This window comes from Eleutherodactylus coqui, chromosome 4 (assembly GCF_035609145.1).
Source record: "Eleutherodactylus coqui strain aEleCoq1 chromosome 4, aEleCoq1.hap1, whole genome shotgun sequence".
Taxonomy (NCBI): Eukaryota; Metazoa; Chordata; class Amphibia; order Anura; family Eleutherodactylidae; genus Eleutherodactylus; species Eleutherodactylus coqui.
In genome coordinates, this window is record NC_089840.1 from 35,307,575 (window position 1) to 35,372,695 (window position 65,121).

Sequence of the window (65,121 nt, forward strand, 5' to 3'; positions counted from 1 at the left end):
GTAATTGGAGATCGGGGACCCCCGGCTGGAGCATGGTACCAGTACCTTCAATTAAGCCACTATATAAGATCCCTGGGGAGGCCCGAAGAGTTAAATATGCCCTTGACACCATTTGAGAAGCAGTTTATTCATAATCCGAAAAAAACTCAAAAAATCTCAGAACTATACAAATTCCTATTAGAAGAGGACACACGGGATAGAGGAGAGGACGTGGGAGAGAGAGTTGGGAGTCACATATACAGAGGAGGCATGGAAGAAGGCCTACACACTGACTTTCAAAATAAACATCTCGAGCAGACTACAAGAGCTAAATTACAAGGTCATTACGAGATGGTACAGGACCCCGGAGAGACTGGCCAGATTCTGCCCCCAATGTCCGGATGTCTGCTGGAGATGCCTATCCGAGAAAGGTACCTTTACTCACATATGGTGGACATGTACGTTGATAGGCCCGTTGTGGCGAGAGGTGGGGGTCCTCCACGCGTGGGTCAGTGGCAACCAAACAATCCTAACCCCGGAACTAGCTTTACTATCCATGTTCCCCGGGTCATTGGCACAGGCCAAAAGCTCACTATTGAGATTCTTCATAATAGCAGCACGACAGGTGATCCCTAAAAAATGGAAATCTACGGATCCGCCCTCGCGGACAATGTGGCTAGAAGCATTAGATAATATCAGGCATCTAGAGGAGCTATGCGCCAGAGACGAGATGAAATACAACAAATTTTTGGCGGTGTGGTACACTTGGATTCAGATCCGAGACTCACAGGAGGTGGCCACATGGGTGGCAAATGGAACCACTCCACCTCCCCGACCACGCCCACAACTGGTTGCCGCGGGCCCCTAGGAGTGGAGAGCTCTCACCTAAACCAGCTGAAATTAATAGAAGTGGAGTGGGTCGGTCTCCCCCGAGCCCCCCCCCCCCCCCCCCATGTCCTAATCTTCCCTAATTATCACCTCCTTCCCCCTCATTCTCTTTCTTTCTTTCTTCCTCCCCCTCTTCTCTTCTTGAAACTGCAGGTTATGCAGGTATGTGTTTAGTATTTGTTTTATAAGCTGACAGTTCCGGAAGATTGTATAATGCAACTAACAGTAATAATAACAACCCCGGCGGCCAAAAAGGGGCTCGTTGAGGGAATACGAATACTAGAAGAAAGTTAAAGTTTAGAATTTAATAATTTTATTGTAACAAATGTGATTTAATTCGATAAGATAAGAAAGTTTGTCATATAATGCAAAAAATTAATAAAGACAATTTGAACCATAAGTTATCTGGTCCTTGTTCTTGGGTGATTATTTGTGGAAGAAATAGCGGGTTTTTGTGCAAATGTGACTGTACTTTTACTGACTCGACTTTGCACAGGGGCAAGTTACACTCACGTTTACGAAGATTCCGTTCGGCTCAACTACCATGGGGCCTGCCCTGACTCTGGTACATTCCCGCGAGGTTACAGACACTTCCGTTCCTGCTCTAGGCACAGTTAGCTCACTTCTCTCCACTATCTCTCATTCCCAATGCCTACCTCCAGCTCTCAACCTCCAGAGACCTTCACTAGTTGCTACAGCTCCTCACTCCGCTACCTCCTCCAACGCCTAACTCCTCTACTTCCGTGTGTTTCCCGCACATCTCTCTCTTTTTTATGACTCACTGCATATACTGAGGAGAATCTAACTGACCTCTATGTGTTTATACTGAAAGGCTGTAAAGTACATAAGGAAGCACCATGGACTGCAGGGATGGAGCAGACCTTTAAGGCTAAGAAGGTGCTGCAACCTACAGTCTGGGGGTAAATTTGAATAAACAGGGGCATTATCTTTAAGGGTAAAAATTAAGTAAAGCGGGAGGGGTGGCACATTCTGCAGAGAGACATTGGTACATGCAGTCTGAGGAGAATCTAACTATGTGTATACATATTTTATTCTTCGGTTCCTCTGAAGTAACCATAACTTCATAAAATTTTCAGTGCAAACAACAGGTAAACACCTGTACCAAATTAATTGGGGTAAAGCCAGGTATATTAGTTTTTATATATATATATATATATATATATATATATATATATATATATATATATATATATATATATATATATATATATATATATATATATATATATATATATATATATATAAATATATAGACAAAAATATTAAACATCGTATGAAATGCATACCTTAAAATCAGTCTCTACATGCCTTATTGAATTATAATCCCATGCGGAGGTAATATGACACAGATACTGTTGGGCAGAAGTGAATATCTGCCCGGGCAACAAGGTTCCATTGGTCAGGGGTTTAAGCCACTTAGCTGCTGTTACCAGCTGGCTCCCAAAACCACCCAGAGCAGGGCAAGAAGTGAAGCAAACATAAATTTGGAGGAAAAGCTCTTAGCCAAGCAGGGGTCAAAAGGACATCTCAGTGATAATTAGTAAAATCCCATGCATTTCGTACAGCGTTTCCATATATTTGTCCACCCCCCAAATGTATATATATATGAGCCACAGACAGGAGTATTAGTACCTCAGGTCCCCGGGAACGGTCAGGGCCTGGAACAACTTTTACTTGAAGGTAACTTCAGCAATACACAAGGCACAATCTACAGGTTCAGGAAAGTACAGGCAATTAGATAAGCTAGAGTACCTCCACCCACCAATCCCAGACTACAGGACACTCGGGTGTGAAAACAATTGTGAATGAGTACCTCTGCACTAGACATTGGAAGAATGCGCTCACTTGCTGCTCACTCTCTCTCTCTCTCTCTCTCTCTCTCTCTCTCTCTCTCTCTCTCTCTCTCTCTGGGGCTTCACTCTCTCTTCATCACGGGAACACACACTCAGTGGAACCTTTCCTTCTCTTCCATATTCAACACACGAGGGCTGAAAGTGCCCTCATGTGGCTCTGTGCTTTCTCTCCTTGGTGGTACTCAAGATAGAAAAACAGATTGAAGACCTTTTTCCCGCTCTCAAACACTCACATTTATACCTTCACTCATAGCACGTGACAGGCTAGATTTATTTAACAAAGTATTTATTGGTTTTATGATGTTCCAAAATATATCAATCAAGAATTACAACATTACAGTCATGTGTAAAGTCAAGCGGCAAGTAGACTGAACAGATAAATCAGGAGTTACTATTGCAAGATATAATTTGTAATAAACATACAAAGTAAAATAAAAGTAAAGTGCCAATTTTCAATTACTGCAACTCCTAATCAGATTAATCAGTATAAACATTAGAGAACCATAAATGAGAGTAACGAGTGGGCGAACACAAGAGGAACACATAAGGGAAAAACGAAAGGGAAAGAAGGGATGAGGCTGTAATATGGTTTATTATGTGGGTGAACCTGAAAAGGAAAAATAAAAGTGAGTTTATTCTATAACCTGGCTGGAACCATGCTCCTCATAAATCTGTTGGGGGGTGGATGAAATGCTTGAAGGTAAACTAGACTGCCCTGGAAGGATCAAAGCTCTATCTGTTGGGTTCCTTAGGCACATAGTCTGCGAATAATTGCACCAGGATGACCAACTTTTTTCATACAACCCCTCCCGATCCATAAGAATAGCTGCTTATAGCCAGCTTCTCATTGACCATGATCTAAGATAATTTAGTTTTCACAGTCAATACTAACTGAGGTTTTCCTCCAGGAGTGGGGGATTGTGATCCGTGCAACTAGGAAGCAATAGGATATCCATTTATGGGTGTGTTTGGGGATGTTAGGGATTCGTTTACCCAGTAGAGCTTCCCAGGGCGATTTTTGTAGTGACAGGTTTGTAATAGAAAATATTAAAGTATATACCTGGATCCAGAACCTACGAAGCTGTTAGGGGGATCCAAACGGACCGTTCAGCTGATGCTGTCTGCTTCCAAATTAGTTTTAGATGTGAGTACTCAGACAACGCAAATGGACAGCCACATACACCATGGGATTGTCATAAGCGAAGTGAAGGTTTATTCACAGAGTTACAGAAGTTATAGAAGAAGTTTGCTGACGTAATGATTTAATTACTGCGCATGCCCAGGGTCGCTGGACACCTGGAAATTTTTAATGAACAATACATCTTTCAAAGACGTCTCCTACATAAACAATATATCAACGCTCGGTGACAGTTGTATCAAAGCGGAATATGTCCTTGGATAAGGTTCTCGGAATATGAACAGAAAACAGAATCACATGTGAAAGTACAGATAAGACAAGTTTCAGGGTCACATAGTGGGAAGAGAATACAGATAAAGAGTAAGTTTGGAAGAGAAATTAAATGTATTTTTTTTATTTATTCTGAGACAGGGGAAAATCTAGAATTAACCCCTCACATTCCACCATTTGGACATAGGGTCCACCATCATGCTAGGTACGTTCACCCGAGTGGTGCCAGCTCCTGCCAGATTCCCTAGAGTCATGTGGTGGTCCCAAAGTCCATCTGGGTTAATAGTTTAGCAAAAGCCTTTTTACTGCAACGTGTGGTACAAGACATGATTAACTTTAAAGCAATATATATGACGAGCAAAATCATCACTACTTGAAGCATACTTTATAAAATTCCCATGAACCACCCTCCTAAACCAGAGAACCAATTGGCAGGGTTCAAAGAACTAAATGTGTTACCCCACCAGCTATCTCTGGTTTCTGAGTTTTCATTTGTCCATGCAAGCAGTTCTTTCGACGGAACAGGAACAGCCAGGAAAGGAAAACTAGTGGCAGTTACTGGTGCGTGTGTACAAGTCCAATAGTCCTTCACCTGTGAGGTGTTTAGTCCATCTACCAGTATTTGGTGGTGTCTAACAAAGTGCTTCTGGGCATTATGTCCAGGCTTAACTTTCTCATATGGGGGCAAAGTATGAAGCGAAGAGTCCAAAAGTCCAACAATAAACAAAATGTCCTTCATTTTTCCTTCTCATAGGGGGTGAAACAGAGCATAAAAAGTCCCATTAGTCCCAGAACAAACAACAATTCCTTCAACCTTTACCAAAGTAGGTGTGATCAGCAGGACTCGATAGGGCCCCTCGAGTCTGGGCTCTAGAGATTTCCGGACAAGCCTCTTTACGACCACCCAGTCTCCAGGTTGCAGAGAGTATGATCCCTCTAAGTTGTCTGGGTCTGGAATGGAAGGAAAAAACTAGATTCTGGGTTACTGTTAGTCGGTCACACAGGTGCTTTACATCTCCGGCCACTGTGTCATAGCCCTGCTGTAGGGCCTGTGGATGATACAGCCCCAATCTTGGCATAGAGCCAAACAACACTTCTTTTAACTTAAGCGTACCATTTAGTCTTTTGACTTTGCCTAAACTCTGCGGGTGGTATGGGGTGTGAAACGCTTGTTCCACCCCAAGGGCTGACATCACCTCTCGCATCACTTCAACTGTGAAGTGTGTACCTTTGTTTGAGTCAATCACTTCCGGTGCCCCATATCTGCAGGTTACCTCATTCATGAGCTCCTGTGCGATTACCTGCTTATTTACTTTGGTAACAGGGTAGGTCTCCGACCTGAAAAGAAATCAACAACAACAAGCACATATTCATACTTCCCAACAAGTGGGAGCTGAGTGTAGTCAATTTGCAATCCCTGAAATGGGTAGAGTGGTCTAGGCAAGTGTTGTGTGGCAAATTTACTTCTGCCCTGTTGCTTACGGCAAAGATCATGCAAAATTGGACACATGATGCAGCAGCTACAGAGAACCCAGGTGTCACCCATTCTTGTTCAGTGTCGACGTCATTGCTGTTTTTGATTCTGTGTACCAGTTGGGCCATCATGGGGGACAGGGACCTCTGTAGGCTGTTCTGCTGACTGTTCGCCATACGCCGCCCCATTTCTGCTGCTCCCATATTTAGTCCATTTGTCTTTTTCTTCCTTGCTGGCTTGTAACTGTAAAGTCTTTAGCATATCAAAGTCCAAGTTTTTATCAAAGTCCAAGTTTTTATCAAAGTCCAAGTTTTTATCAAATACTTCTTTTCTTCTATGGCTTCAGGGCCACTGCTTTTGCTGTGTGGTCTGTGATGGCGTTGCCTCTTGCTTCTCTGGTGTAGGAATTGATGTGAGCTCTCCACTTTGTCAGGTAGAAGTAGGGCTTCCAAGAGACTCTGCACAGCTGCACCATTCTTAATTGACTGTCCTACTGAGATAACAAGCTGTCTGGCCTTCCATATTGGGCCATAATCATGATCTATGCCAAATGCATACCGGGAGTCAGTGTAAATGGTTGCCGCCTTACCTTCTGCCACTCTACACGTCTCAGTGAGGGCCTCCAGTTCCGCTTCTTGTGCTGAGACATGTGGAGGCATTCTGCTTTTTAGGACATCTTGTTGTGTGACCACTGCATATCCAGTGTGGAGTCGTCAATCACCCCTGGTACCATCTACAAAAAAACCCTAAAAATATGCATTGTTAACAAGGGCTTTCAGTTAACATAAAGAAGAGACAGTGTCTGCAATTGCATCTTCCTGGACATGTGCCAGGGGGTACTGACGGACCAAGGGGGCTAAGAGCTTGTTCCTCTGTGTGCGTAAGAGTGAGGACAGGGAGAGGTGTCACTTGGTCTGCTGCCATCCGACAGAAGGTCGGGTGACTTTCAGACCCGGGGTGTATACGAGCCTCACCGGACGGGTGAAGTTTTATACAACATCCCAAGGGTCCCATCACGTCAGTTTCCAATATGCTTTCAGGACCTTCCAGCACAAGGAAGTGCGTGAGGCATCGCGACCCTTTAAACATTACCTCAAGCGGTTCAGTTTCTGCCAGCTGAATTGGCACTTCTGAAACCCCTTGTACCGATTACCGCTAGACAATCAGGCTAGTATTCTATTTAAAATAGATCACAACCTTATTAAAAAAAAACATTTTAAAAATAGCTGACCTGCAATACCTAGATCACCTATGTCTTCTCCTCCCCCCTTTTGAACTAGGATACTTAATTGGGAGAGTAACCGGGTTCAAGGTAGTAGCAACATTGAAAAGAATGACAAGAGCACATTGTAGCTGGATTTGACGGGCCAGAAATAAGTACTTGGGTTGCACTTGCGTGTATATGCTCCGGGTGTCATGAGGGGTGAGGACCACTAGGGGGGAGGTAGTCCAATACCAACTCCGAAGATTTGTCAACCATTGCCTGTACTGCTGCCACCGCACAAACACATGAGGGAGCTCCTCGAGCCACTGGATCTAGCCTCATGGAGTAGTATCCAAGTGGCCGTGGTTGTCCTCCGTGCTTTTGTGTCAATACTCTCGTCATATGGCCAGAAAATTCAGTACAGAAAAGAATAAAGGATAAAGTGTAAAAGGGTGAGAAATGAGTAGTTGCATAAGAGAGGAAACAGAGTGGATCCATTGGCGGCAGTATGAAACAAGGCCCAGAAAGGTGCGGAGTTTGGCAGCACGTGTAAGTACAGGTATGGCCGTTTGCGCGTTTCTTCTACAGAACATTCTCTCAGAGACAGTATAATTGTGGCTTGTTGACAGGCTTCCAAATTATCAGCACACAACACCTAAATCACACATTTTACATTCATTACAGTCTGAACACGGGTCATTAACTCTCATCCGTTCATGTGGTCAAGTCTCATTCAAATGTTAGTAAGAGTTCACACAGGACGTATGATGCAACTGTCCTCATCTTCCAAACAAATGCATTCAATCACTCCCACCTCCCCCTGGAATCAGTCAAACTTTAACTGTTTGTAACACTAGAGAAGTATACCAGATTCCACAACAACCACTTCATCACTGATATTTTCCAAAAAAAAAAAAAAAAAGAACACACATTTTGCAATCATGCACACGTCCAACCAATCACAGAACTGACATTTACATAAAAAGCAAAAATATACCTTAAAATCCCTATATATATTTTCTATTTTTAAAACCATATAATTCATTCAACATCTTTCTTTCTTCTATGACCTTAAATTTTATCTATGGAACAGAACAACAACTAAGATTTTTGGAAAACAGCCAGAACATTCAGACTTCAAACAACACCAATCATTAGCAACAACAAAGGTATATTTCTCTGCACAGACTATCAAACCCGGACGGCAGAGGAATAGTTAAACACATAGAAAAAAACAAAAAACAACATGCTAAGCGCTTCTAACAGCGCAACATTCTCCGCATTTTTAACCCTTGTATTCTTAAAAGCTCCCACAGATATGAGTGGGGTATAACTTTCTTACACTTTCTTACACTTTGTTGTAGAAGACTAAGACGTATAACAAAGATTAGATTACATGACATCAAGACAAACAATAATGGTTATTTGTCACATAATTGTCCACAGATTCTGCATGAACTTGCTTTATGTCCCAAAGGAACACAAACTATAAAGGATTCCCCTTCTCTGATAACTGCCGTATCTACACTTGCCTCAATCCATCTGTCTAACATACTTTTATTCAACCTATCGAACCCTACAGTGAATAGTTTTATTCAACCTTTGACTATCTCTGAATCTTTCCCAAACTTGCTAGTTGAAGACTCCCAGAATTCTAAAACACCTGCTTTTTTCAACAATTCGCTACATTCTTTCCCCACGGCTAACTTGCTTTGTCTGACCTTTGCTATTTCTCTAGCTGTTTCCATATTGTCTGTTCCTTTTTCTAAACTGGCGTCTGATATCTTTCATGCTTTTTCCCATACTATTGCCAGAACTCATAGTTAAAGATTCCCGCCTTTTTAAGTCCTACCTGTTTATATATATTTTATAGGCTTGCCTACAGATGTCCTTCCCTTCCCCCAATCTTATTATTTCAATGGGTGTCAGGAAAGCCTGAGACCCCATTCTGACTATGGACTTATCTCCTACAGATGTCCCTACTGCCGAGTCCGCAACTGGCAGGATACTTTTGGACTTTTCAGTCCCTTCCGCCATGTCCGCAACGGGCAGGATATTTTGGACTTTTCAGTCCCTTCCGCCACGTCCGCAACGGGCAGGATATTTATTCGCAATATATTACGAATATCTTACTACTATACTTACGGGGATAGAGGAAGGACCACGGCTTGCCTTGCTGGGCGGCTTTTAGTAATCTTATTACAAATTACAGCTAACATTATGAGTCCGGCAAAAAGCAATACTTTCTACAGCACACAGCAGACAGCATGGCAATATACACACAAGGGTTCTTCCGTCTAGCACGGTTACTAAGAACACCGTAAATAACAGGCAGAAGCGTCCTATACACATGCAGCGACTCACCTTCCCGTCGACACGTGACTGAAGTCAGGGGAACCCAGAGCTGAAGTGGTAAGTCAAGGGCTTACCTTACACCGGTGTTTTGTAGATCTGGGGTCCCGTGGCCTCTGGTCCGGCTGGTCGGCAGGTAGGGTCGTCAGGTATCGGCTGCAGGTAAGGAGTTAGCCTCTGTCCCTCGTTGGTGCGCCAAGTATTGTTAGGGGGATCCAAACGGACCGTTCAGCTGATGCTGTCTGCTTCCAAATTAGTTTTAGATGTGAGTACTCAGACGACGCAAATGGACAGCCACATACACCATGGGATTGTCATAAGCGAAGTGAAGGTTTATTCACAGAGTTACAGAAGTTATAGAAGAAGTTTTCTGACGTAATGATTTAATTACTGCGCATGCCCAGGGTCGCTGGACACCTGGAAATTTTTAATGAACAATACATCTTTCAAAGACGTCTCCTACATAAACAATATATCAACGCTCGGTGACAGTTGTATCAAAGCGGAATATGTCCTTGGATAAGGTTCTCGAAATATGAACAGAAAACAGAATCACATGTGAAAGTACAGATAAGACAAGTTTCAGGGTCACATAGTGGGAAGAGAATACAGATAAAGAGTAAGTTTGGAAGAGAAATTAAATGTATTTTTCTTATTTATTCTGAGACAGGGGAAAATCTAGAATTAACTCCTCACAAAGCCTAGGGGAATTCCACCAGATGTGTAGGAAGGAACCCTCACCTCCACATCCTCTGAAGCATAAGCCTGACATCCCAGGGAACATACTGGCCAGTCGTCTCACAACCATATACCATCGCATTAAAATTTTATAGCCCGCCTCTGTTATTGCTACATTAATAGAAAGCTTTATGGTTGAAATGGCGATTTTATGCCAGTCCGAGACAGGCAATTCCTCGCCCAGCTCTTCCTCCCATCTCTTCATATATTGGGATTTATCCGTGGGTGTTGTAAAGTGGGAGTACAATTTGGTGATTTTACCAGGACCCCTGACATTTGAGTTGCACAGGCTCTCAAAACTAGATAGTTCGGAAAAGTCCCATCTATTCTCTGTGAGTACTAAAACATAGTTTTTAATTTGTTGAAGATGAAACATCTCTGAGCTTGGAATAGAGTGAACAGCCCGGAAAGACAGGGTAGATTTGATACATTTACAGACAGTCAGCTCACACTTAGCAGATATTAACCTCTCATTTGCTGCAGCTATGCAATACACATACCAAAATGACAAGACAGTTTTGCACAGAGCATCTGCACAAGAAATACATGTATGACATTATGGAGGGGGCCAGGAAAGCATGTACTGGGCCACTACAGTTCCCCCCCTTCTTAAGAATAAGCCAACCCTGGCGCCTCCAAAGCAGAGTGTACGAATCTGGAGTTGAGCCATCATCAGTGTGTGACTACAAATTCACCTAAGAGGCATCTGCGCAGTCACGGTGTGCAAGGAAAAATCTATAAACACAGCTTCTACACCCAGTTACCTATGTGAAGGATTAACCTACTCCAGGTGTACGCAAGGGCTGAAGGTGCCCTCACTTGCTGCTCACTCTCTCTCTCTCTGGGGCTTCACTCTCTCTTCATCACGGGAACACACACTCAGTGGAACCTTTCCTCCTCTTCCATATTCAACACACGAGGGCTGAAAGTGCCCTCATGTGGCTCTGTGCGTTCTCTCCTTGGTGGTACTCAAGATGGAAGAACAGATTGAAGACCTATTTCCCGCTCTCAAGCACTCACATTTATACTTCACTCATAGCACGTGACAAGGTAGAACTGATACATTTACAGACAGTCAGCTCACACTGAGTGTGCTCGGGGGGGGGGGAGGGGGGAAGAGCGGAGGGGAGCAGGGGGGAGAGTGAGAGAGATCTCTCCCCCCCCCCCTGCTACACCCCGCTGCTAACCCCCACCCCCGAGCACGCTCGGAGGAGAAGGCAGTTACTCTAGGTGAGCGAGGCTCGCTCAAGTAACTCACCTTCCCGAGCATGCTCGCTGATCTCTAGTTACTGTATTTAAAGGCAACTTCAGAGATGTGGAGTGGCTATGGCAGACTGAGGCAGCTTTTTCAAAGTTCCTGCTCTAGGATGAGGACCTTAGCCTACTAAACACACTTACAAGGCACTTTCTCAGCACCAGATGGGCAGCAGCAAGCATGGAGGAACCCACCATGTCTGTGCCTTTTTATATGTATGTGTACATGTATATATTTATGCTTCTTCGAATCTGTTCCATTAACTCTGAGGAAGAACCCGAAGTAGGTTCAAAAGCTTGCTATAACATCATGTATTTTTGTTAGCCATTAAAAGATATAGCTACAAGATTGCTTTGTTTCTCTTACTGAGAACAGTCACATTTTACTCTACTAGCTAACACCGTACCAAACTTTTATCATACTTCGAAACTGCACTCACTATACTGCTGGTGGAGTCACTGTGTACATACACTATTTATCCTGTATTGATCCTGAGTCACATCCTGTATTATACTCCAGAGCTGCACTCACTATACTGCTGGTGGAGTCACTGTGTACATACATTACTTATCCTGTACTGATCCTGAGTTACATCCTGTAATATACTCCAGAGCTGCACTCACTATTCTTACAGAAAACAATGTCTCCCGGACTGGTAGTTACTGGGGTTGGGGCATTGGAGCATTCAGTTTAGGGGACATTCTGTAACAGAACATTCTTTATGAACCTAGAGGGCGCTATCACCTACTGAATACATGCGTGTGAGAAGCCTACAGTCTTTATTGTTCCATTGTGTTTCTTCACATTCTTAGTTTGTGGTTTGTATTTAGTGTTTCTCAAGCATGGACCACTGACCAACGTGCCATGACGTAGATTGTGGTTTATTCAGTAGGTGGAGCGGTGGACAATCACTAACTCGAAAAAACTCCCAAAGATTACAGTCAAGATCGACATTCTACCATGATCCTACCCGTGATGATTTGGTGCCTGTTTGCAGGTAAGTAGGGTGCAGCACAGCATAGTGTATGTAGTGTACATCAGGGGCGTAACTATAGAGGGTGCAGGGAATGCGGTTGCACCCGGGCCCAGGAGCCATAGGGGGCCCATAAGGCCTCTCTTTTCCATATATGGAGCCCAGTACTATGAGTAAAGCATTATAGTTGGTGCCCCTGTTACAGGTTTTGCATTGGGGTACAGAAGCTTCAAGTTACCGTATGTCTCTGTGCAGCGTGGTTTAGGTATTGGTACGGGTACAGATAGAGGGGGGGCCCAGCTCACCTTTTGTATCAGGGCCCCTGCGCCTTTACTTACGCCCCTGGTGTACATTATATCATGGAGTATGTAGGCAGCATTATATCCTGGGGGGCATTACTTTATGGGGTCTGTAGGGTGCATTAACCCCACAACAGAGACATTACCTCTCTAAAACCCCTCACGAGAATGTCACCTTTTTTATTGTAGATTTTGATGTCCCGTGTAAATATATTTGACCCCTTAGTGACATAACTGATTTTAGCCTTAAAGGAGATGTCTCGAGGAAGCAGTTAAATTTTTTTTTTGCCCAGTCCCCCCCATTAAGTACACATTACTAAGCCCCCCTGTAAATGACATTTCTAGCTGGTTCGTACTTACCGTTCCAGCGTTTCAGCAACTTATAAAAGTTTCCTCAAGATGGCCGCCGGCTCTTTCCCCGTCGCTCGCTGCAGCCCGACGTGCGCGCTCCCGAGACGCCGCCAGCTGTGTCTCCATGGCAACCGGACGCATCGCAGCCGCCGACCAGACGCCCCGCACCGCCAGGCAGCAGGTAAGGCGCTAGCCCCCGGCTCCCCAGCGCTAGACCCTCAGCCCAGGTGAAGGCCCCGGAGCCGAGCGCTAGGTTCCGGAGCCCAGCGCTAGTTCCCCCGGCCTAGCGGCAGCCCCCCCCGGCCTAGCGACAGCCCCCCCCATCGCAGCGGCAGCCCCCCCCCCGGCCTAGCGACAGCCCCCCCATCGCAGCGGCAGCCCCCCCGGCCTAGCGCTAGTTCCCCCATCACAGCGGCAGCCCCCCCCCGGCGCAGCGGCAGCCCGGCGCAGCGGCAGCCCCCCCCCCCACAAATCACTTACCTGGGAGGCTTCTCGGGGCTGCTGGGCTGGGCTGGGCTTCTCCGCTGGGCAGCTCCAGTTTCTGCACCTTCCTCTAACAGAGGAAGGTACAGAATGGCCGCTGCAGCGCGCTCCCGAGCAGTGACAGCTCGTCTGCGCATGCGCAGAAGAGCTGTAGCGGGGAGCACACTGAAGCAGCTCGTGCTGAATGGAGAAGACCGGACTGCGCAAGCGCGTCTAAAAAAGCAAGCTGCCAGCGAATTTAGACGGAACCATGGAGACGAGGACGCTAGCAACGGAGCAGGTAAGTGGAATAACTTCTGTATGGCTCATATTTAATGCACAATGTACATTACAAAGTGCATTAATATGGCCATACGGAAGTGTATGACCCCACTTGGTTTCGCAAGACCACCCCTTTAAGAACCAGTAAATAGTTTCTGCTTTTGCGTATGGCAGACATAACTTTTTTATTTTTTCATCAGTGTAGCTGTATGAGACTTGCAATAAGTGGGACAAGTTCTAGTTTTTATAAGAACCAACTTCGGGTACTTATAAGCTATTGAGTAACGTTTATGATCTTTTTTTGCTGTGGGGACAATGGTAAATAAGCAGTTTCACCACAGTTTTTTAGGATCCATTTTTACGACGTTCACTATGTGATATACATATTATATTCATTTTATTCTACGGGTCATTTTAGTTATCACAACACCACATTTAGGCCGGCTGCACACGTGTGTGACGGGCTCCGCCGCGGAATATTCCGCGGCGAAGCCTGTCACGGCGCCCCCCAGAGACCCCATACTTACCAGCGGATCCAGCGTTTTTGCTCCCGCATGACGCTTCCCCTTTCATGTGCTGGCTGTCGGGCAGCCGGTGCATGCGCAGAGCGGAGCCAGCGGCCGGTGAGTGATGTTTCTGTGCGGGGCTCTGTGAGAAATAGAGCATGCCGCGATTTGTTTGTCGCGTGAGATTTCGCGTGGCCAAGTCGCGGCCATCTGCAAAGGATTGCGTTCGTTAACGCAATCCTATGGCAGCTTCCAGGGGCGGAAATTCTGCGGGAAATCCCGCCGCGGAATTTCCGCCCATCTGGAGGCGGCCTTAGACACTATGTTACGATGTGGGCTTATTTTTTGTAGGACTTCTTGTAGTTTTTATTGGTACCACTTTGAAGTATGTACGACTTTTTGCTTATTTTATATTCCTGTTTTGGAGGAAGCAAGATTAAAACTAATTGGCTATTTTTTAGGCAATTTATTGTGCTGGCTAAATATTGCAGTATTTAATAGCACAGGTTGTCATGGATGTGGCGATACAAATTATGTAGTTTTTATAATTTCAGTATTAAAGGTGTTGAGTCAGAGCTTCTTCACACAAACATATTTGTGCTGCGTATTATGTGTGCAAAATTTGCATGCGCAATACGCAGTAACTAGAAGCCATTGCCTTCAATGAGTTCAGTCACTTGCGTTTTTCGCACACGCACTCCGGTCGCGCCAAAAAAAAGCAGCACGTTCTATTTTAGAACACCACAATGCACATATTAAACTGAATTGTCCATTGAAGTCAATGTGGGAGTGTGCTTGAATGTTTTTATTCTTCCCTTAGCATGCGGAATCCGCCCGTGGACATGAGGCCTTGTAGGGTTTGGTGTATACAGTGTACACTACAGAGAACTTTGACATATATAGTACTGTGCAAACGCTTTAGGCAGGTGTGGAAAAAGTGCTGCAAAATAAGAATGCCTTTAAAACAGAAGTGGTAATAGTTTATTTGCCAATTAACAAAAGCAAAGTGACTGAACGAAAGAGAAATCAAAATTACATCCATATTTAGTGTGACCAGCTTTTGCCTTCAAAGGAACATCAATTCCTCTAGGTACACTTGCACGCAGTTTTTGATGAAACTCGGCAGGGAGGTTGTTCCAGACATCTTGGAGAACTAAACACAGATTTTCTGTGGATGTCAGCTCACTCAAATCCTTCTGTTTCCTCATATAATCCCAGACAGACTGGATGATGATGAGATCACGGTTCTGTGGGACCGTATCATCACTTCTAGGACTCCTTGTTCTTCTTTACACTGATGATAGTCATTAATAACATTGGCTGGATGCTTGAGGTCGTCCTGCTGCAGAATAAATTTTGAGCCAATCAGATGTCTTCTATGTTTAAAAAAAACTCTTATTTGCATCATTTTTTCCTCACCTGCCTAAAACCTTTGCACATTACTGTATATATTCAGGCCAGGACTTAAAGGTTGATCGAATGTCAAAAAATGCAAATCTTTATCCTCTCCTTCCTGATTCTCCACCATGTAGGGAAAACAGATTTTTGTCCTATATGTTCCCCAGGAAGCATTCTGCTCAGTTTTGTTTTAAGTTTTAGTTCCAGCCCTTTAATCTTTATATATTCTGGTTGAAAAGACAATTTCTTAAAGGCATATTTCAAATGGCCCTTGACTTTAGTAAGTGACATTTGACAAAGTATTTCATACCACCCTTATTGAAAAAATGACCAGATATGGGATTGACAAGGCAACTGTTAGGTGGATTCACAAATGGCGGAGTGATCGTACTCAAAGAGTGGTCATAAATGGCTGCACATCCAAGTGGAAGAATGTATCAAGTGGGGTACCACAAGGCTCTGTCCTAGGTCTAGTGTTGTTCAACATTTCTGTCAATGATCTAGATGAGAGAATTGAGGGGAAACTGATCAAATTTGCTGATGACACAAAGCTAGGAGGGATACCTAACACTAGGGAAAAGAGACGATTCAAAAAGATCTAGACAAGCTTGAACAGTGGGCAGCAACTAACTGAAAAGTATTTAACAAGGAGAAAGGCAAAGTCCTACATCTGGGCAAGAAAAATGAAAAAAAGCACGTACAGAATGGGAGGAAGGAGCTAAGCAGCAGCACATGTGAAAACGACTGAGGTATACTAATACATGATAAACTGGACATGAGTTAACAGTGTGACGCAGTAGCAAAAAAGGCAAACACAAATCTAGAATATATTAAGAGAAGCATAGAGTCTAAGATCACATGATGGAATTATCCCCTTTACTCTTCCTTGGTCAGAACTCAGAACTCATCTGGAATAGTGTGTCCAGTTCTGGGCACCCCACTTAAAATAAGACAGACAAACTGGAGCAAGTTCAGAGAAGAGTTACCAAGATGGTGAGCGGTCTGCAAATCATGTCCTATGTGAAGCGGTTGAAGGATCTGGGAATGTTTAGCTTGTAAATAAGAAGGCTGAGAGGAGACTTAATAGCTGTCTACAAATATCTGAGGGGTTGTCACAGTGCAGAGGGATCAGTGCTATTCTCATCTGCACAAGGAAAGACTAGAAGCAATGGGATGAAACTGAAAGGGAGGAGACACAGATTACATATTAGAAAAAAACTTTGACAGTGAGGGTGATCAATCAGTAGAACAGGTTACCATGGGAGGTGGTGAGTTCTCCTTCAATGGAAGTGTTCAAACAAAGGCTGGACAAATATCTGTCTGGGATGATTTAGTAAATCCTGCATTGAGCAGGGGGTTGGGCCCGATGACCCTGGAGATCCCTTCCAACTCTACTATTCTATGATTCTATGATCTTCTTGCATGATTTAGATGAAGTCTGTGTACCAGTTCTGTTCTCTCCACAGGAACATCTGCAGTGACCATTGTCCAAGACCCTCCAGTCCTGAACATAACAGTGGGTCAGAGTGCTGTGATGTTCTGTGAGGTGAGAGAAGCTGACAACCTGAAGATAATTGTTTATTATTGGTATCTGAACAATACAAACTTTACACTGGAGAACAGAACAAGAATCACAATTGTGTCCAACTCTGTCAACATCTCCTCCGTCACCACTGATGACATTAGGATTTATATCTGTATTGTCCGGGACTCCAAACTATGCAGTTATCAAGGGAATGGGACTCATCTTCTGGTCCAAGGTGAGAAGAGAACATCAGTCATTGCCCGGCTATATACTTGGTCAAAATTCTGTCCTCTTCCTAATGTAAAATAATCGTGTTGCCCAGGAGGTTGGGGAGAATGCCTTCCAATAAGTGCATATAGAAAGCATGCAAAATAATGTGTAGTCTCTGCATCATGCATCTTGCTGGCATATACAAGGATACGATGGAAGGTCATGACATGAAGGTCTTAGGACTCAGCTGCAATACTCTCAAGTATCATAGAGGGACACTGAAAGGGGGTGATTCCTTTGACTAAGGATGAATTTAACAAATCTTATTATGGTACATCGATATTATGCTTGTAACCTCATATGCTATATCTATTATATATCAGTGCCCACAGACCCTGCTCCCCAGGACCATTACCAACATAACTTCCTGTATCGCCTGTTATTCTTCATCCCACTGCTGCTGATTCTTTTCATCTACTGGATTTTCAGATTGTCAACCATGACTAGTAAGAAAATCCCATACTAATTATCACTATTAATAATCTACCCATCCGGCTACAATCCAGGCAGGGAGCCTGACTTAATGATTCTTGTTATTTGTCTCACCAGGGTCCCAGACACATGGCACAAAGTGGAGAGACAAGCGGAGATGGAAGGTGAGTACAAGTCTTCTGATCTAATACTTCTGAATAACTGTCCTCAAGGCTGATCTTAAGGTGGTCATACAAATTAGATGTATATTGGCCAAATCCACTAATTACAACACATATGGTCGGCCATCTAATGGCCCTTTTAGACACATCGAGAATCGCCCACAAATCGCTCAAAGACGTTTTTGAGTGATTCTCGTTCTGTCTAAATGCATGGACATCATGCAGTTTTCGTGCACGAGTCGTTGATCTCTGAATTCTAGCTTGCTGAGCGATCAGCTGTTATCGGCAGAGCAGGCTGTTAGAGGCCAGCTGTGCTGATAAGATTCTCTCTGCCTGTGTCCTGCTGCAAAATTCACAGCGGTGACACTGTCAGTGAGCGCTGAGAAGAATACAGCTGTTTGCTTATGCAAAGCAGCTGTATTGTCCCATTAGCAGCTGTGGCTGTGTCCCGCTCTGCTTGCATATTTTATATTAACCAAAAATTAGATACGATTGCTAAACAATGCAAAAATACTCTACCATAGGAAAACACAAAATGGATCCACACAGAGCTTAGAATAATTAAAATAGATAAACTTTATTACAAAACAAAATAGTTAAAAACATTTATAGTGCGAGAAAATGAGTATCTGGATTGCAGGAACGGGACTTAAATAGAATAGAAATATATTCATGGTATAATTAGGATAGTAATAACTACAATAGGGGATATACTGAGTCATATATAATACAAGCCCGACAAGTGGGGCAATAAATAAAGACTGTCAGATCACACAAAATAGAAATGCAAAGCTGTTACCACATCCTAGTCAAGACCTGTATCCTGAGCCCCACCACACATTGCACATCTGCTTCCTCAAGGGGGTATGGTGAACAATGACTGATCGTTTAAATAGTCTCCTAAACAACTTAACATGGAGCACCTGATGTATCACATGACTCCAAAGAACACACCCTCTAAGCATGTCTCCCAAAGAGAGGGTAATTCAGAAGTTTACAACCCAAATTGCAAAGTTAGATGTTAGCTGACCAGCTTGTTTGTATGTGCACAGCTATAAAACACCAACTAAGGTGCCCCCTCTCCAAGTAAGATGACCCGAGTTTAAGTCCCCAATGTATCATGAAAAAGAAAAATAAATGAATAGATTTCACAATTAACAGTGAATCAAACCACAATGTATACATTATAAGCAGTGGCATAAATCTATAAAAAGTACATCCCAAAAAATTTACAATATATCACAAAAATAGATACATACACATATACCATTGAAACAGTCAAATATTGGAAACCATCAAAATAGTCTAAATATGATGATTTTCAAAAAGGGGGAAATAAAGTGAATAGAGGTGTCACTCTAATGTATGCAAAGATGATCGCTCAAAACAGTCACTCAAACTATCATTTGAGAGAGTTTTGCGCGATTATCTTGAAGTGTAAACGGGGTCTAATGGGTATGGTGGCTCCTGACTCTTCCCCAACAGTAGGTGGGGGCTACAGCGATGAGATAAGGATTGGGTAGTCTGATTTCAACTGCTTAATCAATCCTTTTGTTCTCAGGAGATAAGCCGATGCCAGAGGGAACAGAGGAGTCTGGAGGGGTCAGAGATGCCTGGCAGCATCTTACTCCACTCTTCCCGTTCAGAGCCGATGCACTCTTGGTTGAAACAAGTCTTCATGTGAATGTGCATTGGGGTATCAGACGAGGCCCCCTTCCAGATTCCTTTGCCCCTTCTCCAGACTCTTGTGTCCCCTCCGGACTCCACTGTGCCCTCCACCCCCATTTACTCCTAATAATAAAGCTCCTTTTAAATGGAGTGATAAATTGTTCGCACAGTCTGTTTATACAGTCAGATAAATCATTCGCAATTTCGTCCACAGATCATTCAGTCGTTCACATTCAGCGAACCAGTGATAGTGAGCGACTAAATAATCGCTGTTCACATACAAAAACATGCAAACAAGCGAACAAATATTTTTATGCCTGTATAAGGGTGCGTTCACACGAGCGCATAAACGGCGCGTTTTTGCGCCCAATCGTATATACGTGACCATCTGAGGCGTTGGTTTCCAATGTATTCGTTCGCACGGGCGATTTTACGGCGCGTAAAAACGGCAACCCGAAAAAAAAACGGAACATATGCGACCGAAATACGCGCCAACGCATATTCGATGGCCGAAAAGATAGTTTGCAAAGTAGGAACAAGCGATAATACGCTTTCTAGCTCTGGTCATGATCGCCAAAAAACGTTCTTTCCGGCGATTAAACGCTGCGCACGTGCAAACGTAAATACGCCTACGCTCGTGTGACCGCGCCCTAAAATGAACGAGAAGCAATCAAATACTCGTTTTTCATTCACTTTTTTGCCTGTGTATTCACTAAATGATTTGTTCAAAATCGTGCGATCTGACAATTCTTTGAATGCTATCCTTCCGTGTACAGGGGCCTGAGTCATGGTATTTTGCTCGGGAACTGATTTTTCTCACTTCCTTCTCTTCTTTTCTTTCAGAAGAAGGATGCTGATACATTACGGAGCAAAGATGATGGAGCAGATGAAGATGAGTGTGTGAACTCGATGACTACGAAATTCCAGAATTCAGTGGGACAGTAACAAATTTGATTGTTCCCAGCAAGAGAAACCAAGTAATCCTGTAGATATGATACCTTTTAATGGCTAACAAAAATCCATGATGTTATAGCGAGCTTGCGAACCTCTCAGGTTCTTCGTCAGACTAAAAGTTCTGACACTGACCTGGAATACTATACTTTTGTCCTAATGACATCACTACTGTACAGACCACAAAGGAACCAGAGCAAGTAAGAGAAACACATGATATTAGATCACGTTGGGCAAAGTGACAAATTAACCTCTACTACATACATATGTCCCGTGTTACTATGAAAGGTACATCACACTTTGTGACAGTTTAGCAACCAGTACTATAATTTGCTGATGGGGATGATACATGAGAGCAATAATTGCTATGGGAAATAATCCTAAATATAGGCCGCCTGCAGACGGCCCAGGTCAGATCCCGCTACGAGATGCAGCCCTGTGCCCCTGCAGAGGCCTGCGGCTCACCCGCTCCCGGTGTCAGCTCTCTGCGCTTTGTACCTGCCGCTGGAGAGAGGAGCCGGCCCGTCACCATTGACATTTCTGTGCAGACCTCTGCGAGACCCGCACAGTAATAGAACATGCCACGATTTGTTTTCCGGGTGTGTTTTCACACGGACAAATCACGGCCGTCTGTTTAGGATTGCGGTATCTAATGCAATCTTATGCAGGCGGGCACGGGCGGAAATTCTGCGAGAAATTCCGCCCATGTGCAGTGGCCAAACACAGAGCTCACAGAGCTCACGGCAGTGTAGTGTAATCATGTTCAACGCATAAACGCTGAAAAACTCACAATATTAATGAGAAGTTTCAAAGTGAATACAATTCCTGAAGGTAACAGAAGTGAAGCAGTGGTGTCTATAAATGTCAGAGCTCGGGAGGTGAGGTAGGGGGAATACTTCCCTCACCATATATATTACTTTAATAGCTGAACATTATAACTTTTCAAATAAAAAAAAATGGTCGCTAAGAATATTACCCCTATGAGATCTGATGCCGGTGGAGTGTGGCCCCCATGGGATGCTACCCCTGTGAAGTGTGACTTCCATGTAGTTTGAGCTCCATGAGATATGATCTCTGTCAATTGTGACCCACATGGAGTATGACCTCCATGAAGTGTGACCCTCATAAGATGTGACCTCCATTGGATATGACCCCCATGAAATGTAATGTAATTCCATGAGATGTGACCCTCTTATGGCCAGAAGAAATGACGGAAAAAAAAGAATAAAAAGCCACACTTCACAGGCAACAAGTGTAAGAGGGATGGCAGCCTGTCCAGTTCAAGGCCCAGCCAAAGATAAAGCACCACTGCTGCTGTATAATAAGGTCAGGAAGTTACCCCAAAATATTAGGGCCTAGATTCTGCTGTGATGGCTACCATAGCTGGCCTTAGCTATGTGTGACCCTCGTGGTCCCACAGGATGCCAGCCACTAGCTTGTATAGGGGGACAAGTAGGATGTAGGCTGGCGGTGATCATGATTCTTAGGTCCACCTGGCCAGATGATCCTCTTACTCTGTGTGGCAGTGTCTTATGAAGCTTCATGAATCTTCCTCCTCCTGACTCTGTCTCCTCTTCTCTGTTGTTCTAAGGCACTGCTGTCAGCCCATTGATGTCCTCACAACACGATCGATTAGTCCAGCTACTGTATTGATGTTATGAGCCTCATTCTGGTATTGTATCTACTTACTGAGATTGGCTTGTGCTGTAATTCTGTTATGAGCTTGGTTCTGGTGCTGTATTTATGCTATGAGCATGGTTGTGGTGCTGTATCTATGTTATGAGCTTGGTTCTAGTATTGTATGTATATACTGAGTTTGGGTTGTGCTGTATTTGTTATGAGCTTGGTTCTGGTGCTGTACTTATGTTATAAGCTTGGTTCTGGTACAGTATTCCCTGAACTGTTCTGGTGCGAATATTCTGCCATCTTGCTGCTTTCTGCACAAACAGAATACAGGCAGACTGCTCATCAGTCCAATATATGTTGTTTTTCTTGTGACAAAGGAGGCGTCTGAAAAATTACACACAGGCTGCCATCTAATCTAAGGCAAACACTAATAACCACTGCTAAACATTTTGGAAAGGCTGACCACCCGCATGATGTATATATGGGAATTACTAGTTGCACAGTTTGTTACTGTAATCATATACCCATAATCTGCACTATTGCCGATACTCTGGGTTTCCTTGAACACATATGAAAGTTAATGATGCGTATTATGGGGTTTATACTGTTTCTTGTGAATACAAACAGAAAGTGAAGATTCGCTCTGCAGTAAAACCGCAAACACAGAGATCCGTCTTACATAAATGACACCTTGAGCTGTTCTGAAACTGCTAATAATTAAAAATAAGAGAGAACAAAGCCAGTACGCGGGAAAAAGGCAGTCAGCGTGTGATACAAGATGACATCAGAACGACCTTCATAAATGCTGAAGACCATACATTAAAACCATTTCCTAATTCTGGGCCCATCCCTGCGAAGTGGTAATCCGATATTATACTGAACTAATGTAATAAATATTCATCCCCAATAATATGAAAGTAGAATATGTATAAAAAGGTATACATAAAGCTTTCCATGTTGATGTATCATCCAGGGGGTCTTAAAGGGATGTGGCAGCGCATACAAGCAACACTGTTAGAGACTTGTGGGAAGATCCTTCCAAGTCCATCACCGCTTGTTCCAGTTAGTGCCAATTAAGGGAGATTTTCTCGTACACCTTTTTTACTAGTTGTCATCTGTTGTTTAATTAAAGACAATTAATCCTCCTCCCGCACAGTCCGTTCACATTAACACAAAAGGCTTTATCAGTAACGACTCACTCAGATGACGCATTTCATTGATATTTCCCCTTCACTAGAATAAGGAGGCTGATGAAGGCGAGATATGTAAGACTTGAGTCATATTCATGAGTCTTTACCTATAAAGCTTTCCGTGTTAATGTATCATCCAACCTTAAAGGGGTTGTCCGGCGATAGCAAGTGGGGTTAAGCACTTCTGTATGGCCATATTAATGCACTTTGTAATATACATCGTGCATTAAATATTGGCCATACAGAAGTTATACACTTACCCCCTCCGGTGCTGGCGTCCCCGTCTCCATGGCGCTGACCAAAGCCGCCTTCTCCCTGGATTAGACGCGCTTGCGCTGAAGGGGCCGCTCCGGCGTGCTCGCGCCGCACAGGTCTTCTGCGCATTAATATGGCCATACAGAAGTGCTTAACCCCACTTGCTATCGCGGGACAACCCCTTTAAACTTAGGATAACATTATTCAAAGCCGACAGCGTCACCGTAGATGTCATTCTGCATTTATTTTCTCTACTAAGAAAATGTACTAAAGCATGGAGTGGTAGCTCATAATATAAAAAAAACACCAGAACCAGGCTTATAACACAAATTCAGCACGCAAACCAACTCAATACATAAATACCACACCAGTACCAAGCTCAAAACATAGATACAGCACAAGAACCAAGACCGTACATAAATACTACAACATAACCACGCTCATTACAAAGATACAACCACAGAACCAAGTTCAGTACATAAATACTGTGCCAGAATCAAGCTCATAACATAACTACAGCACCAAAACCAAGCACATAACATTACAGCCTAGTGCCCACGGCCGTGATGAGCTCCGCAAGTGGAATACCGCAGCGGAGCCCGTCACGCCCCCCCCCCCCAGAGACCCCATACTTACCTCCAGATCCGCCGCATGACGCGCATGACGCTCTGGCACGCATGTGCAGTAGAGCGCATGACGCGCCGGCAGTGTCTTGTGATGCGCCAGCAGCATCATATGACACGCCCACAGCGTCACATGACGTGCCGGCCACGTCATATGATGTGGCCGCCAGTAGTCGGGGAAGCGTTTTCACGCTATCTTCCGCTGTGCTACAGCGGAAGATAGCATGACAGACGTCTTCCATTGACTGCAATGGAAGCCGTCCGCCGCGGGTGAGTACGGGTGAATTCACAGGGCGGAATTTCACGGTGGGATTCCGCACCGTGAGCATTGCGCTATTAGGTTCAATAGAATCTAATAGCTGCGGGGCAACGCTGCGGATATCCACCCGTAGGAATTAGCCCTAATACAGCCCCAGAACCAAATTCATAACATAAATACAACCCCAGAACCAAGCTCAGTACATATATAAGTAGCAGAACAAAGCAATTGTGTTACAGGGACACCATTGGGTTGATAGCTGTGCCTCGGAGCAGCAGAGGGGAGATGACAGAGTCAGGAGCAGGATGATTCATGTAGCTCCACAAGAAGCTGCAACACAAAGGAAGAAGATCATCTGCCTGGATGGACCTAAGTGGGATGATCACCCCCCGGCCTACATCCTTCTGGCACCCTTCAGGGGTCCTACGTAGCTAAAGCCGACCATCCCTCTATATGTCTGCCATCTAATGGCTGCTTCCGATGATTTTCATGGGCTTCTTCCTATTGGGACAGACCCAGAGTTACTAAAAAGTTACTTTAAATGTTTTTCATGTGTGGCCTGCTGCACTAATATTGTTCTGATGTCACCGTTGATCAGAGGTTTGTACCTTATCCTTTTTATGCTCATTGCGTGTTGTGGTTATCCACAAGTTCTCCCCTCTGTTCTCCTACTTAGTATGACTTTGTGGTTGATACTCAGAATTTTTTGGTATATCTGTTCGGACACGTCATCGCGTCAGGCTTCATTGGGAAATGAAACTGATTTATGAACAGAGCCTCACAAAGAAAAGAAACCTACTGCTGCTTCTAAAGGAAGTTCTCTTTAAATAAGACCCTCCTAGTGCTGCTTAGTGTCCCTCTACCCGCCATGAAACAGAACAGTCTGCTGCTTGTTGATCTTACCCATCTCTTGCAGAATTAACCCTTTCCAATCCACTGTCTGACATCTGAAGACATTCTGATTCAGGCTGTACAGCTCCGATGTTGTAAGACGTCCGGCAGGGTATTCTTACTGTATATTACCTGCTGCTCTGTTGTCGGGGGGCCTCACCAACATGTCCCATACCGCAGTACTGGCTCTAGCCAGCAGACGGCACCATTGTATAATGGCAGAAAGAGAAAACCCCCTAGGAAACCCTGAATCCAAAATTGGATTGCAAAGGGTTAAAGGCACTTGTGTCCTTCAGCTGCTGTCCTCTTTCGCTATTTAGCAAGTTGGAGATCCCTCTGGAGAAGGAGCTTTTTGTAAGTCCTCACTATCCATAAAGAAAAAGCATGGGGCCACTTGATTTGATCCTCCTCCTTTATGGCCCCATAGTGGCCACGTTAGTTGACTTTTATATCTATAAATCTGACTTCAGTCTCTTCAGGCTTAAGGGCCACTCTGGGGAATCTTTTTATTATTCTCCCCTGAGGTGCAATTGACATAAAGTGTCTGCTGGGGTGGATAATATACGTACCAATTGTTGTATTGATGAGAGAGCAGCTCCACTCTGGTTCCCTGTCATCCCATGTTACCCGCGACAGCCAAAATCTACATTCTCTGCTTTGTGGATTTGAAGTCTTTTTCTCTATTCCTGCCTAAGAGAGCTGCAAAGGATAGGGCTGGAATGGGGGGGAAGGCGAGGCCCCCACCTAAAATGGAAGCCCGTCATGACACGTGGGGGGAGATAGCCGGAGTTAGAATTATTCAGGAAGTATGGGGTTAATTTTGTTAGTGTTGGGGAGAATTTTCTAGATTTAGGGGGATAGCTGTGGGGGATTGGTGGATAATGTAAGGGGTGGGGGAGTATTTAAGGAAGGGGGGAGTGGCAGCGGCACCTTTTCAGGGAATACGAGAGAGTCCCGCCCGAGGGTTTGGGGTTGGAATTGGGGGATTATACCATTTGTCATGGCAGCTTGGCGGGTGGGGGGTCCTTGGAGTCGGTGGAAATTGTGTGGGGGGAATCCCTCTGTGTTAAATTTTGATGTGATCTGGTGCAGGTGACGTGGCTGGTGAGGGGGCGGCAGTAGACTCCCTCCGGCTATAAGTCACAATAGTGGTTGCCAGCCTTCGGGCGGCGTGGTTGGCCCCTGAACCTGTAGTCCGGTGGGGGGCAGTTGTTGCATTTTTCCCGGTTATGGTTGCACCAGATCTTTGTGACTCCAAGGACTCCCCCTCGTTCATTGTTCATTTTATGTACTGTTTGTTAATAAACTGGCGGCTGTTGCCAATTTAGCCAAAGAAGAAGGAGTGGTGTTTTTATTGGTGGTAAGAGGGGTGGTGGGCTACAGCGAGGTATTCTGGCCTCCACGGGTCATGTGAATCTTAGGAATGAATAAAGACAGTGACCTCCGGTCTGCTGTAAGATTCAGAATCACATTAGAGGAACCGAGCAGATCTCTCATCAATATAGTGGTAAGTAGATTATCTGCCCCAAAAGGTTTCCCTAGAGCGGCTTGTATTCTACATAGTCTGTATCTTAAAGCAATTCTCTGGTTTCTGGACAAGATTTTGGCCTAATGAGGCAGTTATGTTAACTGCTGTTGGTCTTCTGTGCCGATGCCCCACTTATTCGTCAGTTCGTCCAGACTACTTAATCCCCACAGTGCATTGGTAGTGTTAGACTACCGATTTACTAGAACTGCTCTCTGATTGGGCAGCACTGCTCATATAATCAGTGCTGACTAGAGATGAGCGAACGTGTCCGTTACGGACACATCCGCACCCGGACACCGGCTTTAGCGAACACTGCAGTGTTCGCGCGTAAGTGTCCGGGTGCCGCCGGGGGGCGGGGAGATGCGCGGCGGCGCGGGCGGCAGTAGCGGGGAACAGGGGGGAGCCCTCTCTCTCTCCCTCTCCCCCCCACTCCCCGCCGCACCCCCCCGCGCTGCCACGGCGGCCCCCGAACTTTTTCGCCCGAACACCGAGGTGTTCGCAAAGTTCGGTGTTCGGGCGAAAAAGGGGCGGGGCCGAACGTGTTCGCTCATCTTTAGTGCTGACCAATCAGAGAGCACTGCACAATGTGCATTATATAGCTAGAAAATTCCAGTTATAAATGGTACATATTCTGATTGGGTCATCGTTACTAGTGGGGCACCACAGGGGTCGGTTTTGGGCCCTATTCATTTTATTAATGGCCTGGTAGAGGAGTGAGAGAGGATTCAAAAAGATCTAAAAAAGCTTGAAAAGTGGGCGGCGACTAACAGAATGGTATTTAATAAGGAGAAATGCAAAGTCCTACATCTGGGCAAGAAAATATATATAATGGGAGGAATTGGGCTAAGCAGCAGCACATGTGAAGAAGACTTAGGTATACTAATAGATCATAGACTGAACATGAGTCAACAATGTGATGCAGCAGCAAAAAAGGCAAACACAATTCTGGGATGTATTAAAAGCAGCATAGAGTCTAGCTCACGTGATGTAATTATTCCCTTCTACTCTTCCTAAGGCATCATGTCCATGTCATAAATGAATTAACAAAATCCGCGGGGGTCTACCACGCTTGTAATCCATGCCCATAGGGAATAATCGCACACCCGCAGGTAATTAAATACCTGCGGATGTCATTTTCCCCTGGCGTGCAGATCGCATGTCTGGGAAAACAGCTGTCACTGCGTCTGTGCCACGTAGATTAAAAAAAAAAAGACAGCACGGCGCATGTGCGCAGCACGCCGCCGGCATCCCAAGCACATCCACCGTGCAGAAGAAAGAAGATCCGGCCTGCACGGAGGAAAGTCCCACAGCATCCGACAGGTGAATATAATGTATTTTCTGGCCTCATGTCTGCGGGCCGGGTGGAATCCGCTGCAGGATTCTGCACGGGGAAATCATGCGGGCCCATGGACATGAGGCCATAGTCAGACCTCATCTGGAATACTGTGTCCAGTTCTGGGCACCCCACTTTAAAAAAAGAAATAGACAAACTGGAGGAAGTTCAGAGAAGAGTTACCAGGATGGTGAGTGGTCTGCAAATCATGTCCTATGAGGAACGGTTAAAGGATCTGGGAATGTTTAGCTTGCAAAAAAGAAGGCTGAGAGGAGACTTAATAGCTGTCTACAAATATCTGAAGGGCTGTCACAGTGCAGAGGGATCAGCCCTATTCTCATCTGCACAAGGAAAGACTAGAAGCAATGGGATGAAACTGAAAGGGAGGAGACACAGATTAGATATTAGACAGTGTGGGTGATCAATGAGTGGAACAGGTTACCATGGGAGGTAGGGAGTTCTCCTTTAAAAAAAGGCTGGACAGACATCTGTCTGGGACGATTTAGTGATCCTGCATTGAGCAGGGGGTTGGCCCCGATGACCCTGGAGGATTGTGCAGTAAAATATCAATATTTACAGATGATACAAACGTACTCGTAGGTAACATAACTAACACAAGAGAGAACACAAGGTGGTTGCAAGGAGGGTCTGGATAAGTTGGGGGCAGAAAAGTGGCAAATGCAGTTTAATGTAAAATTATGCACATGAGCAGAAGAAATCCATGTCACAATTACACACTAAGGCCTCATGTCCACGCCCTGCATTGTTTCCCTGTGCAGAATCCTGCAGCGGATTCCACCCGGCCCGCAGACATGAGGCCAAAAAAATACAGTATACTCACCTGTCCAGGCATTGTGGGGCTCTCCTCCGTGCAGGCCGGATCTTCTTTCTTCTGCCCGGCGGATGTACTTGGGACGCCAGCGGTGTGCCAGGCCGTCTCTTTTTTAAAACTCCTGCTTTCCCGCAGTCCCGTGGCACGGACACAGTGACAGCTGCGTTTGTGCCGTGGATCCGGACAGCTTCCATTGGTTTTAATAGAAGCCGTGGAAGCCATCCATGCAGGAAAACCGCACAAAATGGAGCATGCTGCGGGACATTGGGCCTCAATGGGAAACCACTGGGTAACACTGACATGGAAAAGGACTAGGGGATTTTAGTTAACTGGAGCAACCAGTGTCAGGCAAATAGGATCATGGGGTGCATCAAAAGAGGTCTAGGGGGAAATAATAAGAACATTGTTCTTCCTTTTTACAAGTCATTGGTCAGACCACACATGGAATATTGTGGACAGTTTTGGGCAGCGGTACTCAAGAAGGACACATCAGAGCTTGAGCAGGTACAAAGGTGGGTAATTAAAGTAACAAATGGAATGGGCGGACTATAATACCCAGAGAGGTTATCAACATTGGCATTATTAAGTTTAGAAGAAAAGACGTCTGAGGGGCGACCTAATAACTATGTATAAATATATTAGGGGACAATACAGGGATCTCTCCCATCTATTTATACCCAGGACTGTAACAAGGGGGCGCCCTCTATGTCTAGAGGAAAGAAGGTTTCTACACCGACACAGAGTGGGGTTCTTTACTGTAAGAGCAGTGAGACTATGGAACTCTCTGACTGAGGACGTAGGGATGCCAAATTTGATAAAAGAGTTTAAGAGTGGCCTGGACATCTTTTTTGAGTGTTAGGGTGCGGGCAGACGAGCGTAGGCGTATTTACGTTCGCACGAGCGCAACGTATAATCGCCCGAGCGATCGTTTTTCACCGATCACGACCAGAGCTAGAAAGCGTATTTTCGTTTGTTCCTACTTTGCAAACGGTCTTTTCGGCGATCGAATATGCGTTGGCACGTATTTCGGTCGCATATGTTCCGTTTTTTTTCGAATTGCCGCTTTTACGCGCCGTAAAATCGCCCATGTGAACGAATACATTCGAAACCATTGCCTCAGATGGTCACGTATATACGTTTGGTCGCAAAAACGCGCCGTTTATGCGCTCGGCTGCCCGCACCCTTACAATATTATATGTAGCAAAGCAGGGTCCCCTTGTCTGCGGATCACCCACCTTTCAGCCTAGAATGCTCGCCACGCGTACAGGAAGATGTGCTCAGGAGATGTGGATTTCTTTATCTGGCATCCACTAGTGTTTATTCAGCATCACAGCAAATCAAAAAAACACAGTCCATATGCACCCCACGACCTGAAGGTTGCAAGTTCAATCCCCGCATGATTCAGGTAGCCGGCTCAAGGTTGACTCAGCCTTCCATCCTTCCATGAGAACCCAGCTTGGTGGGGGGTAATAAATAATAATTACCTGAAAGTGCTGCGGAATAAATTGGCGCTATACAAATAACAAGAAAACAACTTGTCTAATTTCTGTATATATCTAATTTCTTATCAAGAACTTAGATATATACAGAAGGTTAATAGGCAGCATTGATGCCTTTAATGTAATATTAACATATAAAGTACTCATGGACATATAAAGTACTATATGCTGAGATGAGATAAGAACTTTGAGCTACTGGGCCTCTTGGCACTCAGTCAAGAGGTTATTCACTGCGACTTAATAGTTTCTTGGAGGTATGCAAATGAAGAATCAGAATGTATCCAGTGAATGCCATGTAATGTCTAAGAAGTAATCAATCAAAGGTCGGATGGAGAACTGTCCAAAGAACTACTATGATATTTCTTGGATTAATGGGATGTAACCAATGGACACGAAGAAGGGTTAAATTGACCTATGAAAAATGTTGGATTGAAAACTAACCAATAAACTTGCATAGTTAATTGCCCAATGATGTTGTGACACCCCAATGTAAGGGTCTATAAATTAAAGCCGCCTGGCCCAGGTCGGGTGGGAATTCTTTGATGAATCCATAACTGTGTGGGCTCTGTCATTTAATTCCTCCGTCATATGACATAATGAAGTCTTGGTGTGAGCAGCCCTACTGCACGGGCCACCTGGACTTCAGTCACAGGGCACACTCTGCTGTCCCTCAGCAGGCTATTGCCGTAACATGGGTCATATGACGTCATTCACAAGGTACACTCAGCTTTCCCTAAACGGCCATATATCTTTCCCGTAACACTGTCGGACTCAGGCCTTTTCTTGACCACTGGCCTGCAGCACCTCAGCCCTGTTGCGCTGTGTCTCCTCTCTACTTTTGGCAGGAACTGGCTTTGATATATCCCAGCTGTAGCTACTTCCTGCTACACCTAGGGTGTTAACACATTCCATCTCTTTTTCAGGTATCTGCATGCCCGTTTAGCACCCTCTATAGGTCATCCTGATACTGCCCTGCTACATATGTTATAATCATTAATAACTTCAGAAGGGTCGGTGATCCGGAGATTTTTCCGATTGCCAGATTAAAATCAGGAAGGATTTTTTTCCCCTTAAATATTGAAAATTGGCTTCTACCTCATTAGGGCTTTTTTTGGCTTCCTCTGGATCAACATTGGGGGGCACTAGTCCCACCATACCCTAGCTACACCCTTGTTCGGCGAACAAAGACACCAGCACACCAGGTGAAAACTATATATCATCCTGTGACCAGATGAGGGAGGCCAAAAGTTGGTTGATACAGTGTAAATTCAAGTGAACTGACATGTCTGTCTTATTGAATATATTATATTTAGCCGCAGAAGCATTCAGATTTGCAAACCAGGATATTCATTTCCAGACTTAAAATACCTGCAGTACCACCTATGACCACCTGGTGGTAGTGAAGAATTCTGTGTGTTTTTCATTATGCTAATTTCTACGTTAGCCTAGGGTGGGTCACATATACCAGAATACCCTCTACTGTAATGACTGCCTTGAATAAACCTGGTAGGTGTAGCTCTGTGCCATGGACCACCATCAAAAATGCACTGACCATATGTGGATATTGCACATTGCAATTTATTATATCTGCAGTAAATCACGCAAGCAGCCAAACATGAGTAATAAATAAATACAAGATCCTTCATAGAAAAATGAAACCTTCCTGCCTATATCTAGGGACAGCCATTAACATGGAGGCACTGAAGTCTGCATGTTTGGGTTCCAGTTCCACGAGTAGACAGGTCACTGCACCCAACAACATCCTCATTCACCTCATCTAAAATACTCTGTTTATCCTGAGAACCTGCCCCCCCCCCTCCCCCACTGCATAACTCCCAGATTATGATCTCCCACAACATCAGTACATTCATCTTCTGACATACACTATGCTGCTGGAAGAACCTGTTGCTACCTAACTCTGAACCATGTACCTATCCTTTAGATGATCATCATGGGCACCTATACAATAACATATACACATAAGGAATCTATAATCATTAGCATGACTCATACAGTGTCTCTGGACTCTGTTGTTTTGAGTCCGGTCCTGAGGTCTGGACACTGGATGGTGGCTATGTACCGGCTCTCCTCCAGTGTCTTCTGTAGTCATTGACATAGTCTGGAGTCTGTAGGCCTTGGAAGTCCTTGTACTAACAGATGTCTCCAGACAACCTCATCGCGACTCCATAGAAGTGACTCCAGTGGAGAAGAATATCTGGAAAATGGAGTCCTACAGCCAATATACCCAGGAGGTACAGTCCATCGATGATCTGCAGAGGTCAGGAGGAAGGTGAACACTGGTGAGAAGTCAATGAAATGTCTCTGAGAAGATGCAGATCAATGTTCATCCAGTTATGTATGGGACAAACAATGGAAGACCTTATGAGACCTGGAGGAGAAAATGACCATTAATTACTGTATTATAGACGATGGTGGCTACATCCTGTGTCTACAGCTGTCAGCGATTCTCTGATGGGTTCATGTATGTATGAAAATGCATAGCTACAGATGAGCCTGATGATGTCACTGGTATAGACAACACCTATTTATATGTCCTATGCATTGCATAGAGAGGAAGGCTCCTCCATGAAGACTCTCCCAGGACCATCATCAGGGCTGTATAGGTAATACTGCTGTCAAGGGTCTTGGGAAATAAGGGTCCCAAACGCACCTGTGAGCAGTCACCTACCGGCTACCCACCAGTCACTCATGGAAGCTATGATGGGAGCGCAAATCTGGTTGCCAACATGGTGCCCACCATTTTAAAGGGAATCTGTCAGCTTGAACACGCTGTCCAAACTGCAGGCAATATGTTATAGAGCAGGAGGAGCTGAGCAGACTGATATATAGTTTTATGGGCAAAGATCAGTGCCGGATTAACCACTGGGTAAATAAGGCACGTGCCTTAGGGCCAGCCAAAAATCCAGGCCACAAAAAATAAAGTAAAAAAAAATTGATAATTTTCAGGTGATGACAAGACTTGGAATTTCCAAATCTCGATCTGTCAGCGCCACTCCCTCTCAATGTAAGTCTAGATGTTGTTCAGGTGCGCTCGTCCGCAAAGCGAGAAAGAATTGTACAAAGGTAAATAATTTAGTTTATCCTATTTAGTTGTGTTTTCTACGAATTTTTCTGGGTCCAGAAACACGAGGCAGAGAACTGGAGCAGAGCAGTACATTAAAGTTCTACTTACCTGCCAGTGTCTACAAGTTCACAGCTCCAAGATGAAAGATCAGGATAAGGAGGCACCAAAGAAGTCGAGAAGGTGACGTAATCTGGCCTGAACTGAATACCGTCAGCCGGGTCTGTGTTTTCAGGCCAGTAACTATAACATGAGATCCATAAGAGATATATACAGTTAGATGATGAGGTGCAACATGGCTAGAGCTGTCATGTGCCTCTTAGGGCAACATAATTAAAACTTTAATAATTTATATGTCTATGTCCAAGTCATCAGTCATATTACATACCTGTGATGTCATTGGTCACATACTATACTCCTGTGATGTCAGCCACAAATTGCGTTCTTATGATGTCATCAGTCATACTACATATTACACGAGTGATGTAATCAGCCACATATCACACAAGAGTGATATTGCCACCCTTGTACTACATACCTATCATGTCATCACCCACATATGACACACACCTGGGATGTCATTATCCACATATTACAAATCTGTGATGTCATCCACCAGATATCACACACCTGGGATGTCATCAGCCGTATATGAACACATCATGTCAGCAGTCACATATTAAGGCCATGTCACCGCTGAGCATAAAACACAAATGATATTATCAGTGCTATATTATAAACCTGTGATGTCATTAGTAACATCCATTCAGGATGTTTATGATGTCATTATTCATATAGGCTAGTGATGCCATGAACTTAAATGACATATATTTGATGTAATTGCTCATATCATTCATCCCAATATTACACGCATGTGATGTCATCTCCCACATATTGCACACCTGTGAGTATAGCATCTCCTTCAGCACGAGCTAGGTTATTCTGTATCACACATCTATACTGCTTTTCCTCTTCTGCCCCAGAGAAATCGGAGATCACCTCTACCATGCTGCTGAGACCGGGCACATATCTGGTGGAGAAGCTGGTGAGAACGCTTCCAGATATGGCGTTCAGCCAGCTGACTGTGGGTTCGGGGTACCAGCTGGGGGACTGACAACGCAGGGTGGTCTGTGAGGTGTTTGTCACTGTCAGAGGAGAAAAAGCTGGAGACACAATGGACATGTATGAGTTATTCTTATAGAACCGGTATGTTACATTGAACACTGACGGAAGGGGTATAGTACGGGAGGAAGATCAACAGCATGGACCTGATAGAGGCTGCATGGAGGCACGGAGTCGCTACTACTTTGTACTATAGAGGCAATGCTTCCTCATGCCTCTGTAATAATCCGGCACCTGATGGAACGTGGCATGGTTTTTTCCTTGAAATTCATATGGATGCATGAGAAAAACTCTCCATATGAAATCTGATGTATATGAAGGTACGGTGGCCACATAGACTTCTATAGGTGCCGCATTACTACTCCATATAATTTGGAGCATGTGCACCCTTATATTGCTGGATGAAAACATAAAAGTGTCTCAATACAGATATAATTGATTTCCAAGAGTTCAACTGTGAGCTCACTCCACCCAGTGTGACCCCATTAACAAGTATACATAATTAACCTTAGACTAATGATAGATCCATACACCTTAGACTACTGACGAGCCTCTACATCTCAAGGTCCATTTAGACACAAGGATGATTTTGTGTCTAAATGGGCCATCTTTTGAGCGATTATTTTGCATAAAACTAATACTCGGTACTAATGCCTATTAGTACCAGTTAGTAGCGTGTGAGCCGCCAGGAGCTGTATTCAGGAAATAGACCACCGCTGTTCGCTGAATACATCCCCCTTGTTCTGCCGCTCTGATTACAGCTGAGACAATGTAATCAGCTGTTATCAACACTCCCAGGGCAGAACACAGTGTGCGGTCCTTCTTATCAGCTGTTCTGCTAAACAACGGATTTCATGCCGAACTGAAATTCATTGTTCAGGAGAAAACTGAAAGATGGGCAAATTGACACGCAACTATTATCACTCAAAAGATGGCTTTTGACCAAATTTTGGACGTTAATCATTGTGTCTAAATGGGCCTTTAGACTGCTGACGAATCCATACAGGTTACAGAGTTGATGGATCTATAGACCTTAGACTGTTGATGGATTTATATGTCTTAAGAAGTTGATGGGTCCATACATCTCAAAATGTTAATGGATCCATACTCCTCAGATCTATATGAAATGCCTTATATTGCGGGATGCAATGGTAAAAGTGGCTCAATATAGACATGATTGGTTTTGAAGAGCTGTTAGTTCACCCCACATTGTGTTACCCCATTAACATGTACAAACAATTAACCTTTGACAGATGATGAATCCATATACCTTAGACTATTGACAGATCTCTGCAATTTAAACTTTTAATGGATTCATGTAGTGTAGACTGTTGTTTATCTATATACCTCAAAGTGTTGATGGATCTATAAAGCTTAGACTATTGATAGATCCATACAGCTTAAAGCTCTATATTCCTTAGATTGTTGATGGATCTATGCTCAGACTGTTGTTGGATTCAAACTCATTAGATTTTTGGTGGCTCTGTACTCCTTAGACTGTTGACGGATCCATAATATTTAGACTGCTTTCAATCCATACCCATTAGACTGTTGATGGATCTATACTCTTTACACTTTTAATGGATCTATACACCTTAGACTGTTTATATACCGGAGGCTGCTACTAGTCTATACACCTTAGACTATTGATGGATCTATACTTCTTAGCCCAGTGATGGCAAACCTTTTAGAGACCGAGTGCCCAAACTGCAACCCAAAACTCACTTATTTACTGCAAAGTGTCAACACGTCAGGCTTATCACGACATACGAGTTTACCCTAGTTGTTCTAAAAAAGATAATGGTGACCACCCCCAGCGGCCCCAGCAATAATAGTGACACCCCCCCCCCCCACACACACACCCAGCGATAATAACAATCCCCTTCCCCCATAGCAGCTCCAGGGATAAAAGTGACATCCCACAGTGGCCCCCAGTATAATAGTGACCCCCCCAGCGGTAATAGTGACCCTCCCCACAGCGGCCCCCCTAGTATCACAGTTATCCCCCCACAGTGGCCCCCAGTATCACAGTGACCCCCCCCATACAGCGGACCCCAGTATCACAGTGACCTTCCCCCCGCAGCGCCCCCCCAGTAGCACAGTGACCCCCCGCAGCGGCCCCCCAGTAGCACAGTGACACCCTACAGTGGCCCCCTGAGACCCACATACTTACTCCCTCCTCCTCGTGGAAGCACCGTTCCTCCTCTGCCTGGTGCGCATGTTAACTTTTTCAACACCACTTCTGCCCTAATCAGCAATTCCAGCAACCTGATTGGTTGTTTGGGTTGGCTGATTCCCAATTACAGCAATCTGATTGGTTGTTTGGGTTGAGTGATTCACCAAACAACCAATCAGGTTGCTGGAATTGCTGAATAGGGCAGAAGTGGTGTGGAAAAAGTTAATATGCCTGCAGGACGCCTCTTCCCCCTGCTCTCACGGAACCAAGTAGGAGACGTCAGGGGAGGGAGGAGGAGGATCCCGGGTGCACACTGACGTTACAGTGTGCACCAGGATCAGCGCAGCTAGCAGAGCTGCCGGTATTCGCTAACGTTTTGAGCGGCCGATGGTGACGGTTGCCAGCAGGGAAGGCTCTGCGTGCCGCCTCTGGCACGCGTGCCATAGGTTCGCCACCACTGTCTTAGACTGTTGTTTGATTCACACTCATTAGACTGTTGATGGGTCTATATACCTTAGGCTGTTATTGTATCTATACACCTTGTACTCTTGATGGATCTATGCTCCTTAAACGTTTGATGGATCTATATACCGACTGAATGTATCCATGCACATTAGACTGTTGATAGATTAAGCCAAAAAGACTAGGACCCCTTAACATCTTTCTTCTATGAAACTCTTAAAATTATCATGGCAAGAGGGCATTTCGCCCCATAGGCTAAACCAACTAATGTGAAGTAGAGTAGAACTTTACTATTCACTCTGAATTAATTCCATCTCCTGCATATGATACCCGATCTTCATCTTCTTAACTACACCTCAAATGAAAAGTTACCGAATCCTTGGAACAAGACCTGGACTACTTAGCTTGACTCAAGAGCTTCAACAAATCCTAGAGCAGCTCCTCATGGTTTCTTTAGATTAGGTTCATATTTTTATCCATATAAACTCTTCCCCTTATCTTCTGACAGAACTTCTGAAAACTCCTGCAGATCAAGGCTCTTCCTCTATGGAACTCACCTCCTACGCTGAGGCTCAGCTTGTTCTCTCCCTTCCCCTTGGAATTGGTGATTGTACACTTGTAGACTCCAGCATCTCCCAGCTGCACGTTGTTTATCTTTAAGGAGGCATTTCCTACAGACAGCTGATCAAGGAAGAGTGATGTCCGACTTTTGAAGTTTGGGTTCTGGTTGGTCAACACAGTCTTTCCACCCTCATATTTGTACACAACTCCAGTGTCTCCAACCTTCTCCCACAAGATATCACTTAAGTGTTGCAAATCAGGAGTGAAGGTGCAACTGAGGATTACATCTTCTCCGATCTGTCCAACAGCGTTGACAGTGATCACGTCGTTAGTGGTTCTGTTGCCTGGAGAAGTGAAGGATGAGGTCTACATGTTACTATCATATATAATAGTTCTGCCAAACATGTAAAGAATCCGTGTATGTTAAAACTTACCAGCGACGCTGAGGCCGATGATAAGAGCAATAACTGCAACAAGGACAATTATTATCACAATCAAGCTGTGTACAAAAAGATCAAAGTTAGTGCACAACCAAACATGGATCCTGTACATATAATAGTAATGTGTAATTATGGTAGTTATAGTCTTGTACATAGGGGGCAGTATTATAGTAGTTATATTCTTGTACATAGGGAGCAGTATTATAGTAGTTATATTCTTGTACATAGGGGGCAGTATTATAGTAGTTATATTCTGGTACATAGGTGGCAGTATTATAGTAGTTATATTCTTGTAGATACGGGCAGTATTATAGTAGTTATATTCTTGTACATAGGGGGCAGTATTCTAGTAGTTATATTCTTGTACATAGGGGGCAGTATTATAGTAGTTATATTCTTGTACATAGGGGGCAGTATTATAGTAGTTATATTCTTGTACATAGGAGGTAGTATTATAGTAGTTATATTCTTGTACATAGGAGGCAGTACTATAGTAGTTATATTCTTGTACATAGGAGCAGTATTATAGTAGTTATATTCCTGTACATAGGGGGCAGTATTATAGTAGTTATATTCTTGTACATAGGGAGCAGTATTATAGTAGTTATATTCTTGTACATAGCGGGCAGTATTATAGTAGTTATATTCTGGTACATAGGTGGCAGTATTATAGTAGTTATATTCTTGTAGATACGGGCAGTATTATAGTAGTTATATTCTTGTACATAGGGGGCAGTATTCTAGTAGTTATATTCTTGTACATAGGGGGCAGTATTATAGTAGTTATATTCTTGTACATAGGGGGCAGTATTATAGTAGTTATATTCTTGTACATAGGAGGTAGTATTATAGTAGTTATATTCTTGTACATAAGAGCAGTATTATAGTAGTTCTATTCTTGTACATAGGGGGCAGTATTATAGTAGTTGTATTCTTGTACATAGGGAGCAGTATTATAGTAGTTATATTCTTGTACATAGGGGACAGTATTATAATAGTTATATTCTTGTACATAGAGGGCAGTATTATAGTAGTTATATTCCTGTACATAGTGGGTAGTATTATATAAGTTATATTCTTGTACATAGGGAGCAGTATTATAGTAGTTATATTCTTGTACATAGGGGACAGTATTATAATAGTTATATTCTTGTACATAGAGGGCAGTATTATAGTAGTTATATTCCTGTACATAGTGGGTAGTATTATATTAGTTATATTCTTGTACATAGAGGGCAGTATTATAGCAGTTATATTCTTGTACATAGGGAGCACTATTATAGTAGTTATATTCTTGTACATAGGGGGCAGTATTATAGTAGTTATATTCTTGTACATAGGGGGCAGTATTATAAAAGTTATATTCTTGTACATAGGGGGCAGTATTATAGTAGCTATATTCTTGTACATGGGAGGCAGTATTATAGTAGTTATATTCTTGTACATAGGAGGCAGTATTATAGTAGTTATATTCTTGTACATGGGAGGCAGTATTATAGTAGTTATATTCTTGTACATAGGAGGCAGTATTATAGTAGTTATATTCTTGTACATGGGAGGCAGTATTATAGTCGTTATATTCTTGTACATAGGAGGCAGTATTATAGTAGTTATATTCTTGTGCATAGGGAGCAGTATTATAGTAGTTATATTCTTGTACATAGGGGGCAGTATTATAGTAGTTCTATTCTTGTACATAGGGGGCAGTATTACAGTAGCTATATTCTTGTACATGGGAGGCAGTATTATAGTAGTTATATTCTTGTACATAGGAGGCAGTATTATAGTAGTTATATTCTTGTACATAGGGGGCAGTATTATAAACGTTATATTCTTTTACACTGGTGGCAGTATTATAAACGTTATATTCTTGTACATAGGAGCAGTATTATAAACGTTATATTCTTGTACATGGGAGGCAGTATTATAGTCGTTATATTCTTGTACATAGGAGGCAGTATTATAGTAGTTATATTCTTGTACATAGGAGGCAGTATTATAGTAGTTATATTCTTGTGCATAGGGAGCAGTATTATAGTAGTTATATTCTTGTACATAGGGGGCAGTATTATAGTAGTTCTATTCTTGTACATAGGGGGCAGTATTATAGTATTTACATTCTTGTACATAGGATGCAGTATTATAATAGTTAACTCTCTTCCAGCCGCCTCATAGATGAATGACTGCCTATGTTCATGGGCCAGTAGTTGCTTGGCTTTTAGGTGAGCCAATAACCAAGTGACTCACAGGTGACCAAACCTCGCTCATTTGCCATCAGGTCCTATGTTTATACAGGACGACAGTTGCCCACAGTTGCTCTTTTGCACGATCACTCCGGTGACTATCGGCTCATGTAAAAGTTCCCTTAGTTGATGGACACTAAATGGGAAGGGGTGTTGATTATTGTTGATTGCCTGCGTCCCTCATAGGTTTTGGGAGATTAGTTGAGACACAGATAACATATATGTGAAATCACAAGTTTACATAACTTCACGCCTTGATTTTTTGCTCACTGCTGGGCATTTTACGCCCTTTGCAAACTCTACAGCTGCAGAACTGGTGTTTCCTGAACTCTGCACATAGTGATTCTTGGCAGAAAGGGTCAGATGGTAATAAAATAACCTGAACGTGTGGAAGATGTGAGCGCCCCACCTGAGCCAGTTCTGTATATGTAGCAGCACATGTAGCTAATATGGTATATATGTGCGCTGACTCTGAGGCCGTTATGTCATCTGCCGTACCGTATATGGATTAACTCTTACTTTACTGTCAGCGGCACATTCATGCGACCGAAGAATGCAGAGAGGTAAATCCTGTCCGGTAACAATAGCTCTAATCATGGCAGCAGGTGCGCAATCTCACACCTGTGGGATGACTATAAGCATACTTGACAAGTACTGCAAGATCAGAAGCCCGCGGGGCCGTGACATAGAGGATGATTGCCTTCATAGTCATCTGTGTGTCTTAGGGGGTCATTCACATTCACTGTTTGCTTGTGTAATATGCAGTAATTAGACACATTGATTTCAATGGTTCCATTCACCTGAGCGTATTTTTTGATGCCACGTGCAATCTCGGGCAAGAAATGCGCGGTATGTCCTATCTTGGTGCAGATTATGCACCGTAGAAGCCCATTGATTTCAGTGGGCGAGCGTAAATACACACACAGTACGCAGGGAACCTGAATATTCGCTGCGTATTTATATATAAAATTAGGGGGCTTCACACGAGCGCAACGTTTGCCCCTACGCAGCATATTTGCGTATGAACTAAACATTTGAGGTAGATTTGCGCGCATGTCTTACCATTGATCTAATCACTAATATTTGACATCAGCACATAGAGAAATGCAGGGGAGACAAAGACCATGTATTTCCTGCCATTTACTTATGGTCAAATGTGCAGTCGTACAGTCGCTGCTTCATCCTCTCTGTCCTCCCTGCAACCACCTTTAGCATCAGTGCAAGGAGGACACAGAAAGCTGAACTATTAGGGTTCAGCTTTCTGTTATGGGCCACGGAATTTGGGAGGCATAGGCAGCAATTTGTGGCAGATGGGAAAACAATATATGAGTAAGGGGGTAGAAGTCTGTGACAGGGGGGAGTCAGGGAGAGGGGGCAAAATGAGCAGTCAGTGAGGGAAGAGGGAACTAGTCTGTTTGGAGGGGGAGCATTCTGTGTGTAGGGGGCATAAGAAGTAGTCTGCATGAGAAAGTTGGGGACACAGGGAGATGGAGAAAAAGAGGGCTATAAGTAGCAGTCAGTGAGAAAGACAGGGAGGCATGGGGAGCAGTCTGTGTGAGAAGAGGACTTGGGGAGCAGTGAGTAACAAAGAGGAGTGAATGAAGAACATTCAAGGAGAAAGGGGCATAGCGGAGCAGTCTGAAAAAGAGGCGGCATGAGGGAGCAGTTTGTGAGAAAGAGCGGTCATGAGGGAACAGTCTGCATGAAATATGGAGGCATGCAGAGCAGTGGGTGTAATATTAAGTGTAGCATTATTACTGTGTAGAGTACAAAAGGTGACACTAACACTACTGAAAACTGGAGCACAACTAATGTTTGTACCACAATGGGCCAGTATCTATTTGGCAGTATTATTTTTTATTTTTTTATTTTTTTTTGGGGGGGGGGGCGGTGGAGGCACTATTTATCTGATAATGTTTACAGGGATACAGTTTGTTTTACACTATTGTTGAAGGGAACTATGCTATAACAATTATTTGTGACATACAGTAATTGGGGGGCAGTGTGCCACACAGCAGAAACAGTAATAGGAGGAATGGGGCAGTAGTAGGCGCAGACTTGGGGGCCTCAGCAGGATGGAGAGTTTATGTGGGTTGAGAAAAGGTAGGGAGCGGACTGGAAGAGTAAGGAGCCAACGGTAAGGTATATGCATCCATGTTGATGCACAGATATCACACACAATCTTGTCACCAGTATGCACTCATACATATAAAATGCAGAACCATGGAAAAAGGAGCCATGAGCCACACCCAGACCACAGCGTGCAAGCATGTGGTCACTTAGCCCAGTCACCTCTGTAGTCTTTATATGACAGGTGGAGGTAAACAGGTAAGAGGTTTTACAGGAAATTAAGAGAAAAATTCTATGGGCTTAAAATAGCGTGAAGAAACCTATTCCGACAGCTCCTCATCCAGCGCTGCAGCCTAGGTGCCCAGGCAGGCGGTCACGTGCCGTACGTTGTGCCCCTTCCTGCTCAGCCAGTATCAGGCTTCAGCGGTGATTCTCCCATGGCCACTACTAACGGGCCCCAGTCTCTAATGCTGGTGATTATATAAATCATGTAATGAGTACATAAGACATACAATACACACTAAAAGCCCCCCATGGTATATACATTCACTGGACTCCGACCAACAATGTACACTACAAGCCTCTCCTAATAAAAACCCGAGCGTCCCTACTACAAAACTCCAAATGTGTGATGAACACAATCAGTTCAGCTTATAGTACACACAACCAGAACCCCAAACTTCCAACAGGACAGTACCAGATTACTGTTCCCCTTAAAGTGATTATTGGGGCCCATTCACATGTGTATCTTTATAGTCTATATTCAGACTGCATTTTTACTGACAGAATATTGAAAGAGTATGACTAGAGATGAGTGAGCATACTCGCTAAGGACAATTACTCGATTGAGTATTGCCCTTAGCGAGTACCTGCCCGCTCGGAAGCAAAGGTTCGGCTGCCGGCGCAGGTGAGAGGTGAGTTGCGGCAGTGAACAGGGGGCAGCGGGGGGGGGGGAGAGAGGGAGAGAGAGATCTCCCCTCCGTTCCTCCCCGCTCTCCCCCGCTGCTCCCCGCCCGCCACCGGCAGCCGAACCTTTTCTTCCGAGCGGCAGGTACTCGCTAAGGGCAATACTCAATCAAGTAATTGCCCTTAGCAAGTATGCTCGCTCATCTCTAGTACAGACCCATTGAATGTAATTGATGTATTAGGATGTGCATTTTTTACGCAAACCGATGTTGCGTGTGACCAAAAAAATTGCAGCATGTCCTATTTTGCTTCCTATTCACGGACCAAAATTAACCGTGTACACTGCATTTCATTGTTCACCCTGCTTTCTGTGGGCTGGGACAAAACTGACATCACATGGCCCTTCTTGCTTTGCTTTTTGGCGCGTATGAAAACCCCAGGGCAGACAGATGCAGCATAGACATAAAAAATACACACAGGCACCAAAAACACACCAAAAATGAGCATACACATGCAGTAATGGCGGCTTCACATGGGCATATTTACACACGTATTTGTGTGCGCAAAATATGCGCACCCAATACGCAGAAAATAGAACTTATTGATTTTAATGGGTTCACTTTCATTTCCTTTGCACAAAAGTAGAGCATGTCGTGTTTTTTCCCTGTGCACAAAAATACAAAAGCAGCATGCTCTAATTTGTGCGCATTTGAGGACCCAAGGCCCATTAACATCGGGGCATGGTTGTGTTCTATGCACCAAAAACTATGCCAGGTGAGTGCAAAAAGTGCAGTAAAATACGCCGATATACATGCAAAAAAAAAAAAGATTAGTTCATAGCGCAAACGCGAGCTGTGGCTATTACTGGGTGCGCTTTGACTATTACCAGATGTCTCTGTGTCTCTTACATGGGGCGATGATGAAGTTGCAGGGGCACTGTGTGGCAAGAGCTTTTTCAGTGGCATATTTGGTGGTTCTGTAAGCAGTGTGACTTGCACTGGAGATACTGTGTTTGATACTGGGGGCATGGTGGATCTTACATAGGCACTGTGAATGTTAAGGGGGCACTGCAGTGAATTGTGTAGCTACCGGGTGAACTTTTGCTAAGGGTACAGAGGGTCAAGTATGAGGTGTTGTGGCTGTTAATGGAAGCTGGCAGTAGTGGGCACTGCGGTTGATATTAGAGAACTTTGATCTGTGGCACTATAGATATCACAGGGGGTATTGTGGCTAGTACTGCAGTGAGCACTATTATGGGCACAGTGTGGCTTCAGGTTACATTCCCTGAACCTGGAATGCACACAGCACACCCTCAGCAGGGTCATAGCTGGATGCCAGGGGGTGCCAACAAGGGACTTTACCCTGTCCAGGGTATTTAGATGCAGTTAAGCATTGTCCCAGGTGAAGAAAAACCTATCTATGGCTCTGCTCTTACTCCCAGTCCATGATGGTGGTCCAGGTACTTACATTCTGAATATCACCTGCCCAATGGTGGCCATGGCAAGCTCTGGACCTGAGTCTCCAACAGTGATGCCAAGCTGGAGAGAGAACCCTTCACAGCAGCCAGCAAAGATACTAGCAGGAGATGGAGGTCTCAGGACTATTACAGAGGGCTCTGTGGTCTTCTGGATCTCTTCTCCATCATGCAGATAGTATAGGACAATTTCTGGAACATCCACCACTTCTGCTGTTGTAAAGAGAGTAAGATAAATCCTGCAATCAGGGTCCTCACATCAGCAGCTATCCTCATGAGAAGTGAGATTTCTTCATTCAAGGAGTGTCCTTCCAGCTCTCAAAGTCCAGGTATGAGGAAGAAACAACCAAGGTGCCAAACCCAAGACTCAGCGGGCTGTGAGGGAGGATCGTAAGTGCCCTCAAGTGAATGTCAGCTGTTCCATGTCAGCTACCTATAAATATAAGTATACTGGAGGGGCAGATTATCATCCCCGAGGAGCAGAGACATCAACATAGAGGTACTCCTGGTAGATCATTAGAGCCAGGTATTCTGCTGATGGAGTCACTCTGTACATACATAACTTATCCTGTTATACCTTCTGGAATACTCTCGGGTCCGGAGAGAAGTTTCTATTTTACTGCTGTTGTACAAGCAGGAGGGGTTCATGGAGGAATCCCCCCAAACTAGTAAGTGATACTCCAATCACACTGGTATTTATAGGGGACATCTTTTACAGAGATGTTCCTTCTCACTGGGAGTCATTCCCATTGTTTCCATTGAGCACAGCTTTTCTTTTCCTTTTTCTCTGTATGACCTGCGGCCACTACTGATGCTGAGCGATCACCTAAAATGTTTATTTTTGTCTAGATGCACTGGCGTAACTATAGGGGATTCAGGGGATGCGGTTGCACCCGGGCCCAGGAGCCTTAGGGGGCCCATAAGGCCTCTCTTCTTCATATAAGGAGCCCAGTACTATGAATAAAGCATTATAGTTGGGGGCCCTGTTGCAAGTTTTGCATTTGGGCCCAGGAGCTTCAAGTTACACCTCTAGGTTAAGGGGTTAAGCGAAGTTGGGTGGCCCCAAGATAAACTTTTGCACCCGGGCCCATGAGCCTTTAGCTACGCCCCTGTCTAGATGGATCTTATTGTCATTACTAGGAAGATAGACCATCCCTGATATTAAATACAGTGTATCCCTGAACACAAACTCTAAACATGCCCCACTACTATCATTAGGATGGTGTACTAATACCAATGATGGGTATCAGACTGAACTCAAGCTGACTAGTTAGAAGTGTCAAAAGAAGCTCAACGTCTTTGTTGTCACCGATGTTGGCCCTCTCTCCTGCATACTGTAATAAACATATATAATATACATATGTATATTACACATATATCATAATAACAGATATGTCATTCTATACATATGTAATATACATGTTAACTCACGTTTTATTTTCCAAAAATTGCTAATAAATTCATCATGGCGGGTCATACCAAGGAAGCCACAACGCACTTTCCTACCCAAAATGAATAAAAGCTGGGAAGTGTGAGGGGCAGGAAAAGTGGATTTGGAAGGGTTAATAACAGATAATTTGGGATTGGTTCAATTAGTAGTCTAGATCACTTTTGTATTTTGTGCGTTTTTTGTGTTTTGTTGGTCCTACCAACACATTTTATATGTATTATTTAATAAAAGCTATTTTTTAAGTGTGTCATCTGTGATTTTGTCTTTGTACATACATGACTTATCCGCTACTGATCCTGACTTATGGTACATGCCATATTATACTCCAGAGCTGCATTCACTATTCTGCTGGTGTGGTCCCTGTGTACATAGATTACATTACTTATCCTGTACTGCTCCTGAGTTACATCCTGCATTATACTCCAGAGCTGCACTCACTATTCTGCTGGTGGAGTCACTGAGTACATATATCACATTACTTATCCTGTACTGATCCTGAGTTACAGCCTGTATTATACTCCAGAGCTGCACTCACAACAACTAAATCATGGAACGAGACGTCCTGCCACCTTCTAATATACTTTATCTTATCGTTTCTTGAGATTTATAGGACCTCTGCTTGCTGTCGGTGAATGGAAACACCCTGCAACAAATTGTCCTGCTCACGCATTTCTTTATTTCACGCCACCTTCTTTTCTTCTCAGTTCATCACTTCTCTGCTATTTCCTCAAAGTAAACAGTCAAACCTGTAGAACATTCACCTGCAAGGAAATGTTGTCCAGGATTAACCCCTTATCAACCAGTTCTGCAATCATGTTTAAGGTACTTTTAGATGCAACAATTATCGTTCAAACAAGTGAAAGCGAATGATAATCGTTCAGTCTAAACGCAGCCAATGACTGAACGAGCCAACGATGTATCTGCTTGTATAAGGCTTCTTTCACACGAGTGCATATCGGCTGTCCGTTTTCACGGCCGTCCGAAATACGCTACATTGGGGGCGAAATAACTGGTGAACGGGCGCATAAAACAAATGTTTGTGCGCCCATTCATATGGCCATCGCCCATTTCCCCTCCCTCCCCATCGCAGGCTTACCTATCTTCCTCCCCGATCCATCTGTGCAATGGGAAGGGGCGGGACGGGGATAGAGCTAAGCGCCAGTCAGCCCCGCCTCCTCCCATTGATGGCTATAAACAAGAGGCGGAGACAAGGCAGTTATTTAGCTCCGCCCACGTTCCGCCCCTTGTCCATAGCCATCAATGGGAGGGGGCGTTTAGCTCCCATTGCAGAGACTGAGCAGGGGGGAGAGGTAAGCCTGCATGGGGGGAGAACAGAGGGAGGTAGTTTAGCAGCCACGCTGCTAAACTCCCTCCCACCTATGGCCACTGCCATAGGCTCTCATAGGAGCCCATGCAGCGGCCCGACGTATTCCGGCCCAAACATAGTTCCAGAACTATGTTTTGGGCTCGACGTAAAAACAACCGGCGCTATATCGGCCGGCCAGGCATTTTTACATCACGGGAACATGCCCATGTGATCTGATTGGAATCCAATGCCTCAGATCACAGTGCATATCGGCCGGCCGTGAAAACGCCGGCCAATATGCGCTCATGTGACAGAAGCCTAAGGAGGTTGCACGAGAGCGGACGAGTCAGCGATGTTGTCATTTGCTCATTCATACAATAGTCGGCTCGCTTTTCTTTGTTGGGTTGTACAAATAATTTTTTAATGTTTTTTTTACCTTTCATTTTTCTAATTTCTATTTCTTAATTTTTACACTTTTTGAGAAGTCAGACTGATAATGTTACCACGGGTTCTCCACTAACCCGGTCGGGTTCTCCACTGTCCCGGTCAGGTTCTCCACTAACCCGGTCGGGTTCTCCACTGTCCCGGTCGGGTTCTCCACTGTCCCGGTCGGGTTCTCCACTAACCCGGTCGGGTTCTCCACTGACCCGGTCGGGTTCCCCACTGTCCCGGTCGGGTTCCCCACTGTCCCGGTCGGGTTCTCCACTGCCCGGTCGGGTTCTCCACTGTCCCGGTCGGGTTCTCCACTGTCCCGGTCGGGTTCTCCACTAGCCCGGTCGGGTTCTCCACTGTCCCGGTCAGGTTCTCCACTAACCCAGTCGGGTTCTCCACTGTCCCGGTCGGGTTCTCCACTGTCCCGGTTGGGTTCTCCACTAGTCCGGTCGGGTTCTCCACTGTCCCGGTCGGCTTCTCCACTGTCCCGGTCGGGTTCTCCACTGCCCGGTCGGGTTCTCCACTGTCCCGGTCGGGTTCTCCACTAGCCCGGTCGGGTTCTCCACTGTCCCGGTCGGGTTCTCCACTGTCCTGGTCGGGTTCTCCACTGTCCCGGTCGGGTTCTCCACTGCCCGGTCGGGTTCTCCACTGTCCCGGTTGGGTTCTCCACTGTCCCGGTCGGGTTCTCCACTAACCCGGTCGGGTTCTCCACTGTCCCGGTCGGGTTCTCCACTGCCCGGTCGGGTTCTCCACTGTCCCGGTCGGGTTCTCCACTGTCCCGGTCGGGTTCTCCACTAGCCCGATCGGGTTCTCCACTGTCCCGTCGGGTTCTCCACTGTCCCGGTCATTTCCATGTATGATACATGTCATTGTTGTATTCTTTTCACTTTGAATTTAGTTTTTTCCACCATGTATAGATTCTTTTTGCCTGAAAGGCAGTTAAAAACCTCCATTATTAACTTGTTAAGCTGAAATCTCCCAGGTCTAATTAATCCTATCAGACAAAGACAGTAGGAAGCTCCGGGAAGAGGTGGGTAGAGGACTTCTAATCCATCTCTTATCAGTCTGTCTAAGGCTGCCTGTCCACGGGCGAGTTATCATTGCGAGATCCGCGGCGATCGCATGACACGCTTTCCATAGGCTAACTATGGAAAGCGCAGCCCGACATCCACGGGTGGAAAATCATAGCGATTTGCCGCAATTCTCCGCAGTGCGCCTATCTATTAGATACGCTCATCACGGAGACCTGTCAAGGCTCCCCCGTGGTGGAATATCGCTAGCGATATTCCGTCACGGCCGTGGACAGGCAGCCTAAAGCTTCCTTAACTCCTGGCTCGCCATTCACTTTCTAAATTCAAATCTAAGCCAACGCGTTTTTGCACCACCCGGTAATCTAGTCCATCTTTAAACGTGTAATTAAAGTGCGCGACCAGGAGGAGGATGAGTCATGTAGCTCCACAAGACACTGTTGATCATCTGGTTGGGTGGACCTAAGAGGGCGATCGCCCACAGTCTACATCTGCCTGGTGCCCCCCATACAAGCTGATGGCCAGCGCCCCATGCCACTGCACGGGTCAGACATAGCTAAGGCTGACCATGATTGAAATTGCTGGACCCCTTTATTTGGGCTGCTCTCACACAGCGCACTGTTTACAGCGTTTAGCGTGGCATTTGAAACGCCGCTGCGAATGCTAGTCTGCAAGGCCCCACTGCAATGTAATGGGAGCATTTCACAGCGTTTAGATTTCAATGGAGCCTCGCAGACTTACGCTGTGATTTTCGAGCGCTGTCTGCTCTACTTTCATGCATTTTAGCGCTTTTTAACGCAACTCATCACCCATCACACTGATCGGATGCGTTAAAAAACGCTGTTGAACGCTGTACAAGGAGTTTGAAACTGCGATTTTATACGCGGCGTTTTGCTAATGCCTGTGTGAGCGGCCTTGTAGTTCTGGTCTACTCATATGGGCAAGAGAGATGTTATGAGGGCTCTAGGTCCCGGGTGCGGATGTCTCTTCTGCACCCATAATATTCACCCCGAAGGTACAACCAAGTAACGGCCGTTCTGTAAGACCAGGCCCATTTATGCATAACATGGATGGCCCATAATTTGATCTCTGGCTAGATGTGGCTTCCACCCCAAGGGACAGAGACAAACCCTATAAAGTGTAAGAGTAAAGAAAAAATACATCCATACTGGAAATAGGCTACAATAGAAAAAAATCAATACCACCGGTTAGATGTCCCCCGGATCCAGCACAGGAGCCCTTGTCCCCAATCGTTCTGGTTCCAGAAGAAGATGCAGCGGGCATGTGCCATGCATTATGTATGTGACCGTTCTGCCAATCACTGGCTACAGCATTAATACCGCCATGAACGGCACGTGACCGCTGCAGCTTCTTCTGGACCCAGAGTGATGGGGACAAGGGCTCCTCTGCTGGACCGGGAGGACATCCAACTGATGGGTGTTGCGTTTTTCTATTGCAGTGCGTATTTGTAACCGGTGGGTATTGCTTATTATTTTTCATTTCAGTCTATCCCCAGAATTGTTTTTGCTCTTGGAAATGCCCTTTAAGTGAAGCCAGCAGGTTGGTGCCGTGGGGTGATTAGTCTCAGCCCGGGGGCCCATCCGTTGATGATGTGCAGCACTGGGGTCTGGAGTTCATACTTGACTTGGTCATATCTGCATGGTGTTTCCAAAAATCTACAAAAACATATGGAGAAATGATTTGGCCCCTAATTACATTTCCACATAAACGAGACTCTATGGGGGAAATTTACTAAGACCGGCGTTTCCAGTGGTAAATATGATGGGTGATAGACTGGAAGCGCCGGAGGATCTGGAGCTGCGAGTGATATGAGTTATGAGCAGTGACTCGTCCTGATATCTCATTACTCATCGTATCTAGTCAGGCGGCATCAGTGCCATTCACGCTACATTCCCTAGAGATACCCGGCATGTCTGTACAGTGAATGTCCTATAACTCACCGCGTCTTTGGGAAATTGGGAAATAATGAAGTATCTCTCGTTTTACGTACTTGTCAGATTTACTGTCGCCCTTTGGGGCAAAGTTACTTCTGATCTTATGTTTGTCACATGACTGCGATGGGAAACTAGCAATAAGGTCAGCAGGGAGAGCGGCGCTGGCGTCCATTACCAGCAGCAGGTTTCCCAATAACAGAATTGATCATTTTAGGCTCAGCTGTGCTATATGTCACTATAAATATTGGGAGTGCCATGTATTGAGTGCAGGGCTATAAGTCACTATATACTGGGAGTGTCACATATAGAGTGTAGTGATATATGTCACTATATATACTGGAAGCGTCTCGTATAGAGTGCAGTGCTATAAGTCACTATATATATTGGGAGTGTCACATATAGAGAGCAGTGATATATGTCACTATATATACTGAAGCGTCTCGTATAGAGTGCAGTGATATATGTCAGTATTTATACTGGAAGCATCTCGTATAGAGTGCAGTGATATAAGTCACTATATATATTGGGAGTGTCACATATAGAGTGTGGTGCTGTATGTCATTTTATATACTGAGGGTGTTCAATATAGAGCACAGTGCTATATGTCACTATGTATACTGGGAGTGTCACATATAGAGTGCAGTGCTATATGTCACTATATATACGGGGAGGTTCACGTATAGAGTGCAGTAATATATGTCACTATATATACTGTAGGTGTCACATATAGGCTGCACTCAGGGGCGTAACTATAGAGGATGCAGGGGATGCGGTTGCACCCAGGCCCAGAAGCCTTAGGGGGCCCATAAGGCCTCTCTTCTCCATATAGGGAACCCAGTACTATGAGTAAAGCATTACAGTTGGGGGCCCTGTTACAAGTTTTGCATCGGGGCCCAGAAGCTTCAAGTTAAGCCTCTGGCTGCACTGCTATACACTATGTTAGCAGAGTACTGGGATACACTCACAGGTGATGAAATTCTATTTTATCCACATTTTTCAATACAGTGTTGGACCGCCTTTAGCCTCAATGACTGCAGTCACCCTGCAAGGCCGCTTTCCACCAAATTCTGATAGGCATGTGGAGGGATTTGCCCCCATTCCTCGAGGAGAGCATCAGATAGTGATGCAGGGGATGATAGGTGTATTGGGCGTGCCTGGATATGGTTTTCTAACTCGTCCCAAGGATGCACAATGAGATTGAGATCCTGGACTTTGGGTTGGCCAATGCAGTTCGCAGACGTTCAAACCAAGCCTCAACACCGAGTGCTGTGTGACATGGTACTCGTCATGTTGGCAGAGACACGGAGCTGTGCCCAAGTATTACACAGAGGAGGTGATGCCACATTGTCTGGAATGTCTCTGTACCCACTGGTGTTCATGGTGGAATTCATTATAACCAATGGCCCAAGTCCTTCCCCGCAGAGCCCCCCCCCCCCCACGCACACACACACACGATAAGAAACTCTCCTCCAAACTTCACTGTTGGAATGATGCAGTTGCATAACAACCGCTCTCCAGGCAACTGCCACAACCAAGTGCCGCCATCCGATCGGAAGATGGTGCATCACTGATTCATCTGTCCACAACACCTGCTTCATCTCCTTTACAGTCCAAGAACGACGCTCCAAGCACCATTGCAGGTGCCGCTGTACAGTCACTGCTGTAATGTTGGTCTTGTATACTGCCAATCGTCCATGGTGACCCTTCACAGGCAGTTCCGTACTGATGGTTCTGGTGATAATGTATATACCAACGGTCTGTAAGACGTCTTGACAATGTGTGTGATGCCTTTACAGCTCGTATAAGGCTTCGTTGCCTGCATTCTGTCAATTTACGAGGTCTCCCTGAACGTAGCTGCACAGCAAATGGTTTCCACTTGCCAACAGTGGATTTTTGAAGGTCCAAAAGTGCTGCAATGTCCCGTACTGATTGGTTGGGAACAACCCAAGACCCCGTTGACAGCTCTACACCTGGTGCCATCCCACCACTAGACCCGTTGTCAGCTCTACTCCTGGTGCCATCCCACCACCAGACCCGTTGTCAGCTCTACACCTGGGGACATCTCACCACCAGACCCGTTGTCAGCTCTACAACTGGGAACATCCCACCACCAGACCCCTTGTCAGCTCTACACCTGGGGACATCCCACCACCAGACCCGTTGTCAGATCTACACCTGGGGACATCCCACCACCAGACTCGTTGTCAGCTCTACAACTGGTGCCATCCCACCACCAGACCCGTTGTCAGCTCTACACCTGGGGACATCCCACCACCAGACCCGTTGTCAGCTCTATACCTGGGGATATCCCACCACCAGACCCGTTGTCAGCTCTACACCTGGGGACATCCCACCACCAGACCCGTTGTCAGCTCTACAACTAGTGCCATCCCACCACCAGACCTGTTGTCAGCTCTACAACTAGTGCCATCCCACCACCAGACCCGTTGTCAGCTCTACACCTGGGGACATTCCACCACCAGACCCGTTGTCAGCTCTACACCTGGGGGCATCTGTGCTGGGATATACCTGTGTGATCCTCTCCTTTATACCTAATGCTCACATTTGTATATCCCCTTCTCCTGACAGCACAGGGTTGGTGGGGGTCCCAATACTTTTGTCAACATAGTGTATGTTTAGTGTCATGTACAGAGTGCGGAGCTGCATATCTTTATATATATATACAGGGTGCAGTGCTGTAGGCCCCCTAGATGTGGACTATGCAGGTTCCACCTGATGCTCAGACCAAATCTGATCTTTTGTTTCATCTCCGCTATGCAGGTTTTTCCTTCACTCATGCTACATTAAGCTGAGAAGATGAGGGGGGGGCTATGAGGGGATCGTCTAGAAAACAGGTTCTTCAATAGGAGGATCCTGACCCTACAGGAAGCTGAACGTCTTCAGGATCAGCTTCTCCTAGTATGACTAATTCTAGAGTCCTCTGTAGCATGAAGAAATAAATATATCTGTAATACACATAAAAATTCACAAGAGGGCGCCAACCTCCCTTTAGTCTGGATAAGTGCACAAAGAATACATGAAGCGAGGCAGTTAGGGCGACTTCAGAGACCGTGTTTGTGTGCACGGAATTTGCACACGCATTGCGCAGAGAATAGAACACATTGCTTTCATGCTTCCTTCTTACCGTTTTTCTGTGTGCGCATTTCGCTTGCGTTAAAAAAACCCGAGACATGCTATATTTGTGTGCGCATTTTTGCACCAAAGGTCCCCCATAGGAGTCTAATTCGCACATATGTAGACATGGGTATGTGTGAAACACTGCGCATACCCGCGAACACTGGCACCTAATTTGGATTAATAGCCATACAAATCAGGGTGCGAGTGATTCCCCCTGTCCACATCAATGAGCGGTACCTGCCAGATGTGCACAGTAACAGCGCAGGCGCACGTCCAAAAAAACCACAAAAATACTTTGCGATGGATAGAGTGTTTTTGAGCTTACGGTCTTCTGAAGTCGCCCTAAGGGTCACTTCACACGAGTGCGTGAGCAAAAACACTCGCTGCAGCGTATTTGCGCATGAACGAATATGGATGAGGCATATTTGCACACATGTCTGCATGCAGTACTGTACTTTTTGCGCACGCAGGGCCAGTCCACATGTGCGCATGACAATGCCTTTCCGGGGATTAAAAGGCTAATTAGCCTAATAAGGACCAGATGTGTCATTTTCCCGCATTTTGCACACCTTCTATAGACCTCTATGGGGTCTTTGATGCACAAAATGCGAGAAAATAGAGCAGGTCCTACTTTTTTCCAACGTGTGCAAAATTCGCTTATTAGAACGAAGACATTGAAATCAACGGGCTCTACTGTGTGAGTTTAGTGCATGCAGATAGTGTGCGCAAAGACCCTCGCAAACACGGTCGTCTGAATGAGCCAAGGGGCTTACTGAAAACACAGGTTGCAAGAAACAGGAGAAACCAGAACCGCTAAGAAAAGAACCCCTCCTCCTGCGCAACACCTGGAGGTCCGGCTCCTCCAAAAGGCGCAGTATGAACTTGGCATCTGATGGCGCAACGGCTGTGACCACCACTGTCAGCCCCATGCAGGAAGCAAACCTGTAGCTGCGCCGGCCGTAGGCAGCACGGAGAAGACCCGTTTCTTCTAGTAATGGAGCTCCCAGTGATCATGTAGTGACGGCACATCCCAGCAATATACAATCACCTACACATATATAGCTGCAGACCCCCCCCCCCCCCCCCCCCCAAAAAAAAAACCATACATCACCTATGAAGCACTGTCCGGCTCCAGCGTGTCTTCTCCCTGGTCCCTGGCAATTGTGTTCAGGCATGTCTTCTAGTCAGGGATTGGAAAATCCTCGCCTCCAGGAAGCGCTGCCTCTGATTGGCTGAGGGACGCAGATCAGCTAATCTGAGCCAGCGCTCAATGAACCAATCACAGCCATTCAATGAATAGCTGTGATTGGTTCATTGAGCACTTGCTCTGTTTGCCTGAGCCACGGCCTTCAGCCAGTCAGAGGCAACGCTTCCTGGAGGTGGGGATTTTAAACCTCCAATCCAGGAAGGGTTGGGGAAAACTACAAGCAAATCTTCTGAGGACCCGAGGAGACGTGCGCCAAAACTGACAGCGCCTCTTAGGTGATGTTTTTTTTATGCAGCTAGGGCTTATTTTCAGGGTAGGGTTTATATCTCAAGCCTCCCCTCTCCCAATGAAAATCCCAGCAAAAGAGCGCTATAAAGCCATGATATCACCATGAGAAAATGCAGAGATATCGCAGAGAACACATGCGATATTATTGCGATTTTCTCGCGACAATATAGCATCGCCCCTGGGGAATTAGCCTTATATTGTGTGCCACTCTAAGGTGACCACTTTAGGACCCTGTGTCCAGCTTTCCGCCGGTACCCCGGCGGGGCAGCGATTTGTCCCGCTTTTGGGATGTCTGGTTACCATAGTGATTACCAGCTGGGGTGCCATGGCTCCCCAGCTGGTAATCACTCAGCAGCGCCACAGCAGATGCACACACTGTCGGCAGTGTGTGCATCCGGGATTTTCCTCCCCTCTCCCCTGACCTCTCCTCTTTAGTTCTGTAAGAGGAGAGGAGACGGGAGGAGGCGCTGCTGCAGGTGCACACACACTTCGTCCTGCAGCAGCGCAGGAAAGAGGAGGAGTAGCAGTGCTCTGAAGACCAGGAAAAGGGTTTCATAGGGGCTCTACAACTACTGTGGCGGTCACTGTTACTACTGGGGCCGATATAAGGGATACTATTAGTAATAGTGTCCCCTATATCAACCTCAGTAGTAATAGTATTAGCACTGAGGCCACTGTGGGGGTCACTATCACTACTGAGGCCACTGTGGGCGTCACTACTAGGGGGCACTGTGGGGGTCACTACTGAGGCCACTGTGGGGGGGGGGGTTCACTTTTACTACTAGGGCCGATGTGGGGGACACACACTACTATTGAGGTCACTCTGCATGTAGCAGCATAAATCAATCTGACCTGTTTACACATGCTGACAAATTCCGCAGCATTTCTGTATCCCAAAAAAATGGCAAAATCTTTACCATTGAGGCAAATTTTGACTGAAAATTAGCCGCATACCTACAGCTGATTTCATACTATGCAACGCTCCTCCTCACCTCCTCCGTAGACTTCCTGCAGTAATCGCTCCCCGGCTTCCGGTTCACAGCGGCCTGGTCAGGTGCGGCCACTACAGACCGCTGGGAACCTGGAAGACCAGGAGCACAGACAGGGGAAGGCCTATAGAGGAGGTGAGGGGGAGCACCATGTAGTATGAGTACGCGGCTAATTTTCACAGCACGGGTTTTAACAGGTTTTTTTGAATACAGAAATGCTGCAGAATGTTCTCTGTCTTTTTTTAAACGGCCCTGTACTTTTTATAACAACAGCGGTAAAATCATATGTTGTGATAAGCCCCGCCCCTGACCACACCCCTCTTTTCGATTCGACCGTGGGAAAATCTGGTCACCTTAGCCAAAGTTGAAAAACAAAAAACCCCAAGAACTGCATGGTGTCTGCAAAAGTTTCTGTAATTTTTAAGTTAGCCACTAGGGGGCAAGATATCAATACTAATATACATAGAGGAATAAAGAGACCGCTGATCGCCGGTGATCCTCCACTAATACGTAGCAGCCCTCGCCATATGTATTATCCACTCGTGATCCATGTCTTTCCTCTCTTCCCTCCTGGTTTTACATTGACCCATACTGTCCCTGTTGTACCCCGCTCCCCCTATGGTGGCTCTATGTACTAATATTTACCGGTTTTCTTTCTGGTGATTCTTTTGTTGTATCTTATACCTTAAATATGATTCTTCTTAAAAGGACCCAACACTTCTGTCCGCATCCATCTATTACACAGACGCCTCGGATAAGACATCCGCGCTTGTATCTGCCTCTCGGAGCCCTGTGATTGGTGCAGTGGACGTCTCCTACATTAGCGGTATTTAAGTGGATTATTACTTATTGATAAGTGAAGTGTTACTTCTATTTACATAAGTTTTTGTGGTGATGCGATAACCCATCACCTACTTCCAGAATGTTCTCAGATTCACTTATTAAAGGGATAGTGTCAGCATTTAAGTAATGTTATATCACTAGAGTCCGACCTTCTCTTATCCCCGCTGATACAGCCAGCAAGGTCCGCAGCACTTTACAAATCAGAGAGCACATATACGGACATCAGACCTTATAGAGTCATAGACTAATCAATGATTGAAACAATAGGAGTGCGGGCCCTGCTCCCAAGAGCTTACAATCAATGAGGAAATAGGGAGGACTCAAGAGATAGCAGAGCTAGTTCTGTACGATGCACCGCTCATCTATTATATAAGTGGGGTAGTATCCGTAAAAGCTGTACCAGCCACTGTGTATGTAGAGATGTGAAGTGCATTGGGGTGTATGGAGTATCAGCTTCTGAGGGAGAATATAGAATAGGGGTAAATGGAGATGAGATTTGGGGATGTGATAGGACTCCCTAAAGTACCATAAACTAACTTATGGTTACAGCAGGCGATAGGGAGCCGGGTGTTGGATTTTTCATACCCGTTTCAATCCCACGGTGTTATCTGCTGAAGTCTGTACACCGGCCAAAAATTTGGCTCTATTCAGAGTCCCATGTGCGTGCTCTCCCATAGACTTGTGGTCATAGGTTGCATATTGCAGCGCCCAAGATCTGCCACAATAAGTAAATGTAATACATGTATTTTAGGGCAGCGGGGCCCAATGGTTAAAAAATAACCCCTTTAATACTGAGCGTATTGCTGATGACCCTGATTGTCTTGGATAGCGCATTCCAGAGAACTGGTGCAGCTCAGGAAAAGTCTTGAGGACGGGAGTGGGAGGTTTGGATTATGGAGGATGTTAGTCTAAGGTCATTAGCAGAGGTGCAGAAAGGGTGCATCACTGTGAAGAGCTTTCTGGATAAGAGTGATGAGTATAAGGCCTCTTTCACATGGGTGATTGCGATATCCCATCAAAAACGCCTCGCAAGTTGTTTTCAATGGGAAACCTAAATACTCATGAGAAATAGATCGCAGCATGCTCTATTTCCCTGAGTACCACGTAGTGTGAACCTTATACATTTCCAGTGGGGAAAGGTGCCTTAAATAACCCCGGAGAAACTCAGTAGGGTTGAGAGCAAAGCTTGGTACATGCACTGGCCCTTTAAGAAATGGCACTGAAAACAGAAGTGACAGTGTGGCGTCTGCTGCACAGAAGGGGTGCTGAAGCAGTGGGTGATATGAGTGCAAGTGATTGAATAAAGGGAGCGAAATATGACCCCAAGACAGGGGGCGTGCTGCCTAGGCGTTATGGTAGTATCAACATCAGGTTTCGATCAGTTAGCAGATGGTGGAAACATAGGAAGTTCAGTTTTTGAAAAATTGGGTTCCAGATAGAGAGATAACACGGTGTTGGCGCCCCTTCACACGGGTATATTTGCGTGTATTTGATTTCAATGGGTTCATTCACAGGAGAACATTTTGCAAGAGCAATTGTGTAGTGAAAAACCACAAGCTCTATGTTTGCGCAGGAAAAGAGCACATCTGGCACAAGAATTTGGCCATTTTGATGGCCGGGAGCAATGGTGCGTATTTTACGCAGAACTTACGCGCACAAAAAGGTCTCTCTCTCTCTGTGCTCCCACCTGCTTGCGTCCTCTGTCTCTGTGTCTCCCCCTGCCTGCACCCTCTCACTGTGGCCCCTCTGCCTGCACCCTCTCTGTGGTCCACCTGCCTGCACCCTCTCATTGTGGCCCTCCTGCCTGCACCCTTTCTCTGTGCCCCCTCCCTTCCTGCACCCTCTCTCTGTGCCCCCCTCCCCCTTCCTGCACCCTCTCTCTGTGCCCCCCTCCTGCCTGCACCCTCTCATTGTGCCCCCCCTGCTTGCCCCCCCCCCTGTGTCTCCCTCTGGGTGGCACCCTCTCTTTGTGGCCCCTCTGCCTGCACCCTCTTTCTGTGGCCCCCCTGCCTGAACCCTCTGTATTTTCTCCCGCTTGCACCCTCTGTGCCTCTTACTGCTCCCTCTTACCACCATCCTGTGCACCCTCTCACTGTGCCCTCCCCCCTCCCCTGCTTGCCCTCTCCCTCCTGGTTGCACTCTCTCTTTGTGGCCCCTCTGCCTGCACCCCTCTCTGTATAACAGTAATTCTATACATACACATAGGGGCGCAATCCAGATGCAGGAACCTCTGCCTTATAACAGTGTGATTCATTTCTCATTGATGCTGCAGAGCATTGCGCCTGACAGTTAGGTCACAACTTGGATTGCAGAGGACAAGAAGAGTAGCCCGTGGGTGTAACGCCGCTGCGCACTATACAAACATGGCGGCACTTTATATAGTATAAGAAATAGTGTATTTTTATTCAGCTATTGCAGCCGCGCCGCAGTGTAGAGATCGCCTTCCCGCCGCTGGTCTTCTTCCATCTCTGTTATTTACAGCTGCAGTAATGAGCCTGACTCCTGGGGCGTACAGAAGAGGGGCTGTAAATTGCCAGCGCTCGTGGTGTGTGACAGGATTGCTCACTTCAGCTACAGATGGCGAAGAGCGAGCCGGGCATCCCAGTGCCAACTTCTACTCCTAGACTGATGGCCGCCGTGTAATTGAATCCATAAATCTGATGCATATTTGCACACGTCCAGCGAGTTTAGTTTTGCTGCTGCGTTTAAATTACAGAAGCCGCGACACACTTCATTTATCAGCCGGACCGGTTACTCCATCAGGTGCCGCCGCCGGCGCTGCGCATCTTCTGTCTCCGGCAACTGGTTCACAAGAGCCACATGTGTCCAGTTCTGTCTGCGGGGATCACTACTACGCTGATATAAAGGAAGGAGATAAATGACCGGAAGATCCCATAATCATGGAGAACCGGGTGGCTGCCGTCACCGTAGGGATTATCCCCAGCGGACACCATGTAGCCAGTTTTACCAAAACACTCACATGCCCCAATGTCCCAAATACCCATCATGCTATCCAACTTGCCATTATGCCCCTTAAGGCCTCATGTCCATGGGCGTCAAGGCCCCTCTTAAACTCTTTTATTGAATTTGCCATCACCAGGTCCTCAGGCAGAGAGTTCCATAGTCTCACTGCTCTTACAGTAAAGAACCCTCTTCTATGTCAGTGTAGAAACCTTCTTTCCTCTAGACGTAGAGGGCGCCCCCCTGTTACTGTCCTGGGTACAAATAAATGATGGGAGAGATCTCTGTATTGTCCCCTGATATGTTTATCCTTAGTTATTGGGTCACCCCGAGACGTCTTTTTTCTAAACTAAATAACCCCAATTTTGATAACCTCTCTGGATATTGTAGTCCGCTCATTCTATTTATTGCTATAGTTGTCCGCCTTTGTACCCGCTCGAGCTCTGATATGTCCTTCTTGAGTACCGCTGCCCAAAACTGCATATAATATTCCATGTGTGGTCTGACCAGTGACTTGTAAAGAGGAACGACAATGTTCTTATCATGCGCCCCTAGACCTCTTGTGATGCACCCCATGATCCTATTTGCCTTGGCAGCAGCTGCCTGACACTGGTTGCTCCAGTTAAGTTTACAGTTAATTACAACCCCCAAGTCCTTTTCGGTGTCAGTGTTTCCCATTTAGTGTGTAATGGTGACATGTATTTCCTCTGCCCGTGTGCGGAACCTTACATTCATCAGTGTTAAACCTCATTTGCCACTTTTCTGCCCCCAACTTAACCTGATCCATTTCCAACCACATTCTGTTCTCTCTTGTGTAAATTACTTTACATAGTATTACATCATCTGCAAATATTTTATGTAGCACAGTATGAAACACTTAAAAAATTTTTAGATACACAAGATCCAGTGACTTCCCGGTCCAGTCTAGAACTTACCTCCTCATAGAAGCTGATCAGGTTGGTTTGACAGGAGCAACTCCTCATAAATCCATGCTAATACGAAGTTATACAGCCATTTTCTTTAAGTTACTCCAGAAACATATAGAGGTAAGACCTACCGGTCTGTAGTTTTTTATGTAAGACCTACCGGTCTGTAGTTTCCAGGTTCACTTTTCGATCCCTTTTTGAATATTGGCACCACATGGGCTATGTACCAATCCGGTGGAACAGACCTCGTCACTATAGTCTTTAAATATAAGAAACAACGGTTTGTTATCATATTACTTAATTCTCTTAGAATCCGGGGGTGTATACAATTGGGAAGTGGCGATTTGTCTATTTTAATCTTTTTAAGGGGGCTCTGCACTTCTTCCTGGGTTAAACTGATGACATTAAATGGAGAGTTTACTTTATCACTCTGCATCTCATCTGACATTTAATTTTCCTCTGTGAAAACACTGGAGAAAAAAATCTGTTTGATAGATTTGTTTTCTCCTCATCGCCCTCTACAATTTCTCTTACATTATTTATTAAAGGAACAACACTTTCAATATTAATCTATATATATAATATTTATATAATAGAAGAACAGTTTAGGGTTAGTTTTACTCTGCTTGGCAATGTCTCTCTGTCTCCATCTTTGCTGCTTTTAACATAATTTATTTTTCTCCTTATAGGTTTTAGTGTTTTTCGCTGCCTTCTTGTTGCAGCAGTTTAAACACTTTATTTTTGTTGTTTATTGCTCCCTTTACATCTTTATTGAGCCACATTGGTTTTCTCCTATTACTAAGTCTTTTATTCCTGTAAGGCATGAACCTCTCACAGTAAGTATGTAGGATGTTAAACATTGCCCATTTATTGTTTGTACTCTTATTTTTGAGGACATTGTCCCAGCCAATAAAGTTAGGGGGATCTCTGAGCTGATCAAACTTGGCCTTCCTAAAGTTTAGTTTTTTCGTAGCTCCCCTATAAAACTCTCTCTTGAAAGAAAAGTTGAAATGTATTACTTTATGGTCACTATTTCCCAGGTGCCCACCAATCTGCACGCCTGTTGTTCTGTCAGGTCTATTGGTTAATATTAAGTCCAGACCCTCTACTCAGGTCCTGTACAAGTTGGGTAAGGTAATTATCTTTAGTAATTGACAGGAAGTTGTTACCTTTATGAGATCCGCAAGTTACGGCTTCCCAGTTTATATCTGGATAATTAAAGTCTCTCATACTAATTACCTCATTATGATTTGCTGCTTCAACTATTTGCTTCTGTAATAGATTTTCAGTAGCTTCTGTTATATTTAGTGGTCTTTAGAAAACCCCAATAAGGATTTTATTGTTGTTTTTCCCTCCATGTAGTTCCAGCCATGGAGACTCCACATGTTCCCATATATCTTCCCGGAAGGTGGGCTTCAAACGGAATTTTACATAAAGACAGACTCCTCCCCCTTTCTGGTTTTTACAATCCCCTCTGAACGGACTGTAACCCTGTAAATTCACTGCCCACTCACAGCTTATATCCAACCAGGTCTCAGTTATTCCCACTATGTCATAGTTTTCCTCAGACATTATTACTTCCAGATCATCTACTTTATTGATCAGACATCTATTGTTAGTCACCATACAGTTAAGAAGGTTTTAATTATTTTTTTTATTTTAAGTGTATCCCTATTAACTGTTCTGCCATGTCTAACTGAACTAACCCCTCCCACCACCTCACCCCAGTTTCCATTACTGAGTCCCAGGTCACTGTCTACACTGTCTTTCCCCCGTATTTCTCTGGTTGCCCTCCCCCCAGTCCCTAGTTTAAACATTCCTCCAATCTTCTAGCCATCTTCTTCCCCAGCACAGCTGCACCCTCCCCATTACAAATGCAGCCAATCCCTACGGTAGAGCCTGTAGCCGAACCGCAAAGTTAACCCAGTTCTCCAGGAACCCAAACCCCTGCTTTCTACACCAACTCTGGAGCCACTTGTTTACTTCCTTAATCTCCCGCTGCCTTTCTGGTATGGCACGTGGTCCTTGCTCTAAGCTTATATGCTAGTTCCCTTAAATCGGTTTTAAGGACCTTCCACAGACTCTGACTTTGTCATTGGTGCCTATGCTTACCATGACCGCTGGGTCCTCACCAGTCCCTTCCTGTCAACCTGATCCGTGATGTGTCAAACCTGAGCATCAGGAAGACAACACACTGTTGGATGATCCTGATCTTTTTGGCAAATTGCCTAATCTGTCCCCCAATAATTGAGTCTCCCACTACCAGGGCCTGTCTAGCCTGCCCTGCACTCCTATTCCCCTTCTTACCGGAGCAGACATCCCCCTGGTGGTCAGCGGGCATGTCGTGCTGCAGTGGTGTAATGGCATACCCTCATCTGCCAAATTTGCAAACTTGTTGGGTTGTGCCAGTTCTGGACTAGCCTCCCTGGATCTCTACCCCTCCTTCTGTCACCCAGCTAGCTGCCTGAACATCCTGCCCTCCCAAACGCCTTTCCATGATGTCAATGGATCTCAATGTTGCAAGCCGCTCATTTAGATCCAGGATCTGGGCTTCACGGACAGACATAACACACTGACAAGCTTCCAAAAAATGACCAAGCATACCCGCACGCATAAACAGATGTAAATAGATACAATGCGAGGTATGGGTTTGTATTTTGCCAAGACACTTAAAGGGGTTGTCTCGCGAAATCAAGTGGGGTTATACACTTCTGTATGGCCATATTAATGCACTTTGTAATATACATCGTGCATTAAATATGAGCCATACAGAAGTTATTCACTTACCTGCTCCGTTGCTAGCGTCCTCGTCTCCATGGCTCCGTCTAATTTCGCTGGCTTCTTGCTTTTTTAGACGCGCTTGCGCTGTGCGGTCTTCTGCCTGGTGAATGGGGCCGCTCGTGCCGGAGAGCTGGTCCCCGCGTCGTCATCGTAGCTCCGCCCCGTCACGTGTGCCAATTCCAGCCAATCAGGAGGCTGGAATCGGCAATGGAACGCACAGAACCCATGGTGCACCATGGGAGAAGACCCGCGGTGCACCATGGGAGAAAACCGCAGTGCATCCCTGGGAAAGGACCGGCGGCCATCTTAGGGAGAAGATTTTTTAAACTCCTTTTTTCGTCGGATCGGTGAGTAGCAAGCGGTTTAAAAACCGCTTTAATTTGCTATTTTATGCCAGGGGGTGACAGGGGGAATGGGGTAAGGTAACATTTTGATGCTTGCCGCGAGACAACCCCTTTAAGCCCGCGAGCCCACTTCAAGGGATCTCATTGGCTTGTGGGTCCCTACTCTAATGAGGCAACTTCCCCACGAAACCTGCCTGCATGTGTGGCAATTGTCCCGACAAGGATGGCCCAGCGGTGGAACCCAGGGACCTACCTATACCTAGATGATAAACAAAACACAGCAGGACTGTACACAGCTCACACCAACACGTCAGGGTTTTTCATACAACACAGCACACCATGCACCCTGAACAGGACTGTTCACACCACACATCTGGCACATGCACCGACACTGTTCACACTGAACAAACAGAGGAAAGCCCAGAAGCCTCTAGCAGGGGAGCTGGTATAT

At 45.2% G+C, this 65,121-nt stretch overlaps 1 protein-coding gene across 1 annotated transcript; it reads right to left on the minus strand.

Annotated features, from left to right (window-relative positions):
* Window positions 1-32,040: 32,040 nt before the first annotated feature.
* LOC136625197 (V-set domain-containing T-cell activation inhibitor 1-like) lies at window positions 32,041-45,352 on the minus strand. Its single transcript, XM_066599221.1, has 6 exons — window positions 45,016-45,352; window positions 38,324-38,388; window positions 37,886-38,233; window positions 34,471-34,731; window positions 33,680-33,811; window positions 32,041-32,875 (listed from the first exon to the last, which is right to left on the minus strand). The coding sequence occupies exons 1-5, from the start codon at window positions 45,045-45,047 to the stop codon at window positions 33,690-33,692; spliced, it is 828 nt and encodes a 275-aa protein (XP_066455318.1). The 5' UTR covers window positions 45,048-45,352; the 3' UTR covers window positions 32,041-32,875; window positions 33,680-33,689.
* Between the last annotated feature and the right edge of the window lie 19,769 nt (window positions 45,353-65,121).

Bases quoted from the DNA above. Each gene is read 5' to 3' on its own strand.
- LOC136625197 (XM_066599221.1), bottom strand. From the start codon at position 45,047: ATGGCCACCATTGGGCAGGTGATATTCAGAAT. The intron at 38,234-38,323 runs GTAAGTTTTAAC...TCACTTCTCCAG, and splicing joins CATCGGCCTCAGCGTCGCTG to GCAACAGAACCACTAACGAC. The intron at 34,732-37,885 runs GTGAGTTCCATA...TTGTGTCTCCAG, and splicing joins GCTGAGCCTCAGCGTAGGAG to CTTTTTCTCCTCTGACAGTG.